The 72,089-nt window shown below is 37.7% G+C and overlaps 4 protein-coding genes and 2 non-coding genes across 10 annotated transcripts; 3 read left to right on the top strand and 3 right to left on the bottom strand.

Moving 5' to 3' along the window:
* Window positions 1-27,699: 27,699 nt before the first annotated feature.
* Window positions 27,700-28,254, top strand: LOC113274485 (uncharacterized mitochondrial protein AtMg00810-like). The gene has a single exon (XM_026523862.1). It carries the CDS (start codon window positions 27,700-27,702, stop codon window positions 28,252-28,254), a length of 555 nt encoding a protein of 184 aa, XP_026379647.1.
* Window positions 28,255-30,954: 2,700 nt separating this feature from the next.
* On the top strand, window positions 30,955-31,026 carry TRNAM-CAU. The gene has a single exon. It is a non-coding gene; the product is annotated as a tRNA-Met (tRNA).
* Window positions 31,027-31,734: 708 nt separating this feature from the next.
* On the bottom strand, window positions 31,735-36,330 carry LOC113274560. 4 transcript variants are annotated; one of them, XM_026523935.1, is made up of 3 exons: window positions 33,469-36,330; window positions 32,168-32,740; window positions 31,735-32,050 (listed from the first exon to the last, which is right to left on the bottom strand). In XM_026523935.1, the coding sequence occupies exon 1, from the start codon at window positions 35,649-35,651 to the stop codon at window positions 34,185-34,187; it is 1,467 nt and encodes a 488-aa protein (XP_026379720.1). In that variant the 5' UTR covers window positions 35,652-36,330; the 3' UTR covers window positions 31,735-32,050; window positions 32,168-32,740; window positions 33,469-34,184. The 4 variants fall into 4 exon arrangements, with proteins under 4 accessions (XP_026379720.1, XP_026379721.1, XP_026379722.1 ...); XM_026523936.1 differs by having other exon boundaries at window positions 34,167-36,330; XM_026523937.1 differs by having other exon boundaries at window positions 34,180-36,330.
* Window positions 36,331-62,214: 25,884 nt separating this feature from the next.
* Window positions 62,215-62,286, top strand: TRNAM-CAU. Its single transcript has one exon. It is a non-coding gene; the product is annotated as a tRNA-Met (tRNA).
* A 444-nt stretch (window positions 62,287-62,730) lies between these two features.
* LOC113274559 lies at window positions 62,731-68,019 on the bottom strand. Its single transcript, XM_026523933.1, has 4 exons — window positions 67,852-68,019; window positions 66,401-66,460; window positions 63,162-66,222; window positions 62,731-63,049 (listed from the first exon to the last, which is right to left on the bottom strand). The coding sequence occupies exons 3-4, from the start codon at window positions 66,171-66,173 to the stop codon at window positions 63,026-63,028; spliced, it is 3,036 nt and encodes a 1,011-aa protein (XP_026379718.1). The 5' UTR covers window positions 66,174-66,222; window positions 66,401-66,460; window positions 67,852-68,019; the 3' UTR covers window positions 62,731-63,025.
* Window positions 68,020-68,632: 613 nt separating this feature from the next.
* LOC113274558 (60S ribosomal protein L36-2-like) lies at window positions 68,633-70,492 on the bottom strand. 2 transcript variants are annotated; one of them, XM_026523931.1, is made up of 4 exons: window positions 70,385-70,492; window positions 70,252-70,279; window positions 69,278-69,388; window positions 68,633-69,061 (listed from the first exon to the last, which is right to left on the bottom strand). In XM_026523931.1, exons 3-4 carry the CDS (start codon window positions 69,377-69,379, stop codon window positions 68,831-68,833), a joined length of 333 nt encoding a protein of 110 aa, XP_026379716.1. In that variant the 5' UTR covers window positions 69,380-69,388; window positions 70,252-70,279; window positions 70,385-70,492; the 3' UTR covers window positions 68,633-68,830. The 2 variants fall into 2 exon arrangements, with proteins under 2 accessions (XP_026379716.1, XP_026379717.1); XM_026523932.1 differs by lacking the exon at window positions 70,385-70,492 and having other exon boundaries at window positions 69,278-69,390; window positions 70,253-70,275.
* Window positions 70,493-72,089: the final 1,597 nt, after the last annotated feature.

Here is a 72,089-nt window from a genome sequence, read left to right as displayed (position 1 = left end):
AAGTTGTCCCTCGAGCTCTGAAAAAGAATACGAAATATGAGTTAGAAGTTGAGAACCACAGAGCTATCAACGATCAAATAAACGTATACCTTCGACTCTAGCCGAATCTATCTCATACTCATTAACTATAGCGTCCCGTGCGTCGTCAAGAAAGTCATATTCATCTGAAATTTTCTTATAATCCAACCGAAGATTTGTAAGAGCAAACTGACACTCACCCAACTCTACCTGCTTCATGGAGTCTAAATGACGAAGGTGGTTGACTTCATTATTCATCTCCTCTATGCCCTTAGAAATCCTATACATGTTAACTTCGAGATCTTTCTCGGAATCCACCAACCGAGCAACATGGGCTCGAGAGGCAGTTAAAGCATTACTAAGGGCATGGGACTCAGCTCTGGCGTCATCCCTTTCCCGAATGAGCCGCTGTATATAATCCTTCACCTCAGGGTTATGGGACGAGCGGGCTTGGCGTACTTCTTCTTCCAAGCGAGCTATCTTAATCTCCAAGCTCGCAACCTTTTCACGCTCGACACGAAGATTCTCATTAGTCCACAACAAGGTATCATTAAAATGACGACGTTCAACATTGTAACTATTCCGCTTCAGCCGCCACTTAGCCATTAAGGTATTATGCACATTGGCTTGGGTATTCCACTTATTAACTTCACCCTTAATCTTTTGAACTAACTCCTTGATCCGGGAAGCTTGTCGAGTCCTCTCATTCCGAAGCCACACCAATTCTCTGGTGGCACCCGCTGAAGATAGGGCGGGGAGACTCAGACAGCACACTTAGAAGGCAAAAGAGAGAAAACGAAAGAAAAAAACAAACATTTAGAAGATGAAGCGTCGGTGCGGGCCTTTTCCAACTCACTACGAACCATAGCAAGTTCAGTACGAAGCTTCTCCTCTTCATCTCCTAGGTGTTCCTTCCCTTTCAAATGGTTCTTCAGCTCTAAGATCTCCTTGTCCCTAGCAGAGATGAGCAGCTCAGCGGAATTTAATTCCTCCTCTCTATGACGAAGCTTCTCCTCCAACTTAAGGGCCTTCGCCTTGAAGAATTGGTATAAGGTATGGTTGCAGTGTTCGCTCCTCATCATCTGTAATAACAATCAAACAGTTATCAACAATCGAATAAACAAAGAAAAGTTAGCAACCAGGGGAGAAATTTACATAAGTCTTACCTCAAGGGAACGCTTTTGGAGATACCCATACTGGTACCCATCAGCGACATCCACCATATCAGCAATGCAAGAAGGAGGATCGACGAATAAGCTGGTAGAGCTCGCACCTAAATCCTTCTCCCACATTTCGGAAACATCATCAGGAGAAGATAGTTGCATCCTTTGACAAGTAAAGGCATCGGGGTTTTTCTACCCAGGAATCATAGGGGAAGGGTTCGGCACGAACATCAAACCCTTCGACATCAGCCAATTCAAGGTGGCATCATCACCATCTTGCATCATCGCCTTGTCAAAACCCTCCAAATATGAACCAGCGGAAGTACCGATGTCGGCCGAACCCCTCTGATCCATAGAACCCTTTTAAGCTCGGGCATCCTCATTAAGACGAGTCTCATCGCCCACACCGGCCAAAATTTCCTCATGACCAGCTGCCTGTTCACCATGGTCTCCCGCTGCCTTCTCTCCAACAGTTTTGGTTACGCCCCCATCAGCGATCTTTTCACCTTCATCACCAAGGACATCCCATTCATTATTTGGCGAAACCAAGGAGAATTCCTCAGCTAACCCCATGGAAGTGTTAATATCTAGTGGACCTCCAGTAGAGTGAATCTTACCAAATGAGAATTCTGGAGCGTGATGTATTGCACCTCTCCGTCCCTATAGTCCTGCTCCGAGCCAATGCGAGGATCGGTCAGTGGAATATCAGACGCGTCTCTCTCCCCACCAGCGCCACCAACACCATGACCAGCCATTTCTTCGTGGACACCACCATCACCACTTACTTCTTTTTCATGATCAGCGGGGGAAGTATCTATCCTCTCCTCATCATCAGTAAACTCATCTTCTTCCTCAGCGTCCTCATCGTTTACAGGACTGTTAACTTCGTCATGCAAATCTGTCTCCTCTACAGGGGCATTAGAAGACTGAACCGCGCCAAGCTTCTTTTTCTTCTTTGCCTAAGGACATAAAAATCAGCGTATCAGAACGATGACTACTTCCTTTTTCCATACATCGAATTACCTTAAAACAAAAAGAAAAGGGGCAACATAAGAAAGAATGGATCGTACCTTGGCAGCGGTATTACCCTTGGAAGGAGGAACATCATCAGAACTTTCATCTTCGCCAGCAGCGTCAGTGGCATAATTAAACTCCATACCTTCAAAATTTAACCGACAGGGGAAGAATTTTCCATAGCGAGCAGGAGCACTATCACGAGGCTAACTGTCAGCGGTAGGGCCCCATCCGTGCGGATCAGGAACCCAACCATAAGCCAAGGGCAAACGACCTCGAGAACGGTAACATGCCACTCATAATCATGATCGCGCTTAAGTTTCTCACGAGCAGGAAAACTTTTCCGCTGGGAAGACCCTTCGGTACCAGGAACGTACTTCAGCTTCGAGTCACTCACTTCACTCAAAAGACGAACCTCACCATGGGAAGAAGGAACAGTACGGAGACCTATGCTCCATGGCTTACGATTCATACTGTTGACATAATCTCCAAAAGAAGCATTGAAGTTGGAAGGAGTATACAGATCTCTCTCAGCAGAATCAGGAGTATATCAGGTCATCATCGTCTCACCCTTGCTTCTAAGATAGCACTCCTTCAGATGACGAAGATAGTTCCCACTCAGCTGCACCACCGAACGGCAATGGGTATTATGAGTTGAAACTTAGCGATCAGCGAGAACGTCGTAGTAAAAAGAATCCCCAGATCTATACAAAGGTAGCATCAGACCCGCCTCGAAGGCTCCCACGGTGGTCAATAGATGATGATCATCGTACTTATAACTTGAAATCATCTCATAAGTAAGATCATCATCGGGAGCATAAAATTTGACAACAAAAAATTGGAGATCGTGCTTCACCTTAAACACTTCGAGATCGATATGTTTAAACGTAACCTTTTTCCTCCCTACCGGAACGCTTCGAATAACAGGGGCATTATCAGGGCTATCAGGCTTGCTCAGCGATGGCTTCTTCGTCTTGGGAGGAATCAAGTCTCAACCGTTCCTTTTGACCCGAGGGTCCTCCATGGATGCAACGGCTTTAGTTGAAGTCTCTCTTACCTCAACAGAAGGTTGTGAAGCTCTCGGTCCCGAAGACGGCAGCGTAGCTTTAGGAGACATGTTACGAAGAGGTTGGATGTTCAGCGGTTCGGAACGGTGAGGAGAAGAATGTTGCCCACCCCTTGGATCGACACGTTGGGAAGAGGGTGGAGCCACAAGACGACTGGATGTGAAGGTTTCGTCAAGCTTCTGGGAGATCCCCTTTCTTCGTGCTAGGAACCCTCTGGCCCGAAGATGACGAAACCTTCTGCGCCCGCGGGTCAGGTTGAGTATTTCTAAGAGGACCACCTCTGGGCGGAGATATGTCATGGCATCTATGCGGATATCTATATGGACTTGACGGTGGCGTTTGATAAGGAACTCGATGACGATCAGTCATATCTACGTAGGAATGCAGAAACAACACGAAGATTAAAAGAGGAAATCATAAAACAAACTTTTTCTACTTTTACAAGCTTATCAGAAACGCCACTAAAAAACCCTAGGATCGACAAAAAATTAAGAACCCTACGTTTACAGCCAGGACGAACTCAATACATGGGAGAAGAATCAAGCCATAAAAGTCTCTAGGCTTTGTGATAAAGAAGAGGGGCAAGTATGTATACTTTTCGTATATTTTTTCTTCATCACAAAACCAAGAACACAGAAGCTTGATGATCAATCTAAGTCGAGGGAATATAAATTCGTACCTGATAGAAACTTCAAGAGGAAAGTAGAGGCTACCAACGAAGAACCAGATGAAGAAGCAATAGCAATAAAACCTCGGAGGAACCAAAAGAAGATCTTGGCTGCGATAGCACCAGCAGGCTTTAATGGAAAAAGAACAAGAAAAAGGAATGAATAAGTTAAGAAGAGAAGAAGACTGAAGACTGACAAGGGAAGGAGAGAATGAAATTTATTTCAAAATTAACATTATCTCTCCCACTTATAGCGCCAAAAATGCTAGAAACCGTCCCTTAATCCAAGAAGAAGTTATTGCAAGGAGTGGGAAACTGATGAGTGCCAAATAATATATATTTATCCCTTTTTGTTGGCATTTAACTCATCCTTTGTGCAGTAATTCTACATTTTATCCCATATTCTGTATTTTCATTGTTTTCAAGAATAAATATTTTTCTTACTTAATTTTGCATTTTTAGGTAATAAATAAAGTTTGGATGAATAGCAGAGCGGAAAAGAGCAGAAAAATAGTGAAAAGCCGGGAGGAATTACACAAGGAAGCCGCGAAGAATTTTGTGCACAAGACCAAAAGGCTAGAAGTGGGCTTGAAGAAGAAGAATTATCCTTAAAGAAGATATGGGCTTGGCATACCCAAGGCCCAAAACCCTTACTCAAACACATTTCCACTATCCAAGCCCGTCTCGGATTTCAGCCGTCAGATCGAAGCATTTCATCATCCTACGGTCGCTCCATCATCGCACATCAAACTCCGAAGCCCCCTCTTTACATCGCAACGCCCATCTCCATCTTGGGTCGTCCGTTTTGCTACATCCCTTCATCCGATGGTCTCTCCACGCTTACCTCTGTATCGTCGTTGGATCCACCTACCATCTTCCCATCCATCGCTCCTTGTCGCAGATCATCAAACCGCGCTATCCCCGCTTCACACCCTAGCATCCAAAACCATCGACTTCACCCAAACAAGTTCTTCTTCCCCAAATCCTTTTTCCCCAAAAACTTTCTTCTTCCCCCGACAATGCAGTCGAGCTCTGCTCCTGCTTCTCTTCCATTTCTACTGCCACCCTCTGCCTCACAACCATCTCCATACCCCGACACCACCTCAATCACTATCACTTTCTCCAACCCTCTAGACTAGTTGCTTTTTCAAACACACATCTCTCTGACCTAGGTGTGGAGTTGATGAAACAACTCGAGCTAGGGTTGCAGTACATCAATTGGAGCAAGAAGAGCATCAGAGGGACATCAAGAAGCATGGGTCGAAGCCAATTTACACATGGGTATGTCGAATTTGATTTTCCCCAAAAGTTAGGGTTTGCAAATTTAGGGTTTGGTGAAATTAGGTATTTTGTTGTAAACTATAAATAGGAAGTGATGTAGGATGTTAAAGGTTGTTCTTGGTTAGCCGAGATACCCCCAAATTTGGGTTAATCACTGTTTAATTTTAGTTTTAATTTTCAATTTAATATTTAGGGTTCTTCAATTTCTGTTCATGTTTGTTCTTTGCTGATTTCACTGTTAATTTTTAGGGTTCTTCATTTGCAATTTTCATTCACTGTTTAGTAGTTTAAATGATCATGTTTAGTTCCATTGTAGTGTTAATTATGTTCTGAGTTCACTGCTGAGGCTCAGAGGAAACCTTAGTGCACTAATGAATGATGAATTGCTAGGAAGGCCTGTTTTGCTTGAGTAATGGGAATAAGTTGGTGCTCTGATATGCCTGTGATTGACTGTACTTTCAAAAGACAGTCAATGCTAGGGGCAAATCAGTGAGCAAGCTGATTCTCTTCCCATTCTAGTTGGATGCTTAAGTTTTTAAATCTAGAATTGCATTGTTTAGCTAGGACACAAGGTGGATTCTAAGCCTTAGCTTAGCCGCAGCTGCAAACTCCTCCCTGCCCTTGGCTAACAGCCTTGGTTTATTTGGCTTTGTTTCCTGTTAACTGCCACTGTCACCTGTTTTGTGTTTTGTATTTGTATCTGTTTTCTTGTGTTTTGATGAGTGCCAAATATTGTATATATTTATCCCTTTTTGTTGGCATTTTAACTCATCTTTTGTGCATTAATTCTACATTTTATCCCATATTCTGTATTTTCATTGTTTTCAAGAATAAATATTTTTATTAATTAATTTTGCATTTTTAGGTAATAAATAAAGTTCGGATGAGTCGCGGAGCGAAAAGAGCAGAAAAGTAGTGAAAAGCCGGGAGAAATTACGCAAGGAAGCCGCGAAGAATGGTGCGCACAACCTCATTTTCTACACACAAAAGCGCCTCCGTTCTCAGCCATCAGATCAGTTCTCAGAAGCATCCGACGGTCGCTCCTTCATAGAGCATCAAAATCTGAAGTCTCTGCCAAGCACCACAGCGCTGAAATTCCAAGCCTTCAGATTAGATGGTAGTTGAATCCAACGGTCGCTCCCTTGCTGTTCATCAACGTTTGATATCTCCGCCTTACACTACAACACCTAACCCCATCTAGAGCCGTTAACTTTGTTGTATCAAAAAATCTGACGGTCGCTCCTCGCTTGCCTCCGCATCACCATCTGATCTACCTACCATCTTCGCATCTCGCAGCTCAGAGTCACAGAACATCAAGACTCGATGGATTCGCCTCACACCCTAGCGACCGAGCACCTACACCCCAACCAAACAGACCCTCCTCCCATTCTATCGCACCCATCTCCTCCATCACCCCCCCCCCCTCTGCAGAACCACCTCCTTCCCTGCCGCACCACCATCATCACCACCACTCCCTGACGCCACCAAACACCACCAACTCTCCACAACAACCACAACCCATCACTACTATCATCACCCCCCTTTTTCTAGCCCCCTATTTGATTGATTTTTCTTCTCACCCTTTCTCTGAAACCCTAGAAGAAAATCAATCGATTAGGCGAGTCTAGAGTAGCAATTGGCGCGTGGGAATGGAGCAGGAGAGTCAGAGGAAGGATGGGTCGACGTCAATTTGAAGATTAGGTGAGTTAATTTCACTGTTGGAATTGGGGATTTTTCTATAAACCCTAATTGTATAATTTAGGGATTTGGGTATAAATATGTATTGTTGGGACACTGTATAGACATCTCTGGGCTAGCCAGTGACACATGTTTTAGTTTTCATTTTATTTCATATAGCAGTTACATTTTCAGTTCATGTGGAATGTGTGTTATGCATAAAAATTGACTGTGAAGTGTGCTGTTATCATGTGGAGCATGTGTGTATGTGTTAATATCATGATTATAACCATGTTCATGTTCTAATTCTTTTGCTAGGGCTTAGAGGAAGCTCTTGATCATATGCTAGGATAGTAAATGTATATGTATTGTCTTGGAATGATTTAATGCCTTAATTAATGAAATGCCACTTAGTTACTTCATTGTGATCAGCTGTGCTGTTAAAGACAGCTGATGCTAGGAGTGCAGCTAGGTCAGTGTGTAAGAATTTAGTCCATTAGAGAGATTGCCTTAAGCTCAGTTAGCTAGTTGAGCTAAATACTTGTGATCAGTTGTGCTGTTGAAAGACAGCTGATGTTAGGGGTCATTTAGCTAGGTTAGTTACTCTATTCTCATTGTAATCTTTCATGAAAAAAACAAGACATACATTGCATCACAATTTCCTTAGCCTAGGGTCAAGTAGTGGAATCAAAAGCCTTAGTACCCTCCCTTGAACTCAGATAACCTTAGAAACTCCCCAAAACAGAACTTAAGCAAATCCTCCAAGTCCCTGTGGACAAACCCCTATTTACTCTTTCTTGCTTCAACTTCCCTGTATACTTGCAGGTTAGTTTGTAGGTTCTTTTCCCCTTACACCAAGTTTTTGGCGCCGCTGCCGGGGACTCGGTAGCGGTTTGCTTGTTTTCTGATTGTTTCCTGTTTTCTGTCTTGATTTTGCTTCACTACCTTGCACTGCTGCAAGTTCTGCTGCTGTGCTGCTGCAACTGCAAGTGTTGCTGAAGCTGCTGTGAAGCTGCTGCTGTGAAGCTGCAGATTCTGCTGGTGCTGCTGCAAGTGCTGCTACTGGTGCTGTTGCTGTGCAGCTGCTGCTGTTGCTGCTGCTGCCAAAGCCAAAGCCAAAGCCTGCTTTCTCTGCTGCTGGGCTTGTGCCAACTCTCTGCTGCTGGGCTCTGAACCAACTGAGCTGGGATTAGTACTTACTGCTCCTGGGCTTCGCTGCAGATTCTGCTGGGCTCTGCTCCACCTTTGCTGCTGGGCTTGAACCAACTGAGCTGCTTAGGACGATCCTAAAGCCCAACTGGGCCTGTGCAACTAAAAAGGGATAAAAAGCCCAAATTTGGGCTCCCTCCAAAAATCAGTAAGCCTAACCCATGAGCTAACCCAACTGGGCCTCATTAAAATTATCTGGGCTTGTATTTAAGTGTTTATATTTGGGCCTGTAATAATTTTATTTTTCTTTTTCTTTATTTTCTATTTGGGCTTGTAATAATTTTTTTTTTTTCTTTTTCTTTTTCTTTTATATGCTTGTAATTATTTGTTGTTATTTTTCTTTTCTTTTGTGGGCTTGCATTTTATTTTGGACTATAGGTTTATACCCCAATCATTGGGCTCCTAACCTTACAAAAAAAAAAAAAAAAACCAAGAACCAAAAGCCTTTTTTTTTTAGTTGTTTGGGCTTTTTGTCCCAATTAATCCAAAATTTCTCTAAACCCATTGTGAAACCAAAACCCAACCAAACCAAATTTTAGGTCGTGTTTTTCATTGACTGTGGGCTTGTTAGATGTTAGTTCATCGATCAATGATCTTGTTAGGATATGGTTGTGACCTTTAGAGACCAATCAAACCGACTAATTAGAGTCAATCCAATAGACCCAATTGACATACCCACATCCTCTGAGGAAAACACACCACCAACCTGAGATAATGGAAGAACCCCGTAGCCTCAAGGATTACATGTACCCCACAAGGACAAGCCAACCCTCGTGCATTGTTTTACCAGAAGCCTGGTCATTATGAGCTAAAATCGAGCACAATACAAATGCTTCCCGTGTTTAGAGGAATTGAAAATGAAAACCCTTACCATCACGTGAGAGAATTTGAGGAGATTTGTGGAACTATACGTTTCACTCAGATGTCTGACGAAACCCTAAAATTGAGACTATTCCCTTTTTCTTTGAAGGAAAAGGCCAAGTCATGGCTGTATGCCTTACATCCACAGTCAATTAGGACATGGGACAACCTCACGAAAGAGTTTTTCAAAAAGTTCTTCCCTAATCACAAGACTGCGACAATTCGTCAAAATCTGAACAGCTTTGTACAATTAGAAGGTGAAACCTTAGCTAGATATCTTGAGAGATTCAATGAATTGTTGCTTAAGTGTCCCCATCATGGTTTTGAGAAATGGAGACTTGTGCAAATTTTGTATGAAGGTTTAGATGTCTCCACCCGAACAATTGTAGAGTCTATGTGCAATGGACTCTTCACAGATAAAAGTGCTGATGACTCTTGGGCTTTCCTAATTGAAGTTGCTGAAAAAACTCAACAATGGGAGTCCATTCGTGAACCTAGAAAGACTACACCTGTAGATAAGGTCCATAGAATTGAGTCTAAATTTGAGGAAAATGCAAAAATGGCAGCACTAGCAAGAAGAATAGAAGCATTAGAACTTCAGAAAAACGTAAAACCTTCTACCACTGCTTTCTGTGAACATGTCGAAATGGCTATCTGTGATATATGTAACGGTTCTGACCATCAGGTCAGTGATTGTCCGGAAATGCATGCATTCCAAGAATCTAGGCTAGAACAGGCACATGCTATGTTTCAAAAACAAGAGCATAACCCTTATTCTCAGACCTACAACCCAGGATGGAGGAACCACCCCAATTTTTCATGGTCTAAAGGACCCATCAAGGAGGACCATCTCAACCCACTCAAAGCTATCAAAACAATCAAGGCTATCAATACCCTAAAAATCCTCAACAGCAGTCGTACCCTCAATACACTGCTGACAAGAAATTGTCTAGCATTGAAGAGAGTATCAATCAATTGACCCAACATCTGATGAAGAATGAGAAAGCAACTGATCAACGAGTCTCCGCTCTAGAACTCCAGATGGGTCAAATTTGCGATGCACTGAATACAAGAGAAAAGGGTAAACTTCCTAGCCAGCCCCAACAAAATCCAAAGAGGATATTTCAAGCAGGAACATCATCTTGCAATGAAACCTCACCCGATCAAGCCCATTCCATCACCACTCTCCGAAGTGGTAAGATTGTTGAGAACAATGTAGGCATACCACAATCAAATGAGTCTGAGCCAAGCATATCATTGCCTACACCACCAAAGAACACCTCCAACTTAGAAAAGGAACCTGAGTACATTAGCAAAGCCGACAATCCCACTGTTGTGAATACCCCTAACTCCTAATGTTGATGTTGCTCCATATCCTCAGAGGTTAGTTCGCCAACAGATAAGCACCCACTACAATGAGATGTTAGAACTGTTCAAAAGAGTCAACATCAACATTCCTTTTCTTGAGGCAATTAAGCAAATCCCTGCATATGCCAAATTCCTCAAAGACTTGTGCACTCAAAAGCGCAAGATTAATGTGCACAAACGTGCTTTCTTAGCTGAACAGGTGAGTTCCATCATTCTGAACAAAACTCCACCTAAGTTTAGGGACCCAGGTTGTCCAACAATTTCTTGCACTATAGGAAACCACATGGTCAGTAAAGCTTTATTAGATCTAGGTGCAAGTGTGAACCTCCTGCCATATTCTGTTTATGCGCAGTTAGGTCTTGGAGAATTGAAGCCAACACCCATAACTCTCCAATTGGCGGACCGATCCGTCAAAGTCCCTCGAGGTGTAGTTGAGGATGTCTTAATTAAGGTTGATAAGTTCTACTTTCCTGTAGACTTTATTGTCTTAGACACTCAACCTGTACAAAACCCGGATAGTCACATTCCTGTCATTTTAGGACGTCCTTTCTTGGCGACATCTAATGCGATCATCAATTGTCGTAATGGAGTGTTGAAGCTGTCTTTTGGGAACATGACTGTCGAGCTGAATGTGTTTAATGTTAGTCAACAGCATGTGAATCTTGATGATGAGGATGTACATGAGGTCAATATGATTGAGAGTTTGATACAAGATTCATTGACTGGCATTATGTCAAAAGATCCCTGGCAAGCATGTTTGGAAGATGTTAACTTGGAGTTGTATGATGATGAATACATTGGTGAAGTCCAATCTTTGCTCGAATCTGTACCTCAAATGGACATCACTAAATGGCAGACTACAGTGGAACAACTCCCACTTTCTGAGAAGTCTGTTATATCTTCGGATGAGTCTCCTAAGGCCAAACAGGAATTGAAACCATTACCTGATACTTTGAAGTATGCATTTCTAGGTCCTTCTGATACTTTACCTGTTATCATTTCTTCACGATTAAACATAGAACAGGAAAACAAGCTTTTAGGAGTACTTGAGGAGCAGAAAGAAGCCTTAGGATGGACCATCTCAGATCTCAAAGGGATAAGCCCCACCATTTGCATGCATCACATTAATCTGGAGAATGCCAAACCATCTAGGGAAATGCAAAGGAGACTTAATCCTAACATGAGAGACGTTGTTAAGAGTGAGATCTTGAAGCTACTTGATGCGGGTATCATATATCCGATTTCAGATAGTAAATGGGTTAGTCCCATTCAAGTTGTGCCTAAGAAGTCAGGCATTACTGTAGTTCGGAACGAAAAGAATGAGTTAGTCCCTTCACGTACAACCACAGGATGGCGAGTATGTATCGACTACAGGAAGTTGAACACAGTAACAAGAAAAGATCACTTCCCCCTTCCCTTCATAGACCAAATGCTAGAACGTGTGTCTGGACACAGTCACTACTGTTTTCTAGATGGCTTTTCCGGTTATAACCAAATTCACATTGCACCGGAAGATCAGGAAAAACTACATTCACGTGTCCATTTGGGACATTTGCTTTTAGACGTATGCCCTTCGGGCTGTGTAATGCACCTGCTACTTTCCAGCGTTGCATGATGAGCATTTTTTCAGACATGATAGATAGTTTTCTCGAGATCTTTATGGATGATTTCTCTGTGTTTGGCTCTTCTTTTGACGAATGTTTGGACCATCTAGTCCTTGTGCTATCAAGATGTAAGCAAAAGAATCTGATTTTAAACTGGGAAAAATGCCACTTCATGGTGAAATCCGGCATAGTTCTAGGACACATCGTATCAAAAAGGAATTGAAGTAGATAAAGCTAAAGTCGATCTCATTCAACATTTACCCCAACCCCACTCTGTGAAGGGGATTCGATCATTTTTAGGTCACGCCGGATTCTACCGGAGATTCATCAAAAACTTTAGCCAAATCTCTCGCCCTTTGTGTAACCTACTTGCCAAAGATGTTGTCTTTAACTTTGATGCTGCTGTGTGAAGGCGTGGGAAGAACTCAAGACTCTCCTCACCTCAGCTCCTATTGTCCAACCACCCGACTGGGAATACCGTTCGAACTCATGTGTGATGCCTCTGATTACGCCGTTGGCGCTGTTTTAGGACAGCGTGTTGATAGACTACCATATGTGATATACTATGCTAGTAAAACTCTTAATGATGCTCAACTCAACTATTCGACTACCGAGAAGGAGTTACTTGCCGTGGTATTTGCATTAGACAAGTTTAGATCTTATTGATAGGATCTAAGATCATCATATACACTGACCATGCGGCTTTGAAGTATCTTCTTTCTAAGAAGGATGCTAAAGCTCGCCTTATTCGATGGATACTCTTATTACAGGAATTCGACATCGAAATCCGTGATAAGAAAGGTTGTGAGAATGTGGTTGCTGATCACTTGTCCCGATTAACTAGTGAGTCTATTGATGAATCTGAGCTGATTAGAGAATCATTCCCTGATGAACAACTGATGTCTGTGACAAACCTTCCTTGGTTTGCCGACATTGTTAACTACCTTGCTACAGGTAGAATGCCCTCACATTGGTCGAGACAAGACCGCTCCAAGTTCTTGGCTGAAGTTAAACATTTCCTTTGGGACGACCCATATTTGTTTAAGTACTGCCGAGACCAAATCATTAGGAGATGTGTACCCGACATGGAACAGAAAGATGTGATATCTTTCTGTCATGACCAAGCATGTGGAGGCCATTTCAGTGCCAAGAAAACCGCTGCAAAGATCTTGCAGTGTGGATTCTATTGGCCATCATTGTTCAAGGATTGCCATGATTATTGTGTTGCTTGTGAACGCTGTCAAAAGCTAGGAAGCATTTCAAGGAGAAACATGATGCCATTGAACCCCATTTTGATTGTGGAGATTTTTGATGTTTGGGGGATAGACTTCATGGGTCCATTTCCCATGTCTGACAGCAAGTTGTACATCCTAGTTGCAGTTGATTACGTTTCTAAGTGGGTAGAAGCCATAGCAACCAGAACAAATGACCACAAGGTGGTACTTTCATTTCTAAAGAGAACATATTTTCACGTTTTGGTACCCCTAGAGCTATCATCAGTGACGGCGGTTCACATTTTCGTAACAAGTACTTTGAGTCTTTAGTACGCAAGTATGGCATAACTCACAAGGTTGCTACTCCGTACCACCCTCAGACTAGTGGACAAGTGGAAGTGTCTAATAGGGAAATTAAGCACATTCTGGAGAAGACGGTCAACCCGTCCAGGAAAGATTGGTCATTGAGATTGAATGATGCTTTGTGGGCCTATAGAACAGCTTATAAGACACCAATTGGCATGTCCCCCTATCGTCTAGTGTATGGAAAGCCGTGCCATCTACCTGTGGAATTAGAACATCGTGCCTACTGGGCAATCAAAGAGCTGAACTTCTCTCTGGACGAAGCTGGAATTCAACGGAAACTTCAACTCAACGAGTTGGATGAATTGAGAAATGAGGCTTATGACAGTGCCAAGCTGTACAAGCAAAGATGAAGATATTTCATGACAAGCGTATTCTACGCAAATCCTTCACTCCTGGTCAGAAAGTCTTGCTGTATGACTCCCGATTACATCTTTTTCCAGGAAAACTGCGTTCCAGATGGAAGGGTCCGTACCTAGTACGCACAGTTTTTCCTCATGGAGCTGTAGAGTGGAGGATGTCTCCAACAAGAACGTTTTCAAAGTCAACGGGCAGAGATTAAAGCCATTCCTTGAGCCATTTCCACCCGACATTGAAACAACCAACCTGGAGGACCCAGTCTATGTGGACTAAACTGGTCCACTCTTTCCCTAAATAACCAAACAGTTTTCCAAATGTTTCCCTAAAAACCAAAATTTTCTTTTTCCCAACAAAACCAAATTTTTTCCAAAAAGTCCAATCCCATTAAAAACCAAATTTTCTTGTAGATAATGTGTTAGTTAAATTTCCTTTTGTATATATTTTGTGCTCATCCATTGTGACTGCTAATATGATGGATTTTTGCCTTGAAATAACGGAGTTTTAATCGAGCTACCACCGTACAATCGGGTATTCTCTCTCCTTTTACTCTACTCAGCATGTTCCTCTTCATATATTGTTTTATAATTCTTTCCATGTTTTGAAACATTGAGGACAATGTTTAGTTTAGGTTTGGGGGTATAGAGTAGATACCATGATAATATGCTATAATTGAAAACGAACTCCTTCTTTTTTTGAAAAAATTGAAAAATTCCAAAAAAATTAAAAAATCAAAATTCAAAAAAAAAAAAAAAAAAATTGAAAAATTGAAAAAAATCATAAAAATGGAGCTCATTTACCTTGAAATGCTGACTCTTGTGCAAATATATGTTTTATTAGGAGTCTTAGTCTAGATATTTAGGCACCCTGATTCTAGCACAATTCACATCGTGATAAGAAATTTGCACGCGCACGATCTACCAATACATGTATGGCCTCGATCTTCAAGGTGTTTGATAGGAAGTTACGGTTGCCAATCACTTTAGAATACTGAACGAAACTGGACTAGCTTGTTCTTTGGTTGGTTGGGATAGAAGGTGGAGGTTACATTAAGAAAGACAACCATCGAATTTAACTGGGTGCATCAAAAAGGGCTACCTCTTGCAAAGTGTCATGTAATCTTTTGTTTCTTTTGTTATGTATCAAAAGTGTTTCCAGTTGAAAAAAAAAAAAAAAAAAAAAAAAAAAAAATCGAATATATATTCAGAAAAAAAAAAATATATATATAGATATATATATATATATCAGAAAAATACAAAAAAAAAAATCAAGTATTTATCAATTTCATCATCTCTTGTTCCAAAAAAAAAAGAGAATAGTCAATGTAAATAAGAGTCATGTAATTAGTCATCTTTGTTGTTTCGTTGTAATAAGCAAGGAGGGTGTATGCCATTGATGTACAACGCGAGAAATTGTGAAATACCTCCAACTCATTCACAATTCTCGTAAAGTCCGGACAGCTAGCTAGATTTCGACCTCAGTTCTTAGCCTGAGAAACTATCTCTTGGTGATTAGTAGTCATGACTTCAGATCTTTCTTTACACATGTGTAGATACACTTTACACTCTTATCACATGTCTTTATTTGTTATCAGTGCTAGGATTGTGCCTTCGATAGCTAGATTGACATCTCCATTTTGCTGTGAGCTTAAACTGTTTTGCACATGTCACATTTGATGGAATATGAGCTTATATTTTGACCTAGAACTTTGTAGGTACGTTCTAAGCAAACCTTCACGAGACTTCAACTCGTCCACTAGGGACACTTAGTGGTTTAAAAGGCTTAGTGCATACGCTAAATGCATTCGAGAGACCAGCGACAGTGGTATAGTTAGGATTTCCTTAGTTTTGTTTTACTTGAGGACAAGTAAAATTCAGGTTTGGGGGTATTTGATGAGTGCCAAATATTGTATATATTATCCCTTTTTGTTGGCATTTTAACTCATCTTTTGTGCATTAATTCTACATTTTATCCCATATTCTGTATTTTCATTGTTTTCAAGAATAAATATTTTTATTAATTAATTTTGCATTTTTAGGTAATAAATAAAGTTCGGATGAGTCGCGGAGCGAAAAGAGCAGAAAAGTAGTGAAAAGCCGGGAGAAATTACGCAAGGAAGCCGCGAAGAATGGTGCGCACAACCTCATTTTCTACACACAAAAGCGCCTCCGTTCTCAGCCATCAGATCAGTTCTCAGAAGCATCCGACGGTCGCTCCTTCATAGAGCATCAAAATCTGAAGTCTCTGCCAAGCACCACAGCGCTGAAATTCCAAGCCTTCAGATTAGATGGTAGTTGAATCCAACGGTCGCTCCCTTGTTGTTCATCAACGTTTGATATCTCCGCCTTACACTACAACACCTAACCCCATCTAGAGCCGTTAACTTAGGAGATGTTGATGTGATTAATAATGATGTGCCTATCGTCCTACATAAGTCACAATCTGATGGCCTTCCACCCAACCTAGATTTGGTTTGTACCCATATTGTCAAACCGACTTTTCTGAGAGTCCCTAATCTAGGTTTGGAACTGTGTGCTTCCCAAGTCCTCTTGGACTATTTTGCTTCTAAATATAATACATTTGAGGAACCACAGTTGGAATTAGCATGTTTGCCCGTCCCTAGCACAGTTCACTTCGAGCTAGACCTTGTGCATGATGAACCCCCAAAACTGCGAGATTTTGTTTCCAAAATTTTATCCGTTGAAAAATCCAGGTTTGGGGGTAGCTCATTTTGTTTCACAGCTTCACTTGCATGCCTATTATATTATTATTGTGTGAAGTTGTTGAAACCTCTACACTTTGTCTTTTGGGTTGATCCTCAACTCTTTAGATTGTTAGTGTATGGTGAATTTTTTGTATATAATCCAGTAGATAAAATTTAAAAAAAACCTTTTGTTCCCTTTATATATATTGTGCTAATCCAATATGATCTCGGCTGACATATGTTGGATTCTTTCCTTGAATAACGGAGTTCTAATATTGCTTTCGCCGAAATCGGGTATTCTCTTTCCTTTTTCTCTACTCAACATGATCCTCTTCATATGTTGTATTATAATTTTGTTCATATTTTGAAACATTGAGGACAATGTTTAGTTTAGGTTTGGGGGTGAAAAGTAGATACTTGGATAATATACCATAATTGAAAACAAGAACTCCTTCTTTTTGAAAAAAAAAAATGAAAAAATCAAAATAAAAAATTAAAAATTGAAAAAAAAACATAAAAAAATGGAGCTCATTTACCTTGAAATGTTGACTCTTGTGCAAATATGTAATTATTAGGAGTCTTAGTCTAGATATTTAGGCACCCTGATTCTAGCACAATTCACATAGTGATAAGAAATTTGCACGCGCACGATCTACCAATACATGTATGGCCTCGATCTTCAAGGTGTTTGATAGGAAGTCACGATTGCCAATCACTTTAGAATACTGAACGAAACTTGACTAGCTTGTTCTTTGGTTGGTTGGGATAGAAGGTGGAGGTTACATTAAGAAAGACAACCATCGAATTTAACTGGGTGCATCAAAAAGGGCTACCTCTTGCAAAGTGTCATGTAATTTTTGTTTTCTTTTTGTTATGTATCAAAAGAGCTACCATATGTAAAAATCAATTTCAAGTTCTTGTCAAAAAAAAAAAAAAAAAAAAACGATGTATATTCAGAAAAAAAAACATATCAGAAAAATAAAAAATAAAAATTCAAGTATTTATCAATTCCATCTTCTCTTGTTCCAAAAATAAAAGAGAGTAGTCAATGTAAATAAGAGTCATGTAAAGAGTCATCTTTTGTGTTTTTGTGTTATAAGCAAGGTAGGGTGTATGCCATTGATGTACAACGCGAGTAATTGTGAAATACCTCCAACTCATTCACAATTCTCGTAAAGTCCGGACAGCTAGCTAGATTTCGACCTCGGTTCTTAGCCTGAGAAACTATCTCTTGGTGATTAGTAGTCATAACTTCAGATCTTTCTTTACACATGTGTAGATACACTTTACACTCTTATCACATGTCTTTATTTGTTATCAGTGCTAGGATTGTGCCTTTGATAGCTAGATTGACATCTCCATTTTGCTGTGAGCTTAACTGTTTTGCACATGTCACATTTGATGGAATATGAGCTTATATTTTGTCCTTAGGTTTTGTAGGCACACCTCTGGTAAACCTTCACGAGACTTCAACTCGTCCACTAGGGACACTTAGTGGTTTAAAAGGCTTAGTGCATACGCTAAATGCATTCGAGAGACCAGCGACAGTGGTATAGTTAGGATTTCCTTAGTTTTGTTTTACTTGAGGACAAGTAAAATTCAGGTTTGGGGGTATTTGATGAGTGCCAAATATTGTATATATTTATCCCTTTTTGTTGGCATTTAACTCATATGTTGTGCATTAATTCTACATTTTATCCCATATTCTGTATTTTCATTGTTTTCAAGAATAAATATTTTTATTAATTAATTTTTCATTTTTAGGTAATAAATAAAGTTCGGATGAGTCGCGGAGCGAAAAGAGCAGAAAAGTAGTGAAAAGCCGGGAGAAATTACGCAAGGAAGCCGCGAAGAATGGTGCGCACAACCTCATTTTCTACACACAAAAGCGCCTCCGTTCTCAGCCATCAGATCAGTTCTCAGAAGCATCCGACGGTCGCTCCTTCATAGAGCATCAAAATCTGAAGTCTCTGCCAAGCACCACAGCGCTGAAATTCCAAGCCTTCAGATTAGATGGTAGTTGAATCCAACGGTCGCTCCCTTGCTGTTCATCAACGTTTGATATCTCCGCCTTACACTACAACACCTAACCCCATCTAGAGCCGTTAACTTCGTTGTATCAAAAAATCTGACGGTCGCTCCTCGCTTGCCTCCGCATCACCATCCGATCTACCTACCATCTTCGCATCTCGCAGCTCAGAGTCACAGAACATCAAGACTCGATGGATTCGCCTCACACCCTAGCGACCGAGCACCTACACCCCAACCAAACAGACCCTTCTCCCATTCTATCGCACCCATCTCCTCCATCACCCCCCCCTATGCAGAACCACCTCCTTCCCTGCCGCACCACCATCATCACCACCACTCCCTGACGCCACCAAACACCACCAACTCTCCACAACAACCACAACCCATCACTACTATCATCACCCCCCTTTTTCTAGCCCCCTATTTGATTGATTTTTCTTCTCACCCTTTCTCTGAAACCCTAGAAGAAAAATCAATCGATTAGGCGAGTCTAGAGTAGCAATTGGCGCGTGGGAATGGAGCAGGAGAGTCAGAGGAAGGATGGGTCGACGTCAATTTGAAGATTAGGTGAGTTAATTTCATTGTTGGAATTTGGGGATTTTTCTATAAACCCTAATTGTATAATTTAGGGATTTGGGTATAAATATGTATTGTTGGGTGGACACTGTATAGACATCTCTGGGCTAGCCAGTGACACATGTTTTAGTTTTCATTTTATTTCATATAGCAGTTACATTTTCAGTTCATGTGGAATGTGTGTTATGCATAAAAATAGACTGTGAAGTGTGCTGTTATCATGTGGAGCATGTGTGTATGTGTTAATATCATGATTATAACCATGTTCATGTTCTAATTCTTTTGCTAGGGCTTAGAGGAAGCTCTTGATCATATGCTAGGATAGGAAGTGTATATGTATTGTCTTGGAATGATTTAATTGCCTTAAGATTAATGAAATGCCACTTAAGTTACTTCATTTGTGATCAGCTGTGCTGTTAAAAGACAGCTGATGCTAGGAGTGCAGTTAGGTCAGTGTGTAAGAATTTAGTCCATTAGAGAGATTGCCTTAAGCTCAGTTAGCTAGTTGAGCTAAATACTTGTGATCAGTTGTGCTGTTGAAAGACAGCTGATGTTAGGGGTCATTTAGCTAGGTTAGTTACTCTATTCTCATTGTAATCTTTCATGAAAAAAACAAGACATACATTGCATCACAATTTCCTTAGCCTAGGGTCAAGTAGTGGAATCAAAAGCCTTAGTACCCTCCCTTGAACTCAGATAACCTTAGAAACTCCCCAAAACAGAACTTAAGCAAATCCTCCAAGTCCCTGTGGACAAACCCCTATTTACTCTTTCTTGCTTCAACTTCCCTGTATACTTGCAGGTTAGTTTGTAGGTTCTTTTCCCCTTACACCATGTTTATTGTTTTATCATCCATTGTCTCATTATTTCACTACCATCTTCATTGCTTTGTAAATATCACAGTTTCACTGCCACTATTTGCTCTTTCTTCTCTTTTGTTTCTCTACTGTTCTTGTTACTGCATTCACTGCCTTGTTCTCCCCCTGCTGGTGTGCACCACTGCTGCTGCTGCTGCTGTGCACCACTGCTTCTGCTGCTGCTGTGCACCACTGCTTCTGCTGCTGCTGAAGCCACCACTGCTGCTGCTTCAGGTCCAGTTCAATTCTGGGATACAAGTTCAGTTCATTTCAAAGACTGCTGAAGCCCAGATTCATTACAAAAGCCCACTGTGGACTTAATCAAAGCCCATGTGAAAAGCTAGAGCCCAATTCTCAGTTCACTACACTGAGCCCAAACCCAAATTCAAAATCAAAAGCCTAGTTCACTGCCAGGCTCAAGAACCCAAGCCCAGTTCACAATTGAATTGTCAAGCCCAGTCCAATTCAGTCCACCAAAGCCCAAGTTCACAGTTCATTCCAAAATCATTCAAAGGCCCAAGGCCTAAAGCACTTCATCATTACAAACAAACCCACTAAGACCAAAGCACAATTAGAAGCCCAATAGCAATTTAGAGCCCAAATAGCTAGAAACTCCAAACACTCCCAATCTCTGTGGATCGACCCGTACTTGCACGAGCTACAACCGACGACCGTGCACTTGCGGTATTACTGTAGGCCCGCGTTTCATTTCGCTTCAATATTATACGCTTTCCCGGGCCCACCAAGTTTTTGGCGCCGCTGCCGGGGATTGGTGCTGTGTTTTTCGGGTAGTTTTCTTGGCTATTTTGCATTTTACTTCATCGCACTTGCATCTGCATCTGCTTCACTTCTTTTGTTGTTGGGCCTGCTGTTCTGAACCTGTTTTCCTCTGCTGGGAAGCCACCAAGGAAAAGAACCAAAGCCCAACTGGGTTTTTGCAACAATATCAGAGCAGCTGGGCTGTGCTTAAAAGGTAACCCATTTAAGAGAACCCGAATTGTGGGCTTCCAATTTTTAATTGTGGGCTTGTAATATTAAAGCCAATTTTTGGGCTTTTTATTTTCTGTTGGGTTTGTAATTAATTTCTGTGGGCTTGTTTGTTTAATTTGTGGGCTTGTATTTAATTTTTGTGAGCTTGTTTAATTTGGACTGGTATTTTGTATTCTGGGTTTTTAAAACCAGCTGAGCTTGTAACCGATCACGCTAGGTTAACTCGTTAGTGGGCCGAATACCCAAATTCTAGGCCGAGATTTTGGACTCAGTTTCACCAAACGTTTTCAAACCAGCTGAGCCAAAGCAAACACAAAACCAACAGTGGGCTTGCTCCCATTCAAAAACCAAATTTTATTTTCTTTTAAAAAAAAAAAAAAAAAAAAAAAAATTTCTAATTCCAAAACTTTTCTCCCATTCAAAAACCAAATTTTACTTGCTCCCATTTTAACAACCAAATTTTTTCTTCTTTATCCCATTAAAACCAAACTTGCTCCCAAAAAAAAACCAAAAAAATGTCTCCGCACCAAAACCAAATTTTTCCCAAAAATCCAAACCCTTTAAAAACCAAATTGAGCTTTGTACATTCTTTACTTAGCTTTTGAGCCAATCATGAATAGATCTTTTTCTACAGTTGGGGAGTACAACAAATCCCTTAGAGAACTTGCTTACGGGCAAATTCACATTGATCCTCCCCATTCCATGATGTCAATAGTTATAGGAATTATTATGGACATTTTCAAAGTCCCGAGCCGCAATACATGAACCCTAATGACTATTCATACATGCATCATTCATCGCAACGTGAAAATGAACATTCTGCTAGAGCCTCACTCACACAATCATCACTTATGGATCAAATAGAAGCTCGAATCACAGCTTTAGAAATGCAATCACATGAGGAATCTGTCACATCTAATTTTCTTAGGCAACCTGAAATCTATGCATGTCCCGCATGTGGTAGTTTAGACCACCCTGTTGAGAATTGTCATATTTTGCATAATTTTAGGCAATCTAGAGAAAATCCAAGGTATGAAATGCCCATAAATTGTGAGAATGGTAGTCATTGGGACCATAATCAATCCTTTGAGGGTTGCGATCAATATTTTGTAAACCCTAATGACCATGCACACATGTACCATTCACCACAATTTGAACATGAAGAATTTGGTACTCCCATGAATTTAGACTCCACCACAGAAGCTTTAAGACTCTGCAAGCAAGACTATGATAGATCTACATCACGAATTCATGCATATTAGATCAGATTTTGCTTCACCTACAAAAGGAGGAAATTCATGAGGAAATGTATGTTGTCCCTAATGAAGTGTCTAGTCCCATTCATGTAAATAATGTTGAATATGAACCTAATTTAGAGGAACATGAATCGACTAATGACACCACCACTGTTAATGAGGACCAATATGCATGCTACCATGATGATGATTATGATGATATGTTAGAAGAACATGAAAATATTGTGGAACCTGTTGGTTCAAAAACATATGGCTTCTCGCCCTCGACCTTCATGCATGTTGTTCTTTCTAATACTCATTGTAATTCATATGATTTTGATATTGACATGGGATTCGTACAATTATTCTGTGAAGATGAGCATGACATAGGAATAGTTGAATCTTCTGTAGACACTAATATGCATGAAAATATATTTGATGTGTCTGATTCTCTACCTAGGTCACATTGTGATATTTCTCCTGATTTGCCGATGCATGAGAATAAATTTGTTGATGATGTTGATGACTCTGATTGTGATCTTGCCAATTTGTTTGATGATTGTGAGCATGTTGTGACACTTGTAGAAGACTTAGGAGATGTTGATGTGATTAATAATGATGTGCCTATCGTCCTACATAAGTCACAATCTGATGGCCTTCCACCCAACCTAGATTTGGTTTGTACCCATATTGTCAAACCGACTTTTCTGAGAGTCCCTAATCTAGGTTTGGAACTGTGTGCTTCCCAAGTCCTCTTGGACTATTTTGCTTCTAAGTATAATACATTTGAGGAACCACAGTTGGAATTAGCATGTTTGCCCGTCCCTAGCACAGTTCACTTTCGAGCTAGACCTTGTGCATGATGAACCCCCAAACTGCGAGATTTTGTTTTCCAAAATTTATCCGTTGAAAATCCAGGTTTGGGGGTAGCTCATTTTGTTTCACAGCTTCACTTGCATGCCTATCATATTATTATTGTGTGAAGCTGTTGAAACCTCTACACTTTGTCTTTTGGGTTGATCCTCAACTCTTTAGATTGTTAGTGTATGGTGAATTTTTGTATATAATCCAGTAGATAAAATTTCTTAAAAACCTTTTGTTCCTTTTGTATATTTTGCTAATCCAATATGATCTCGGCTGACATATGTTGGATTCTTGCCTTGAATAACGGAGTTCTAATATTGCTTTCGCCGAAATCGGGTATTCTCTTTCCTTTTTTCTACTCAACATGATCCTCTTCATATGTTGTATTATAATTTTGTTCATATTTTGAAACATTGAGGACAATGTTTAGTTTAGGTTTGGGGGTGAAAAGTAGATACTTGATAATATGCCATAATTGAAAACAAGAACTCCTTCTTTTTGAAAAAAAAAATGAAAAAATCAAAATAAAAATTAAAAATTGAAAAAAAAAAACATAAAAAATGGAGCTCATTTACCTTGAAATGTTGACTCTTGTGCAAATATGTAATTATTAGGAGTCTTAGTCTAGATATTTAGGCACCCTGATTCTAGCACAATTCACATAGTGATAAGAAATTTGCACGCGCACGATCTACCAATACATGTATGGCCTCGATCTTCAAGGTGTTTGATAGGAAGTCACGATTGCCAATCACTTTAGAATACTGAACGAAACTTGACTAGCTTGTTCTTTGGTTGGTTGGGATAGAAGGTGGAGGTTACATTAAGAAAGACAACCATCGAATTTAACTGGGTGCATCAAAAAGGGCTACCTCTTGCAAAGTGTCATGTAATTTTTTGTTTCTTTTTGTTATGTATCAAAAGAGCTACCATATGTAAAAATCAATTTCAAGTTCTTGTCAAAAAAAAAAAAAAAAAAACGATGTATATATTCAGAAAAAAAAAACATATCAGAAAAATACAAAAAAAAAATCAAGTATTTATCAATTCCATCCTCTCTTGTTCCAAAAATAAAAGAGAGTAGTCAATGTAAATAAGAGTCATGTAAAGAGTTATTTTGTTGTTTCATTGTAATAAGCAAGGAAGGGTGTATGCCATTGATGTACAACGCGAGTAATTGTGAAATACCTCCAACTCATTCACAATTCTCGTAAAGTCCGGACAGCTAGCTAGATTTCGACCTTGGTTCTTAGCCTGAGAAACTATCTCTTGGTGATTAGTAGTCATAACATCCGATCTTTCTTTACACATGTGTAGATACACTTTACACTCTTATCACATGTCTTTTTTTTTGTTATCAGTGCTAAGATTGTGCCTTCGATAGCTAGATTGACATCTCCATTTTGCTGTGAGCTTAAACTGACTTGCACAAGTCACATTTTTTGGAATCTGAGCTTATATTTTGACCTAGAACTTTGTAGGTACGTTCTAAGCAAACCTTCACGAGACTTCAACTCGTCCACTAGGGACACTTAGTGGTTTAAAAGGATTAGTGCATACGCTAAATGCATTCGAGAGACCAGCGACAGTGGTATAGGTAGGATTTCCTTAGTTTTGTTTTACTTGAGGACAAGTAAAATTCAGGTTTGGGGGTATTTGATGAGTGCCAAATAATGTATATATTTATCCCTTTTTGTTGGCATTTAACTCATCTTTTGTGCAGTAATTCTACATTTTATCCCATATTCTGTATTTTCATTGTTTTCAAGAATAAATATTTTTCTTACTTAATTTTGCATTTTTAGGTAATAAATAAAGTTTGGATGAATAGCAGAGCGGAAAAGTGCAGAAAAGTAGTGAAAAGCCGGGAGGAATTACACAAGGAAGCCGCGAAGAATGTTGTGCACAAGACCAAAAGGCTAGAAGTGGGCTTGAAGAAGAAGAATTGTCCTTAAAGAAGATATGGGCTTGGCATACCCAAGGCCCAAAACCCTTACTCAAACACATTTCCACTATCCAAGCCCGTCTCGGATTTCAGCCGTCAGATCGAAGCATTTCAGCATCCTACGGTCGCTCCATCATCGCACATCAAACTCCGAAGCCCCCGCTTTACATCGCAACGCCCATCTCCATCTTGGGTCGTCCGTTTTGCTACATCCCTTCATCTGACGGTCTCTCCACGCTTACCTCCGTATCGCCGTTGGATCCACCTACCATCTTCCCATCCATCGCTCCTTGTCGCAGATCATCAAACCGCGCTATCCCCGCTTCACACCCTAGCATCCGAAACCATCGACTTCACCCAAACAAGTTCTTCTTCCCCAAATCCTTTTTCCCCAAAAACTTTCTTCTTCCCCCGACAGTGCAGTCGAGCTCTGCTCCTGCTTCTCTTCCATGTCCACTGCCACCCTCTGCCTCACAACCATCTCCATACCCCGACACCACCTCAATCACCATCACTTTCTCCAACCCTCTAGCCTAGTTGCTTTTTCAAACCCACATCTCTCTGACCTAGGTGTGGAGTTGATGAAACAACTCGAGCTAGGGTTGCAGTACATCAATTGGAGCAAGAAGAGCATCAGAGGGACATCAAGAAGCATGGGTCGAAGCCAATTTACACATGGGTATGTCGAATTTGATTTTCCCCAAAAGTTAGGGTTTGCAAATTTAGGGTTTTGGTGAAATTAGGTATTTTGTTGTAAACTATAAATAGGAAGTGATGTAGGATGTTAAAGGTTGTTCTTGGTTAGCCGAGATACCCCCAAATTTGGGTTAATCACTGTTTAATTTTAGTTTTAATTTTCAATTTAATATTTAGGGTTCTTCAATTTCTGTTCATGTTTGTTCTTTGCTGATTTCACTGTTAATTTTTAGGGTTCTTCATTTGCAATTTTCATTCACTGTTTAGTAGTTTAAATGATCATGTTTAGCTCCATTGTAGTGTTAATTATGTTCTGAGTTCACTGCTGAGGCTCAGAGGAAACCTTAGTGCACTAATGAATGATGAATTGCTAGGAAGGCCTGTTTTGCTTGAGTAATGGGAATAAGTTGGTGCTCTGATATGCCTGTGATTGACTGTGCTTTCAAAACACAGTCAATGCTAGGGGCAAATCAGTGAGCAAGCTGATTCTCTTCCCATTCTAGTTGGATGCTTAAGTTTTTAAATCTAGAATTGCATTGTTTAGCTAGGACACAAGGTGGATTCTAAGCCTTAGCTTAGCCACAGCTGCAAACTCCTCCATGCCCTTGGCTAACAGCCTTGGTTTATTTGGCTTTGTTTCCTGTTAACTGCCATTGTCACCTGTTTTGTGTTTTGTATTTGTATCTGTTTTCTTGTGTTTATTGTTTTATCATCCATTGTCTCATTATTTCACTACCATCTTCATTGCTTTGTAAATATCACAGTTTCACTGCCACTATTTGCTCTTTCTTCTCTTTTGTTTCTCCTGTTCTTGTTACTGCATTCACTGCCTTGTTCTCCCCCTGCTGCTGTGCACCACTGCTGCTGCTGCTGTGCACCACTGCTTCTGCTGCTGCTGAAGCCACCACTGATGCTGCTTCAGGTCCAGTTCAATTCTGGGCTACATGTTCAGTTCATTTCAAAGACTGCTGAAGCCCAGATTCATTACAAAAGCCCACTGTGGACTTAATCAAAGCCCAGGTGAAAAGCTAGAGCCCAATTCTCAGTTCACTACACTGAGCCAATCCCAAATTCAAAATCAAAAGCCTAGTTCACTGTCAGGCTCAAGAACCCAAGCCCAGTTCACAATTGAACTGTCAAGCCCAGTCCAATTCAGTCCACCGAAGCCCAAGTTCATAGTTCATTCCAAAATCATTCAAAGGCCCAAGGCCTAAAGCACTTCATCATTACAAACAAACCCACTAAGCACAAAGCACAATTAGAAGCCCAATAGCAATTTAGAGCCCAAATAGCTAGAAACTCCAAACACTCCCAATCTCTGTGGATCGACCCGTACTTGCACGAGCTACAACCGACGACCGTGCACTTGCGGTATTACTGTAGGCCCGCGTTTCATTTCGCTTCAATTTTATACGCTTTCCCGGGCCCACCAGAAACGTGCCTTAAAATCAAGGGGGGGTTATCATGGAAAGATGAAGAATCTGTGAAGACAGTTTTCTTCTGACTTTGACTTACATCAAAACCCAAAGAAAAGGGGCAAATTGTATACACATAATTCATCTTCCGCCACGTTTCGAAAGAAGTAGACGTGGAAGGATGTGGCATCAAGGCATCAAGACATGATGCCACGAACCAACACCCAAGATATTGCCATCGGCTACATATGATGATCATCACAGTGATCCAACGAACTAGGACTGAAGAGCACTGAACATACGAATCACTGCAAAGTACTGTAAAGAGCCCAAAGATCCGCTTTACTCCAAGTTTATTACTAGTTTTGGTTTTCGTGGTAGTGTGTGGGACCCATCTCTCTTTCTTTATCAATCCGGTTCAGATACGGGATATTTACTGCTATATGTTGATGATATTCTTTTGACTACCTCTAACAATACTCTCCTACACCTCTTCATTGATTTGATGAAACGGGAATTTTCCATGTCTGACCTTGGACCACTGCATCATTTTCTGGGTATTACTGCCACTCGATCATCTTCAGGGTTATATTTTTCACAGTCTTTATATGCTCAAGACATCATTGCTCGTGCCTCCATGACACAATGTAACTCAGTGGCTACTCCGATCGACACCAACTCCAAGCTCAGTGCTACTTCAGATCCTGCGATTAAGGATCCTACTCTATACAGAAGCCTAGCTAGAGCTTTACAGTATCTCACATTCACCAGGCCGGACATCTCATACGCAGTTCAACAGGTATGCTTATTCATGCATGACCCTCGAGAGCCTCACATGCAGGCCCTCAATAGGATTATTCGCTACCTTCAGGGCACAATTCATCACGGTTTGTTTATCTCGGTCTCCACTACTTCTGGTTTAACAACATACTTTGATGTTGATTGGGTGGGATGTCCTGATTCTCCCTGTTCTACTTCCAGTTACTGTGTCTTTCTTGGTGATAACCTCGTGTCCTGGTCATCCAAACGCCAGGCTACAGTTTCTCGTTCCAGTGCTGAAGCTGAATATCGGGGGTAGCAAATGTTGTCGCTGAAACTACATGGCTTCGCAACCTCCTTTTAGAGCTTCATCTTCCTCTACAACGTGCTACTATCGTATATTGTGATAATGTGAGTGCAATTTCTATGTATGGAGACCCTGTTCAGCATCAGCACACCAAGCATGTGGAAATTGATATACACTTTGTACGTGAACGCGTTCGTATTATTGACATCCATGTTCTTCACGTCCCCTCTGAAAACCAGTATGCTGACATCTTCACCAAGGATCTTCCTCGTCAGCTATTTGTTCGTTTTCGGTCTAGTCTTAGTGTTTGCTCTTCTCCCGCTCAGACTAAGGGGGTGTAATAGAATATATATTATCTTCATTACCTTATTTGAAATAAGGAGAATTATCTCCAACGTAACTCTTGTATTCTCATGAAATATTATGTATTTTATATAAATAATATTCCTGGAGAACATTATTCTCCAAGGACGTTATCATCGAATCCAAGAGAGAAAATAGCGAATCCAGAAACAAAAAGTTCAGTCCATTTTTACAAATGCGACTCAGGATTGACACCATTATGTTTCAGAGTTGTTTGCAGACTATACATCAATCAATATAAGGTTATTCTACTCGTTTCACTCACAGTTGTTAGTGGTTCAACACATACATAATTACAGGCACACTTGCATGCAATAACAGGTCGTGTCTGTAAGTCCAGCAAAAACATTGTTCTGGCCGCACTAATTAAGAGGTAAATTCAATTAAAAGAAAACATATATATCAATTCAGGACGTCGTCAATCTGGTAAGATAATAGTAATTCAGACATGCACTGTTGACGTATTTAATGTAATCACAAGTTAAAAATGAAAGTGAAGTTGTTTGTTGGAATGAATAATAACTTACTCTCGCTCTTCTTTCGAATATGTAAGAATCTGGCAATGCTTTGGGATCAAGCTCCCAACAACCCTGCAGCTTTAGATGTACTTTATTTGTAAGCTGGAAAGCAGGAATTTGGTGAGAGAATCTAAGTAGATCAACTGCTGGTATTTCCTTACTGGCTTCCTGTCCATTTCTTTTAGTCTTGAAAATAGTCCCAAAACCAAAACCAACACTTGTATCAGCTGAGGTTTCACTTCACCGACTTCAACAATCGCGTGTTCACATTTATACAGATCAGAATGTGATAAATTACGGATTAAAGTTCTCTTGCATAACGCCCACGCCTCCCCTTTCCTTGGGTTGATTTCGAACTTGTTAGTCTTGAGAAATGTAACTGGTCTTGACATAGGAGAGAAAGATGTGGTGCCCATTTCCCCTACATTGAAAACCAAATTATTTACGAAAGAATTAGAGAAAATTGTATGGTACTTAAGCATTTAAATGTGACATACAAAGATGACAGAAATGCGATCAAGGACTTCATAGGCAAACAACCCACAGAAATAAATCAACTTACCTGAGGATCACCAACTCAGTTTTCTTGTTCTTATCCGAATAATTACTGGTTTTCTCCAACACTTGTATCTAGATAGGCAGCAGCTGACACCCTAAAGACATCAACATTGCGAAATCTCGCTGATGCATTCAAAGTAATCTGAATTTAAGAGAAAAATGGATCCTTCATATATGATCCCATATCAGTACTCAACCCCAGATCCTTCATCCAATCACATGGTACCAGCTCACATGCACAAACACACTACAAAGAGAAAATCACATTCCTTGGGATCTTTACAACCTAATACTAAGGCAGACAATGATATTTTTGCATTCTCTTAATGCACCTGAAACCATTCTACTGCCCATCAAGAACACCTCAGACAAATTTGAAGACCAGCGCCCCAAATACTCTTACTAAGCCAAAACGAGAATTACCCCTAAAACAAAAGATGCAACTTTTCGACATCAAAAAACACTCAAACCCTTAAAACAAATTTTCCATGAGGCAGAACCAGCTAAGGCCATGTGTTGGGGGCATTTGCCCCACTGCAATACAAGGATTTTTCTTAGCTACAAGCTTAAAACAAGAACACCTCCACCCCAAAAAAAAAAAAATTCTTAAAGAAACCCTCTAGACCCTCAAACAAGTTCTCCATATAGCAGAACCATCTAAGTTCATGGGTTGTAGGGGCATTTTCCCCAACTGGAATATAAATTTTAGAATCAATCAATGAATACCATAAATCAGAATCTTACCACAAACTTTTGATAGGAGGTCTGAGTTGAAGAATATTAAGTTGATTAAGGAATATAGAAGTTGAATTACAAACAAAGCTGTTGAATTTCTGGTTCAACAAGATTGGTGTTCTTCCATTTTTAACAAAGACCCATCCATCCATCTTGTTCTTCTCACCAGGATAACTTTCTCCCACTAAAACCCCACCCTGTGATTCAAAATCAAATCGATTTATTTTTTATTCTTTCTCACTCACTCTCTAGCTGAAATAACAACTTCTTCTCTTCACTTCAAACTTCAAAAAGTACAAAGACTATTTTTTTTATTATTGTTACACCTGGATTACACCCAAAAATTTTGTTACATGGTTAAGACCCAAATTTTTATTTTTATTTAAGGATGATACGATTAACGTGTACATAATCATAATCATCATAGTCGAAGATTTCATAATAACTTCTCTTCACTTCAAATTCAAATAAGCTAGTGTTATACATGTCTCTATTGATATTAGTAGTTAAATCGAAAATTTTGTAAATCAAACAACAAATCAGAGTGGCGCAGCGGAAGCGTGGTGGGCCCATAACCCACAGGTCCCAGGATCGAAACCTGGCTCTGATATTCTCACAGAGAAAGGCTATTTTTTGTGAATAGTTTTTTTTACTCCTTGTAACAGAAATGCAACTCAAACCAACCCATTTTTTGAAAAGAAAAGAATAATTTTTTACATATTGTAACAAAAATGTTACAGGGAAGAGGTGTAGAACCGACTCGGACTTGATCAATTCAGTATATGCCTGTAAAAACAATAATAACAGTTCATCTGCTATTGATGTCTTAGCGTATTCGAAACTGATCATTTCCTAATGAACTCAACAATTTTCGACTGCACAACAACCCAATGCAAACTACTGGATGAAATGGTACAGGAGCTGAGAAACAGAGACATTGGATGCCCAGTCTCTCCACCAGTAGCCATTCTCATGCTATTCTAGACTGCTTTTGGCTCTCATAAAGCAGCAACTGTCGCCATAGATTGCGCCCCTTTTTACTGAACAGCTAGTGATACTAAAACATTGACAAAGGGTTCAGCAGTGACTGTCCCTGATAATTTGCCCCCTTATTACTGAACCATAATAACAAAGCAACGGTACTTAAAGGGGGGATACAGCAGTACAAACAAGATAACGATCAGTTACTGGTAAAAAGGAACCCATATTGGAAATTCAAGAAAAAAAGACAGAATTTCAAAACTAATGAAAGAAAAATGAGGAAGACAAAAGTGTAGTTTTGTGTACTTGTTTAATGACTACAAAATTCTGATAGTGGTTAAACAAAAAGAGAGTAATTCCATTTCATGCTCAAGTTCATGTGAGATTCTACATAAAACAAGATATCCAAAAAAAATTGATGCAAGGGGTCTATGATATATACAAAAATATCCTTGAACATCACAAGTTTCAGTCAAATGGACAGGCATTCCATTTCAATCCAGAAAAATCCATAGCACTTACTCCACAGTGGCAAAATGCAAACTTGTAGAAGCTCCACAAAACAAGAGGACGAAACCAACTCCTTAAGAGAAGTACCCAAGAGTCAAATCATGCGAGAGAAAACCTTTTTATTCATTATTATTGCCACTTCCCTGTATAATTCCAGACCGAATCAAGATATCAGGCATGCACTGTTGACGTACGTACTTAATGTAATCACAGTTTGAAAAAGACAGTAAAGTTGTTTGTTGGAATGAAAAATAACTTACACTTGCTGTCCTGTCCAAAATGTAAGACTCTGGCAATGCTTTGGGATCAAGCTCCCAACATCCCTGTAGCTTTTCATCATTTCATGTACTTTAATCATAAGCTGGAAAGCAGGACTTTGGTAAGAGAATCTAAGTAGATCAACTGCTGCTATCTCCATAGTGATTTCCTGCCCATTTCTTTTACTCTTGAAAACAGTTCCAAAATGAACAGTCTCGCAGTTTTGCTCCAGAACCAACACTTGTATCAGCTGAGGTTTCACTTCGCGGACTTCGACAATCTCGTATTCACATTTATCCAGATCAGAATGCGATAATTTAGGATTGAAGTTCTTGTATAACGCCCACACCTCCCCTTTCCTCGGGTTGATTTCGAACTTGCTAGTCTTGCTAAATGTAACTGGTCTTGACATATGAGAGAAAGACGCAGTTTCATTAAATTCTGCCTTCGAACCATGTGTAAATGTCCCACAACAAATGGGAATTCTTTGTCACCCAGGAACAAGTAGTCTATCTCTGAAGGTGATCGAGCACATCCGAAAAGACGGAGAAGATCCAAATACCGGGAATGAATACCTGTCAATTCAAAATAAACAAATCTCTTCATTGTCCCCTCATTGAAAACCAATTTGTTACCGAAGAATTAGAGAAAATTGTATGGTAAGTAATGAAATACAAAGATAAAGAAATACAATCAAGGACTTCATAGGCAAACAACCCACAGAAATACAACAGCTTAACTGAGGATCACCAACTCAGTGTTCTTGTTCTTTCCCGAATAATTATTGGTTTTCTCCAACACTTATACGAGGTATGCTATCTAGATATGCTGCAGTGGATACCCTAAAGACATCAACATTACGAAATCTCACTGCTTCTTTCAAAATAATCTAAAATGTAACAGAGGAAAAGGATGCTTCATGTGTGATCCCAAACCGGAACAAGCAGTACTCAACCTAGGATCCTATGACAGCATTCACAAATTACCTACTTGATACAATCACATGGTACCAGTTCACATGCACACTACAAAGCGAAAATCAATTTTAAGGTACACTCCTTGGGAACTTCACTGGTGAAGAAAATACTCGTTCAGGACATTACACAAACATGTGATATGCGTCTTTCACCTGGTAATGTGGAAAGGCTATGTTGGTTTGTTTTCTAGCCTGTTAGTTCACCAAGGCTATTTTTAACAACAATCAAAGTTCCCAATGCTACTAACAAAAACAAATACTTTGTACGCAAAATTTATTAACTTCAAACCCCAAATGAATACAAAAACAAAGCCACGGCCAGCTAACCAAATCTGTCAGGCATTTCCCATTGAACCAGAGCTGCAGGCCTTCCCATATTCACAACTGTATCCGCTGCTCCAAGTCTTGATCCAGCTTTTGCTAAAGGATCCGCAGAGAAATTAACCTCTCTGTAAACATGCTCAAAAGGTTTTGGGTTTCAAAAACCAAACACACTTCCTAGCCAACTCCACACAAGCTCAGTAAAGTTGCAGAATAAATGCAGCAGTGTGTCTAGATCCTGCCCACAAACATAGCTAGCATCTGGATGCTAATGCAACACCCCCCTTGCATATACACCTTGGAGTAGTTTCCATATGTTACTTGCCAAACCAGGACGCATAAATTGTTTCCAAACTTTGGGTGCCCAACCCAGAATTGGTTCTCGATTCCTGACCTTTTCCACTGCAGTCCTAGTCGAAAACTTCCTTTCAATACTCCCACACCACCCACTATTGGTAAATTACTAGAGTTTAAATGAACAGCTAAAATTTCTGGTATGTACCACTTATTTTGATACATCAGAGTACTGACTCTCCCTAACAATAAGGCTACTAACAGTAAATTTGTAAAATAGATCAAAAAACCTTCAAGAAATAAATAAAACCAAACCCCAGAAACCTTAATATTTGAGTCAGTAAATTGACAACCATAACTGAAATTAGATAATATTACAAAACAACCTCAAAGAAAGCATAAAAGTTTACTTGATTCTCTTACAGTATTCACCCATCCTGCTGCAGATGAGCGTTGTACCTAGTAGTATCTCCTGCAGAAATGAAAGCTTTCAGAGACAGGATGTTTTCAGCTCGAGCGTGCAGCTGATAATCCAGGTACGGGCAATACATCTTATTATCATCATCAACGCCCTGAACTGGAGGGGATTCGCTCATCTTAATCTTGAAAATTAGATCACTTTGATTATTGCAGGAGGAATGGGCCCCTACCACCTCGAGATGTTTCGTCTGCAAATTGTAAAGTTTAAGACATTTTCCATCAAACCAATACAATAATACCTGATCAGAGACGCTCAGAATGCGCATTGGAAAGCTAGCAGTAGAAGCAGTAGTGGTCTCAAAGTAACAACAAAAGGGAGCTGGCAGTGAACCAAGCTCCCTAACTTGAAAACCCAAAGTCTCCCCCTTGATCCACACTTGCTTTTCCTTGTCCTTCAATACATACAGTTGAACTGTGAAACGACCGCAGCAGCAACAAATCCTACTCTGCTCATTATGGCAACAACAGCTACAATGTGTAATGTTTGTCATTGTCTTTTCGGACTGTGCAACACAAGGATATCCTTTATGCTCCAGAGGATGATGTTGAATTACTACATTCGGCATCGGGGTAAGATTAAATTCAGTCGGGAGTCGAATGAATTGAATCTTCTCCTTGTGAATATCGAACGAGAGCAACATGCCAAACTTCTTATTATCATGAAGTTGATGAGAATGTTTATAAGTGATTGCTGTCTCTTCTTCTACTGCACTATTAGTTATCCTCCAGAAAAGATCACCTCCGCAAAGTGTGGCTGCTCTTGTTACCAATTGACGACTAAGATAAGCAGAACAACCTTGTGCTGGAAAGATTTGAGCAACACTTGTAACACTCTTTCTCCATAAATTGGTACCCAGAGTAAAGGCCATGCTTATCAACTCCTCATTGCCTTTGGAAGTAAAAATGATGACAACCTTGTATTCGTCTGTTGATGAATCAAAACCAAAACCATGACACAAGTACTCGCATTCCCCATCGTCAGTAGGATAATAATAGTAAGGGAGTGAAAGGGTTTCCTCCCTAATAGGGTTAATGACAGTCATTAAATTAGGACCATACGCATTTTTACGCATTTTTGTAATACAAGCGAACCCATTACAGTAACCTACTGGTTCAATTTTGTTGTCAGATTCTAAGTCGAATAGTAGTCTAAATTTATAATGATCATCTAAACTAAAGAAACTAGCTCCTCCTTGGGCAAACCATACATTAAGTAAATTGAAGACTAGATTCAACTTATGACTGTTGTTATGAAGGAAGTGAGTTTTAGCAAATCGCGCGTTAATTGAAATTGAATTGCACCATAACTTACTGACGCGGCTGTATTGAGCATCTAGAATCCGAATTGGTAATCTGGTGAGAATATTTTCGATTACTAAATCCTCAGGAAGATATGTATCAGCAGCATCATTCATCTATTCCACTATTCTCAGTTTCTTCTTCTCAGGAAAAAATAGAGCAGCATCACCATCATTCATCTCTTCCACTCTTCTCACCTTCTTCTGTTCAGGAAGATATTCAGCAGCAGCAGCATCATTCGTCCCTTTCAATTTCTTCTGATCAGGAAGATATTCAGCAGCATCACCCTCATTTATCTCTTTCAATTTTCTCACTTTCTTCTGCTTAGGAAGATATGTATCAGCAGCATCACCATCATTCACTCTTGTCACCTTCTTCTGCATTGACATCCTCATCTTGTTCTTCCTTAAACCTCTCATCTCTTTCGAAGTATATATCTCCATGACTTACACAAAGAGTGAAATAACAATTTGATCTGAACCTTAAAAATCGGCCCCTATTGAGCCTGAGGATGAAGACTTACAAGGGTGAAATAAAGATGGATCTGAACTTTAAATCTTAAAAATTGGAACTTTTATGAGACAGAAAATGGAAATCTGAAATAAGAATCTGACCTATAGCTGTACCTTAAGTCCTAAAAATCGGAACTTTAGGAGCCAGGGAAGGAGAATCAGAAGAAATTTTTAATCTTGTACAATTTTGAAGAAGAGGATGAAGCAGAGGAAAAATTGGGGAATTTTAGGAAAACCCTAGACATTATTTAGGGACCGAGCACAAAAAAAATCCCTTATATAGGGACCATTCACAATTTCTTAACTTAAAGCTTTGCCGTTTCTGGTTTGGTTTGATTTTATTTTTTTTTTGTAGGAATTACCTATAGGTACTGTCATGGTGTTCTTAGTTAGTGGCAAGTCCCTCAGAGGTCCGTAATAAAAAGAAAATAATAAAATTGGACCCAAATTTTTAATCCCTGGTCCATACACGTGCGGGACCTTTTCTGTGCACCATTCATCTCTTTCACTGTTCTCACTTTCTTCTGTTCGGGAAGATATGTATCCAAAATTGGGGAATTTTAGAAAAACCATAGGGATTGAACAAAAATAAAATAAAAAATCCTTTACATGGGGACCATTCACGAAAGAATGCGTAGGCGCGGATGTCAAAGTAACGACCCTTCACCGACATTAACGACAGTTTAGAGTCGGCATATACATCATGATCAAAATAATAACGATTCTAAACTGTCATACACTAACGACTCTTTTTAGAGATTAACGACAATCTATAACGACATTTCTAAAACATTAACGACTGTTTAAGTCGTCAAATGCGTAACCAAAACAGTAACGACCCTTCTAAAGGATCGTCAGGGAATTGATCATTTTTATGACGACCCAAAATTGTCGAACATTTCCGCCATTAATGAATCTTCGACAATTTAGAGTCGTCACTTAAATAGTCTAAACATTAACGACTGTTGAGGGTCGTCAATGAAAATTTTTAATACCTTGACGATTTTTCATACTATCTGGGCAAAAAAAAAAAAAAGTTAGACTAAAAATTGCAGACAAAAAATCTGGAAAAAAAAATAATTAAACTTTAATTAAGTATGATTATCACTAATTAATTAAGATTATCACTAATTAATTAAATTTTAACACTAATCATTTAGGGGCATTTTAGCCATTTAAAAAATATTTTTATAAGGGGTGACCCAAATTAGGTTATGGTGACCTTTTTTGTCCTCTAGTGCATGGCCCCCAATTAATTCCGATGGCCCCCAATTAAGCTAGGCAAAATAAGTTCCTCAAATTCCATACCCCTACCACCAAAAGCCCTGTTATTCCTTTCCTTCCAAAGGTGCAGAAAAACAGCATAAATCACCTTCCACCAAATCTCCCTACATTTTCCTGTAAGATTATTGAGTTTCCAAGCCTCAAAATATTTCTTCACGGTATTAGGAGCAACCCAACAAATCTTGAACGCATTGAAGAAGCGACCAAACTTCAAAAGCATATTGTCAACACAACAAAAAATGATCACTAGTTTCTTCCTCCCTTTTACAAAACAAACACTTATCACCTTGCACAATTACATTTCTATGTTTTAACATGCTATAAGATGGCAAGGAATGATTAAAATTTTCCGAAAGCATGAAACTCACTTTACGTGGAATGTTTTTCTTCCATAAAAATCTCACGAAATCGCAGTCTTCAGCCTCATCCAATTGAAGTTCATAACATTTCTTCACCGTAAATCCATCTCAAACATCCACACTGTCTTCATTTTCATTTAGGCTATGGACATGCCCCAACTCATTACACAATAAGTCCCACTCCAATTGTTCCTCCATATACAGTCTTCTTCTTGTAAGGCACTGTAGCCTACCATTCACCACCATCTCCGCAACAGAAGCTTGTTTTCTCCTACAAACCTTGAAGATAATCGGAAATCTATCCTTTAGAGGACCAGACGTTGTCCATTTATCGTACCAAAATCTAGTAGATTTGCCATTATTCAAAACAAAAGTAATATATTCATACCCCATATATTGATACTCTATATATTAATAATCTTTATGTATTAATAAAAAATCATGGTCCCAACATGGGCCAGTTATAAATAGTAATAACCTCCACATTTTAATATTAATGTTTTTTTTTCTGTCCTTGTCTTAAAGAATTTACCTATATATATTAATAACTGACACTGTGTTACAAAGATACAGAGAATTTCACATCGAAATTTATGATGAAATAAAATACCTACCTATAGTTGTTTGAGAAAATGACATAATTTTTTGGGTTGTTACCACAAGTTCCTACACATATACATGTGCTTATGCATTAGAACTATAAATATACATATACATTATCTAATACTGGATACATACATTGCTCATAAAAAAAAAACAAAAAAAACATATATTGAACTAGAAACTTTTTACACTATCTAGATATGCCTTCCTATATTAATAACCTCCGTATATTAATAAATTTGTAAATCCCCAACTGTAGTAATATATGGAGGTTTTACTGTATTTTTATTTCTAGAAATCATTCTGAAAAAATTATTACCAAAATGACTTCTGGAAAATTACTTTTTTAAAAGTCGAAAAGTAACTTATAAATGAATATTTTCCTATTTGGATGTCAGAGGAGAACATCCTTTGAACCAAAATATCTCTCCCTAATTTCAGGAAGTTGAGAAATCATCTCCAATGGTATTCTTTTTCATTAAAAATTTGGATACATGTACAAAAAATATTGTTTTACCAATTTTATTTTTGTTTGTGAGATTTTTCACCGAATATAAGCAACTTTCACACTTTTTAAACACACAAAAATATCATTCACATCCTCAAAGAGATCCTCTGGTTTTAGAGGTTCTCACAAAGGATGTCTTAATAACCACATTCCAACTCATCCTCACATTTTCTCTTTACATTTCCATTGGAGAGGAATTTTAAATAAAAATTGGATGCATCCTAGCTGGCCATATACTTAGGAAGTTAAAATCCTCTCGTTAGAGATGCTCTAAGCTTTAGTGTATTGCGATTAATATCGGTTGATTTCAAACTAATTTTCAGATTGTTTTGATTTGTTGCGTTATGTGGGCCCTCATTGCCAATCCACCATTAGATTCATTTTCCTTTTTATACCCTCTATAAAATAATATATATCTTACTTCAGAATATGCAAAACATGCATGATATTGATTAAACATCAAACCCTTCATTACATGACCACCATCAAAAACCACCTACGTAACCGTTTCCTTAATCTATTTCACGTTTGGTTTCAGACCCTCAAAGATAATCTAATTCCTCAGTAACAGTAGCACCCTTGGACCTGCATGCATAGGCTGCAGTAACCCAAGCTTCTTTCACGATTGCACTTTGTTGTTTTGTAAAGGTGAAAACATCATTAAAAACTTTTGGGTTTCAAAAACCAAACATACAAGCTCACTAAAGTTGCAGAACCAGAGTAAATGCGACAGTATGTCTTGATCTTGCCTATAAACATAGCATCTGGATGCTAACGCAACAACCCCCTTCTTCTTTTTTTCATCATTTGCATATACACCTTTCATTAGTTTATATATGTTACTTGCCAAACCCGGACGTAAATATTGTTTCCGAACTTTGAGAGCCCAACCCACATTCGGTTCTTTATTCCTGACCTTTTCTACTGCAGCCCTAGTAGAAAACTCACTATTAATATTCTTATACCACCCACTATTAGAAAATAACTGGAGTTTAAATAAACTGCTAAAATATCTGGTATGTACCACTTATTTTGATTGATCAGAGTACTGACTTCCCCTAACAATAAGGCTAACAAGTAAATTAGAAGTCACCGACTGATATTATGGTCTCAAGAAGAGCATTCCCTTTTTCAAAATCTCTAAAACCATACTTGGTATGTTCTAAAAGTAAACACATTAGATAAAATATAAATAAAGATAAAGCCCAACAGGTTTTCATCTCCTACCGAACAGGTTTAAATTCATTATCAGTCGATTCTTGGGTGGCATCAAAGATACCCCTCTGGTCACTGGAGAACCTTTTTAAAACAGCCTCGGTAGCTACAAGACCATACGAGATACAAGATAAGTCTAATCCTGCTAAACCACCATAAATATGAGAAACCATCTGTTGCTGAGATCTGAAAAATTTCTCTACAATTACCATTACCGATTCTTGTTGTTATCGTAGCTTCGCAATAGTAGCTTTCACAAAACGATTTATTGACGCTGAAACAATTAACAAGTGAACAAAATGAGAACTTAAAGTAATCACAAGATCCTAACCTACATGTGGATGGTAACTAAATGCACATTCAACACAATAACAAGAAGGCATCAATATATACACATTGGTAACCACCACTTCTCGATAACATGTACAAAAGTATACTATGAAAAGTCATGCATGACGTTGATATTTTCACTTTAATTAAATTCGTTTAATACATAGTTAAATGCAACTGCACTCATAAGATAAGTGGTTAGATGTATGAGATCTCACGTTTAGATAATTTGTTAAGAGGATTTTAATGATTATATTTAATGATAACTATTGTAATACTTAAGATTGTGCTAAATATATGTTTTTAAAAAGTTTTGTGAATAAACTCTAGTTATGACCTTGATTTGAGACTTCACAAGAGAATTTAGTTTACTATTTTTGAATTTCCTAAGGCTCAGCTGGAGATCGCTGCGCAGCAGGCTCAACATGAGTTTGTTTCCCAGTAGGAGGCTGACCAACTACTAGCTCTCCCAGCAGTTCACAGACCCAGGGGATGCTAGGTATTCTAAGTTCTTATATTTGGTTTAGTATGTTGTGTACAATAATGGTATTCTAACTTCTCATGTTGTTGAGAGTGGTTATTCTAAGCTCTTATATTTTTATTTGGTGTTATTTAAGCAACATGTGTAATACTGGTACTCAACCTGCAAGATTTTGTTGGGGGTATTATGGAAAAATAATTCACAAATAAGTAAGCCATTATACCTGACATTGAGAATGCTTTGTCATCGGACGGTTCGGGGCCAGATCTGTCTGTGATAACATATGGCCAGGTAGTCATGCACGCTGTGTTCGTCCGGTTTTTTGTTGACTAACAAGCTGCAGAAAAGCTTCCCGTGCCTGGGACAAGGTATGCCAGTGTTTCACTATTTGCTCATACTTTCAAAATTTATATTCAGGTTCCAAATTATAGTCAGTGGTGTTATGATTGCAAACTAGATTATTGATCAAATTAAATATATAAATTAAGTTACATGCCGAGATAATATTACATTGCATATGCTAATGATTTTTTATGATTCTTAAAGGGTGAATAATAGTGGATAGAAAAGTTTGATGATCAAGTATGTAACCATTTTGAATGGTTGAATCCAAAAACATATTTATAACAAAATTACCAGTAATTTTTAATAGTGATAGAGAATCGAAAAGAAAATTAACAAAACTAGTAACGCTATCATATATTTTTTACTACTTCCTTCAATATTCAAGTTTTGAAAGTTTTAATGATTATTCAATGTTTTTTTTTTGTTTTTTTTTTGTTATTCGATGCATGTGCATTATTTTTACGATCTTAACAACTTAGAAACTTAATCAAAACATTCATATATAAAAAATCAATTTCAAGCTTTTATAAGTTAAACAGCAAAGCGCGGAAATTCTAAAATTATCAATATTTGCTTTGATGATAGTATAGGAAGAAGATGTGAAAAAGCGGGGTACAACAACTACATCCAATATTTCGCGTAGCAATCTGTATGGACAAACTCCACTATACTTTCTAGAGAATCAACTAGACAGTCAGACTCAATCTAGATAAAAATATATCAAAGAGTTTATATCTCAATCTCTTTATTTGATCTTTACTCAAGCAAACAGAAATCTGCGAGTCTTTATCAAATACAAGAGAGATAACTTGGATGGTACCAAAGACCAATATCCAAGTGTAGATCAATTTAAATAAACAACCAAAAGGTCGGATATTTTAATTGATTGAAAAACACACAACCTGTGATATTTCAATTATATAACAAAATATAATGCGGAAAATAAATAAAACATACACCAGAATTTTGTTAACGAGGAAACCGAAAATGTAGAAAAACCCCGAGACCTAGTCCATATTGAGCACACACTGTATTAAGCCGCTATATACACTAGCCTACTCCAAATTAACGTCGATCTGGACTGTAGTTGAACCCCAATCAATCTCACACTGATTCAAGGTACAGTTAAGCTCCTACGCATATGATCCCCGCAGGATGCTACATACTTGATTGTCTTAGCTGATCTCAACCACAACTAAGAGTTGCTACGACCCAAAGTCGAAGACTTTAATAAACAAATATTTATCACACAGAAAAGTCTACGGTAATAGATAAATCCGTCTTCCATGAATATACCTACGAGTTTTGTTCCGTCTTTTGATAAATCAAGGTGAACAAGAACCAATTGATAAACCGGACTTATATTCCCGAAGAACAGCCTATTATTATCAATCACCTCACAATAATCTTAATCGACGCAGCGAAAAAAGATATTGCGGAATCACAAACGATGAGACGAAGTGTTTGTGATTACTTTTATATCTTTCATATCGGAGATATCAATCTCAAGCCAATTATTACAATTGTACTCGTACGATAGAAACAAAAAGATCAGATCGCACGACTACGAGAAAGTAGTATCGGTCTGACTTCACAATCCCAATGAAGTCTTTAAGTCGTTTACCTGGTTTTAGAATAAGAAAATCAAAGGTTAAAGGAGAATCGACTCTAGCTTATGCAACTAGTATCACACATAAGGTGTGGGGATTAGGTTTCCCAGTTGCTAGAGTTCTCCCTTATATAGTCTCTCAAATCATGGTTTGCAATCAATGTTAGCTTGGGAACAAAGCATTCAATATTCATCGTTAGATGAAAACCTGATTAGATTCAAGCTAATATCTTTCAACCTTTAGATCGAAAACTTAGCTTGTTATACACAAATGAAATGCACGTTTCTAGGCTTGTGTAACCGTACCCAAACTTGTACGTTTGTTGGTTCAACAATAGTCAACCAAATGGTTATCCATATGATCACTTTCATATCAACCATATTCTTCTTCACCATAACTAGTTCAAGTGACTCAAATGAACTAGTTAGAGAGTTTTTCGATTGCTTAGATCTTGTGTAGCTACACAAGACACAATCGAAGCAACAACGATTTGATTTACTCGAATCGGTTCATGAACTATAACCACGGTTTGCAATTTGCATTCCTTAGTTTATATAAGAATAAGTTCACAAACATCGATTTTAGATATAACCTATTCAAGTTCGCGTACTGGGTTCACGGACTTAAGTTCCCGGACGGAGTTCACAAACTCCGGCAGATTTTCTCAGGTCGAGAACTTCCGCCAGTTCGCGGACTTAGCTCACGCCACTATTTCGGTTCTCTTGATCAACAAAGTTCGCAAACTTCGGTTCAAGGAATAAGGACTTATACATATATGTGTTTCCACAACAATACTTATATCCACCAATGGTTATATAAACTAAACTCTCATTTCAATCACTGAAACATTCTCAGAGGACGTTATATAGTTGTTATTCACAAACCATTTTTCGTCAGAGCAATTTTCAAAGTGATTGAAACATATCATGACTTTCGTCACTAGGTAAAGATGAATTTGGCTAAAGCGAAATCTTACCAACACATATTTCGAGAAATAGATAGGCTAGAGAAACTCGGCTCAAATACCAAATGTGTATAATCTAAGTCTATATAGCAAAACGACTTTTGTCTCAAGATAGGAGATAAATAGACTTTTGAGTGATAGATAAGTTCAAGTCTCCACATACCTTTTAGTCGATGAAGAACCACCGGTTCCTTGAGTTGTCCTTCGTCTTGTATGATGATTTCCATGGAGTTCTGGAGCTCAACTACACTTTTTATCCTAGTCCGAGACCTTAGCTATAGTATACTAGAAATCAAGACTTATAGTTTTGATCACTAACATTGACAAACATGCTTGAGATAGCAACGCATGCGAGTTCGACCGAGCAATGCTCTAACAATCTCCCCTTTTGTCAATTTTATTGACAAAACTATCAATACATATGGAATACAAAAAATAAATTAATTAACTTTTGTAGCTCCTATTTTACATGTCTAATCTTCAACATTACTCGAAATCTTCGTCACTTCCAAGTACTCCAATGATCCCAAAGGTTGTAAGTTCAGCATCATCGTTGTTGAAAATCTGTAGCTATAACAACGAGAAAACAAGAGTTCTCAATCATTGTTATACAGTGGCATAATATCATTACATAGCGTCAAAGTTCAATTGTATCCCAACTTCAACAAAAATACTATGGTGATATGTATCACTCCCCCTTAGTCAATACTCCATCTCACATGGAAACCACTCCCCCTTACATAAAGATCCGAAAACCATATGTATTTTTAGTGTGAACTACATATTAATCCCTCCCCCCTTTTTTGTCAATAAAATTGACAAAGGTACAAGAACGGGATCCTAATGAAATTTCCGAAAGAGATATTTCTTGACCAAAAGAAAGCGAAAATATATCATCTTATTTAGATGCAATCATAAAGTCGAAGCTAAATGCATTCATCAAGGAGTTTATAAAGATACAAGATAACCCCTATAGTATTTCACAGCCGCACTCCCCACAAAGATTTGGCAATTAAGCACAAGTTCAATTAAGAACTCTCCCCCATTAAATGTCATTCCCGAAAGAACAACAAGAGCGACCTTAATTTCGAAAGAAAAGAAGGATTTATTTGGACATAACAAATTACATACAAGTGTGAATTTGAATCCAAGTACTCAATAAAATTAACCACAAGAGGACCCATGATTAATTTAATCGAAAATGCTCAACATAAGTGAACATATGGAGACTAAAAATATACAATTAGATTAATCACAAGAGAACCCATAATTAATTTAATCGAAATACACAACCAAACTAATCACGAAAGTAATCAATTTAATTGGTCATGCTCAACATAAGGAAACTTACGGAGCAACAACTAAATAACCAAACAAGATGATTAATTTAGTTGAATATGCTCGACAAAAAGTATCTCGCGGAACAACAACTAAGCTAATAAAAAAAAATCAACTTGGCCATTTTAGTGCTCAACATAAGACACTTTATGGAGCCTCACAGTAATACATAAAAAATGGATCAGGGAAGTTCAATACTTCGGAATACACAAGGATTCATTTTATTTTCCATCACTATTCGCATAACGACATTCAACAGACATAATCCTTGCAACCAAAAGATTTTAACCTATCTTCCATCAATAAATGACATTAAATGACATGATAGGCTTAACTTTTGTATTTGTCAAAAGTCTATTCATTCTTTTACCAATACATCCATATAGACATACGAAAGACTTTACTTTTGACAAGGTATGGGACAATCATAGTTCACGGCCGTAAACACACATATCCCATAACAATTTTGCAATTTATAAAACCATAAAGATTAATACTGCGAAAATCATCTTCCAAACAAATTTAGAATTTAAACTAATAAATATAAAAACATGAAGATGAAAACGTTGGACATAGCTATGTGTAATCACAATAATGACTATTCCAAACTCTAGTAATCCTTCTCAAAAGAAAGAATAAATTCTCATAATAAGTTTCCTAGGCATGAAGACAAACTCGTAATGCACATATAAGATGATTTGTCCTTACAGGGTAGAATCAATCTTTTTCGCATAGATTTACACCAATAATAGCTACCAAAGACGTATAAAAAGACTTTCTTAACAAAGAAGAACATACAAAGTCAATAACGACCATTCACCATAGTTGACATAGGATGATTGTGAACATTCAAGAATTCCATATCACTGCGTACTACTTTCCATTCTTGAACTTCCTTCTTTGTGATTCACCAACAACATTCTTGTAAAAGCTACAAATTAGATTAAAAGAGTAGTACTCCAAGAATCCAAGTGCCCAAGTTCAAGAGAAGTGGAACAAGTGTGACGAAACGGAGCAAAATACTCAAAAACAAGAGACATGACAAATACCAATCTTAACTCATCCAGATTAAATATTTCTCATCTCCATTTTGAAGAGAATTCAAAGAGGAAGAGATTGCAAAAATAATGAGGTCAATCCGAGTTCGGACGAAGAAGTTACGACCAAAACAAGTTTACTAAATATCGACGTCAAGTATGCATACGGGTTTGCAAACGAATTTTCGTATCCTGAAGCAGTATGCAAACGGGGTTTGCGAACTTAAACCCCTTGATTTTGGTTTTAAATGATGTTATGAATACTTGGTATGTGTACGATGAAGTCCAAACATCCCGAACTAATTTTTTCAAACCAAAACATTTAAGAACCTTAAACACAGATCAAGTTAGGTAGAAATGAACGATAATCAAGGTACATGGATCATTATAAGTACTCAAACAAGTAATAAAAACATAAAACTTTCTCAAGTTTCTAGACATACCTTTTTAGAAAAGTACAACTGAATTCTACAGCCTGACCGAATATAATCTGTGCGCCCCAGTTGTTGTGTTTCCCTCACCGTATACATAGTAGGGCATTTCTTGGTGAGGATGCACTTTCAACACAACAAGTTGTGTTTAGGTGAACAATGTCTTGCTCACCATGGCACCAAGAAAGAGTTTCTTTCCAACAACTCTTAAATCTTGTAGTGTTGAGAAACACCCAAGGAACTGTTTTTATAAGTCTATCAAAGAACTTCAAGAGAACCCAAAAATATTTGTGTTTCTGATTTCTTGTTTTCCAACTTATAAAAAATAGTTTCTGCAGATAGTTTTTAGTACTGCAAAGGGTAACTCTTTTGATAAAAAGAGACATCCTAGATTCTTCATAAAAGAAGACAATACTACTATCTTGATAGGAAGTATCAGGAATTGAGCAACGAATCAATTCATGCTTTGAGGTGATACACTCAGATGACTGAGATTTAAGATCCTTGTGGAGAGGAGGAATATTGCTCTCACTGGTTAATAAATCAGTATCAACCTCAACATGAATATTATTCATCATAACTTGATTTAACCTGTCAAGAGATTCTTGCTCTTTCTGGAGGTATAACTCAACATCAAGAGATAAACTCTCAAGCTTCCTTTCAAGCCCTGAAAACACTTCAAGGGATTTTGAACCTGGTGGAGGTTTAGATAGAATTTCTTCTACATATTTTATTAAATCAGTCATGGAAGAGAATTCTGAAATCCCTGGATCGGGTAGTGAATTTATTGAGATAGCACTACTGTCCATAGAGTCAGATCGCTACAAACACAGACTTGTAAGGTCTTGAACGTGTTTTCCTGCTCTGATACCAATTGAAAAAGCGGGGGGTACAACAACCACACCCAATATTTCGCTTAGCAATTTGTACGGACGAACTCCAATATACTTTCTAGAGAGTCAACTAGACAGTTAGACTCAATCTAGATAAAAGTATATCAAAGAGTTTATATCTCAATCTCTTTATTTGATCTTTACTCAAGCAAAAAGAAATCTGCGAGTTTTTATCAAATACAAGAGAGATAACTTGGATGGTACCAAAGACCAATATCCAAGTGTCGATCAATTTAAATAAACAACCAAAAGGTCGGATATTTTAATTGATTGAAAAACACACAACCTGTGATATTTCAATTATATAACAAAATATAATGCGGAAAAGAAATAACACAGACACCAGAATTTTGTTAACGAGGAAACCGCAAATGCAGAAAAACCCCGTGACCTAGTCCAGATTGAACACACACTGTATTAAGCCACTACAGACACTAGCCTACTCCAAATTAACTTCGGTATGGACTGTAGTTGAACCCCAATCAATCTCACACTGATTCAAGGTACAATTATGCTCATACGCCTCTGATACCAACATGATGCTACGCACTTGATTCCCTTAGCTGATCTCACCCACAACTAAGAGTTACTACGACCCAAAGTCAAAGACTTTAATAAACAAATTTGTATCACACAGAAAATTCTACGGTAATAGATAAATCCGTCTCCCACGAATATACCTACGAGTTTTGTTCCGTCTTTTGATAAATCAAGGTGAACAGGAACCAATTGATAAACCGGACTTATATTCCCGAAAAATAGCCTAGTATTATCAATCACCTCACAATAATCTTAATCGACGCAGCGAAAAAAGATATTTGATAAGTGCATAATTCATATGACTTTAGTATCCATTCCATACTTGTTTTAGCTATTATTCTTGCATGTATTCGTATTATTACTATTGTTTTCTCTTATTTGCTTCCAATAGGTGAATCATCCACAAAGGAGCTACAAAGTTCTTAAAAGATCTAAGAATAGAAGTATTCCAAGTATCCAAGTTCCAAAGTCCAAGAGAAGCGGAAGAAGTGCGACGAAAAGGAGCAAAACGCTCATAATCAAGTCTCAGGCCAAAGACCGATATTAACTCATTCAAAGTAAGGATTTCTCATCATCATCTTGAATAGAATTGAAAGATAAAAATAATGCAAAAATAATGAGGTCATTCCGAGTTCGGATGAAGAAGTTGTGGCCAAAACAGTTTCCATTGAATACCGAAGACAGTGAAGTCCGCGAACTGGGTTTGCGGACGGGGTTCGCAGACTTATTTCCGAAAATATCTGCTGGAATTTGAATTTTTTGTACTGGGTACGAGAACTTATCAAATGGGAAACGTGTATTCACACCTTGGAAGGCCTAAGGGCACGTTTGGAGTCGTTAGGTCATATTTTCGGGTCGGGTTCTTAAACCTAACTAAATACTCTGAAGCCAAGCAATGTAAACCTATAAAAAGGGTATTAGGTTATGTAAAAGATATCTATCGAATCTCATATCACAAGTTTTACATCAAAACCTAGGGTTTACCCTTTAGGGGGAAACCACCATTATCATCTTCTTTGTAATATGAGTAGCTAAATCCTTTGTTGATTAAGGATGAATTCAATGTTCTAAGCGTGAAGCTTTATTATTAATACAAATCTATTGAGAGTTTTTATCTTCATCGTTTGTCTTTACCATATCTAGGGTTTATGAGTGATTGTTAGATTAATTTGGGATGCATACTAGATTAGTCTATTGATCGTTCTATTGCTAGTGGAAATTAGGAGATAAGTAATCGTCGAATAACTCTCTACACAAGTATAAATGACGAGACCTTACAGAGGGATTTTGTGGAGGAATCGTGTGTGAAGATAACACCAGCAAGTAAACCTTTATATAAGAGTTTAACTATTCGGATCAACCTAATTCACAAATCTTAAAGTGTTCGATTGGATTACACCTTGAGTGAGCTACTAGTTGGTGGTTCGTTGAACAAAATCTGATATTGGAGAGCTTCCGTACTCGTGGTAAAAGGAGTTTTGGGGATAGCAATGAGCTATCTGATATTATACGGTTGGTGATGAATGGTTCTTACAAACAATAGATAAGTATATTAATTCAGTTATCGCTTGGTAACGGCGAAGGATTCCTTAATCATCCCTTTTCTTTATTGTCTCTTTATTTATCTCACAACCAAACCCCCTTTGTTATTTACTTTATCTTGCTGATCAAATAACCTATCAATTACACAGCTCTCTGTGGGAGCGATCTCTTACTACCGTTATATTACCAGTTAATTAGTGGAAAATATATTTATTAATTTGTTGTGCCTACAACAGCCCATCAAATTTTGGCGCCGCTGCCGGGGAGCTGTCGCTAATTGATTTGTTATTTGTATAGCTAGTTTTTATTTTTATTTTGATTTTATTTTTCTTGTGAGTCGTCATGTTTCCTTACGGAAATAACATGAATGGAGCACAAGAGCAATCACATAATAGTCGTAATAGATATGGTGTTCAATCTCATTCATATGAAAACTACCAACCATCCTATGGGTATAATCATAACCAATCTTTTGTTTATGATCAGTATCCCACAGAACCTTATGGATATTCACATACATATCAACAACCTTATGACGGGCATGTAAGTGAACAATCACAAGGATGGGAGGATAGATATGCTTCTAATCCTATTTCTTAAAGTGTTACAGAACAAAGGTGTACCAGGATGGAAGATCTTTATGTGCAAATAGAAAAATATTATGAAGGATTAAAGCAGCATCAACAAAGGTTCCTTACAATTGGACAGAATAAGTATGACCAACTTCAGGAAATTCAAAGGGATGTGGACAACTTAAAAATACAAATTTTTCAACTCAAGGAGACAAGGAATGAAGAAGGAGTATGGTTCCAAAACCAAAAAAAATCTGAAATTCCTATGGAGGATGAAGATTCTAATGAAGATGAGCACCCTTTTGAAAGTCCTTTCAACAATGATACGATTATCCCAACTCCGGATCATAATAACGATCATTCGCCTATTCAAAAGAAGGAGGTTGGGTATGACATATCTATTGTTACAAATGGTGTAGCGTACTCAAAAGAAGAAATTAGGAGTTGCATCAATGAACTAGACGTTTTAGGTGAGGATTCCGATTCCGATGACGAGGCTGTTGAAGAGATGGAGATTGAGAATGAAACCAAATTGATTAAAATCGTGGAAGACCCAATTAAGCTAGATCATAATAGTTCGATAGAGGACCACAATATATTTGAGGTAAATAATTCATTGGAGATGATTAATGAGGATCCGGTACAAGGTTTGTCTAATCCTTTGCTTAATTCTATATCTATTGATCCTCTTCCTCTAATCGAAGTAGCTTCTCAAAGAGTTGTTAACCCAACTTTTAAGAAAATACCTCACTTAGGATTGGAGTTGTGTGCTTCCAAAGTTTTAATGGATTATTTTGCTTCTAAGTATCCACCACTTGATGTGTTTGATTCGAGTATTGTGCAGGTTCACCAAGCTGAGGAACCTATTGAAGTTCCCGAATGTTATGTTCTTTATCCACTTATGAGTGTAGAAAGGACTAAGTGTGGGGGAAACTTCAGTAAAGTGATAGATTCAATATTTATATTTTGTACTAATATTTTTGTGAATCTATTATTTGAATTACAGATTGTTATTTGGAAGGATTACCAAAATTTCAGATTATTGGTGTATGGACGATAACAATAACGTCGGGCTTTGACGACATTAAACCAAGCGCTTAATGGGAGGCAACCCATCAGTTTTGTATCTCTATCCCTTTTGTTTTTAATTTTCTTAGTTTTTCATATCACAACTTGCATTCCCATCTTAGATTCTACAAGTCCTATATCTATAATGAAAGTTTTGTCGAATTCTCGTCAGAAAATTCTGACTGCGCACTTGTTACGAAAATAGCTATCGAGACTTCATACAGAGTCCGATTTGAGTGGTTGACCCCAACTTTTAAAGAGGACAGACATATATTCCTTTTCCAAAAAGAAAATCTGAATTTGGAGTCTGTTTAGTTAGAGAGATAGGCCTGAACATTTGAGTTTCGGTATTTTTCCAGAACTTTTTCAGATTGCATGTCAGTCAGTCCGGAGGCCATAAAAATCAGACCTTTTTTCGAATGACTGTGCCCTTTTGATACCTTATATAAAAGACATAGGAGAACAACTTTTGTTTAGGATGTTTTTCCTATTTCCCTACCCATTTGTACAGTTTTTGAGTTTTTCCGGGCTGTTATGTAAGAAATCAGAATTTTCGATTTTGAACATTGAGGACAATGTTGAGTTTAAGTGTGGGGGAGTAGCTAAGCATGTTTGGCTTTCATAAAAGAAAAATAAACATAAAAAAATAAAAAAAATAATACTCTTTGATTTCTTGCATTCTTGAGACTTCATATTTTTGGAGTTAATTATGAGTTATTTAGGACGACACACTAAACCTTTTTAGGTTGAAACAGTTCTTACAGCTATAGATTAAGTTCCATTTATTTCAATCCTTAATTATATACGTTCATAATTGAATGCGAAACTAAGATATGGTAGTCATTTGAAAGATTTATCCTCGCAATTAATCATTACTGAATCACTTTCTTTTTATTTTTGCAGTTGTATGTTTCTCTATAGTGATTTGGTGGGATCCTAATACTACTTTGGATGTTGTAGCAAGGCAATCATTGGTTGAGATATTTGAAAGCCCCATAGGAAAATTTTCTTACACTATTAAAGAGTAAAGAGTGAGCCGGGAAAAAAAAAATATATAAGGATCCTCTTCATTTATCGACACTAATAAATGATAGGTCCGGAATTTCAGACTAGTCATAGTCGGTGAAAGTAAAAACCATATCATCATTATATAGCAAGTCAAAAAGACTATTGATGAGGTTCTTGACACTTGGATAGAAGTATGTGTGAAATGTTGTCCCTGTCTTCGTCGCCTAAGAAAGCGTGGAGTGCAGGATCCAAGACAACTATCATGTACTTGCTGAAAAGAAACATGCGCTTAGAGTATCTAATCATGTGCTCGAGTTAAATGGGTGCTTCTCTCAACTAGTGCGCTATAAGTATATATCCTTTGACGACATTCACACAAGTATTGTGGGTAATATCTTTCACTTTAGTCAACATTTGCACACTTCACTTTTCTATTTCCATTTTCTTATCTATCCATGTGATTTCAGTATGCGAGTGTTGTGGCAAACATTGCAACAAGTACAATGACTATCTTAGTAGATTTTTGCAATCAGGCTGAATGTCATACGTAAGTAATTGCTTGTGTGTGCAGATTGGAATGTATGTGGGATGTTTGCAGCTAAAGAACATATGTATGCTGATTATCTTATTAGCTACTATTTTGTGTCTATCCTTAGCGGTTCTTCCAAGGCAAGAAATTGGAGTAGGTTTTGTGGGTATACCTCTTGTAATCCCTCACGAGACTATAACTCGTCCACTAGGGACACCTAGGGGTTTAAAGGCATGTTATTCATGCTAAGAGTAACTGTATCCTCACGACATGGAGTTGTTGTATTTAGGATTAGTTTTATTTAGTTTGCTCGAGGACTAGAAAAAGCTAAGTGTGGGGGAATTTTATAAGCGCATAATTCATATGATTTTATTATCCATTCCATACTTGCTTTAGCTATTATTCTTGCATGTATTCGTATTATTACTATTGTTTTCTATTATTTGCTTCCAATAGGTGAATCATCCACAAATGAGCTACAAAGTGATGAAAATATCTAATAAGAGAAGTATTCCAAGTATCCAAGTGCCAAAGTCCAAGAGAAGTGGAAGAAGTGCGACGAAAAGGAGCACAACGCTCATAATCAAGACACAGGCCAAAGACCGATCTTAACTCATTAAAATTAAGGATTTCACATCATCATATTGAATATAATTGAAATATAAAAAAGAATGCAAAAAGAATGAGATCATTCCAAGTTCGGATGAAGAAGTTGTGGCTAAAACAGATTTCATTGAATACCGAAGACACTGAAGTCCGCGAACTGGGTTTGCGGACGGGGTTCGCAGACTTATTTCCGAAAATATCTGCTGGAATTTGAAGTTTTCGGACTGGGTACGAGAAGTTATCAAATGGGAAACGTGTATTTACACCTTGGAAGACCTAAGGGCACGTTTGGAGTCGTTAGGTCATATTTTCGGGTCGGGTTCTTAAACCTAACTAATTACTTGGAAGCCAAGCAATGTAAACCTATAAAAATGGTATTAGGTTATGTAAAATATATCTATCGAATATCATATCACAAGTTTTACATCAAATCCTAGGGTTTACCCCGTTAGGGGGAACCACCATTATCATCTTCTTTGTAATATGAGTAGATAAATCCTTTGTTGATTAAGGATGAATCCAATGTTCTAAGCATAAAGCTTTATTATTAATACAAATCTATTGAGAGTTTTTATCATCATCGTTTGTCTTTACTATATCTAGGGTTTATGAGTGATTGTTAGGTTGATTTTGGATGCCTACTAGATTAGTCTATTGATCGTTCTATTGCTAGTGGAAGTTAGGAGATAAGTAATCGTCGAATAACTCTCTACACAAGTAGAAATCACGAGACTTTACAGAGGGATTTTGTGGAGGAATCGTGTTTGAAGATAACCAGCAAGTATACCTTGAGCTAAGAGTTTAACTACTGGGATCAACCTAATTCACAAAACTTAAAGCGTTCGATTGGATTACACCTTGAGTGAGCTACTACTTAGTGGTTCGTTGAACAAAATCTGATATTGGAGAGCTTCCGTATCCATGGTAAAAGGAGTTTTGGGGATAGCATTGAGCTAGCTGCTATTCTACGGTTGGTGATGAATGGTTCTTACAAACAATAGATAAGTATATTAATCCAGTTATCGCTTGGTAACGGCGAAGGATTCCTTAATCATCCCTTTTCTTTATTGTCTCTTTATTTATCTCACAACCAAACCCCCTTTGTTACTTTATCTTGCTGATCAAATAACCTATCAATTACACAGCTCTCTGTGGGAACAATCTCTTACTACCGTTATATTACCAGTTAGTGGGAAATATATTTATTAATTTGTTGTGCCTACGACAGTCCATCAGTATTGCAGAATCGCAAATGATGAGACGAAGTGCTTGTGATTACTTTTATATCTTTCCTATCGGAGATATCAATCTTAAGCCAATTATTACAATTGTACTCGTACGATAGAAACAACAAGATAAGATCACACAACTACGAGAAAGGAGTATCGGTCTGACTTCACAATCCCAATAAAGTCTTTAAGTCGATAACCTGGTTTTAGAATAAGACAATCAAAGGTTAAAGGAGAACCGACTCTAGCTTATGCAACTAGTATCACACGTAAATTATGGGGAGTAGGTTTCCCAGTTGCTAGAGTTCTCCCTTGTATAGTCTTTTAAATCAGAGTTTGCAATCAATGTTAGCTTGGTAACAAAGCATTCAATATTCACCGTTAGATGAAAACCTGATTAGATTCAAGATAATATCTTTCAACCGTTAAATCGAAAACTTAGATTGTTATACACAAATGAAATGCACGTTTCTAGGCTTGTGTAACTGTACTCAAACTTTTACATTTGTTGGTTCAACAATAGTCAACCAAATGGTTAGCCATATGATCACTTTCATATCAACCATATTCTTCTTCACCATAACTTGTTCAAGTGACTCAAATGAACTAGTTATAGAGTTGTTCAATTGCTTAGATCTTATGTAACTACACAAGACACAACCGAAGAAAAAACGATTTGATTCACTCGAATCGGTTCATGAACTATATAGCCACGGTTTGCAATTTGCATTCCTTAGTTTATATAAGAATAAGTTCACAAACATCGTTTTTAGATATAACCTACTTAAGTTCGCGGACTGGGTTCGCGGACTTATGTTCCCGGACGGAGTTCACAAACTCCAGCAGATTTTCTCGGGTCGAGAACTTCCGTAAGTTCGCAGACTTAGCTCACGCCACTATTCCAGTTCTCTTGATCAAAAAAGTTCGCAAACTTCGGTTCAAGGAATAAGGACTTATACATATATGTGTTTCCACAACAATGCTTATATCCACCAATGGTTATATAATATAAACTCTCATTTCAATCATTGAAACATTCTCAGAGGACGTTATATAGTTGTTATTCACAAACCATTTTTCGTCAGAGCAATTTTTCAAAGTGACTGAAACATATCATGACTTTCGTCACTAGGTAAAGATGAATTTGGCTAAAGCGAAAGCTTACCAACACATATTTCGAGAAATAGATATGCGAGATAAACTCGGCTCGAAATACCAAATGTGTATAATCTAAATCTATATAGCAAAACGACTTTTTGTGTCAAGATAGGAGATAAATAGACTTTTGAGTGATAGATAAGTTCAAGTCTCCACATACCTTTTAGTCGATGAAGATCCACCGGTTCCTTGAGTAGTCCTTCGTCTTGTATGATGATTGACATGGAGTTCATGATCTCAACTACACTTTTTATCCTAGTCCGATACCTTAGCTATAGTAGAGTAGAAATCAAGACTTATAGTTTTGATCACTAACATTGACAAACATGCTTGACATAGCAACGCATGCGAGTTCGGCCGAGCAATGCTCTAACAAGATGAATATTCAAACTTACGAATATGATGGAGATACTATTAAATGTTTCTAGAAAATTTCTCATATATTTCCGTTTGGTCCGAATTATTTGAACTAATAAGCCAAATACATGAACCAGACGCAAACACGTCATCTAAAAGGAAAATCGTTAGATATATGAGAACTCATAATTAGTAAATTTTCCTAAAAGGTTTCGTCAAATTTTTTTTTTTTGTTAAGGGATCCCAACACTTTGGTTTATCAAACATGTAAGTCGAAAGATACCTACTTTATAATTAATATATATGCTTAGACTCTTACCAAGGAAAAATTACCTGAAGTAATTGTATGTATTGTATGTAGAATCTTGAATTGTATAAAACATTTCACTTGCAGTACTTTAATATTCATTAACCTAATTCACATACCATAATGATATTTGAAATATAATTGATGTAATCGAAGTTCAATAACAAGAAAAGAGAGTGCTTTCTGAGGTTACCAGTTTAGAAACACATCAGATAGAAGAAAAATGCGATGTAAACTTGTATCCAGTGGTTGTTGAGGATAGAGTTTTGAGAAAGAAGTGAAAAATTCTATATGGATTTATTAGTATTAGTAGCTAGAGACAACAAGATTCATGTTAGGGATTTTATGGAGGACGGAAAAAATGAGGAGGAAAAGACAAAGAATTTGGATAAGGAAGTTAAAACGAGTTAAAGAAAATTGAAAAGAAGTAATGATGATTGTTTAATGTTTGATGTTTATGGTAAATATATATAATCCATTGTATAATTAAAAAGATATGCAAATCAATATTACCTTATATATACATGGACTCTGTTCTTGCTCCGTGGAAATCAACTACTAGTATGAGATCACTTAAGAGGGTTTCTAGTGAAATAAGAATTCAAAGTTTTGGTTATGTTATTATGTATAAGTTATATGTTAAAAAAAATAATTAACCATACATAGTCAAAAAAAATATATGCCTTCTTCATGGTTTCATCTTTCCTCTTGATTTACAGTGAAGATGAAAGAATAAACATCTCTACGAATACTAATTATGGAGGATTCTTCTCAGCAAAACCAAATTGATGAAGGATATGTATCCTCTATCAAGATTGATTACTCAGAGAAAGCCTCATTCTCAAGCGCCGACTCTCGAAGTGATTATTTAAAAAGTGATGATGCCGAAAGTGATGCCAAAATAAGGTATGTGACGGCAAACTTAATGGGTTTTAACTTTGATGAAACCCATGTAACATGTAATGTGTTTTAACGAGTTCCAACATATAACTCTTACATGTTACTTGAAGAATTTCGGTTAAAAAAAAATTATTGTTCGAAATCAAAATCATGGTTCAAGTTTATCATTCGGAAATAGCCTGATACAGTGATATGTGTCATTAATTTTTATTCGGGAATGTTTTGAATCAATTTAGAGAGAAATATATAACTATTATAGATTCGGATACAAGACAGTGGTGTCAGTTTTACTGGGAAAACTGTTATATGTCGGAACTCGTATTACATGTACTCGTACACTTAGCGGAGTAGTTATATATAAAATTTGAAAATTTGTTTAAATCGTGAACCGCATAAGTATCCATACTTATATGCAAACCATTCTTGAACTGTGATTACAGAACCGGGTTTGTTTCCAAATCGATAGCAAACTGAAACAGTCTTGTGTTCCTGAACTTGGCAGCGTTTCCAAACTGGTACGCAAACCGATTTAGTTCTGTGAACTCCGGAACCAGCGACAGTCTTAAGGTTTTCAAACTGGTACGCAAACTTATAAAGTTCTGTTAACTTCAGAACTCGGTTTGGTTAAGTATTTACAAACTGGTACGCGTACTGTGACTGAACAGACTCACGAAATGTTATGTATTAGTACCTTGTTGTTAGAGCACTGCTCGGTCGAACTCGCAAGCGTTGCTATCTCAAGCTTGTTTGTCAAGTTTAGTTGCCAAAACTATAAGTCTTAATTTCTAGTCTACTTATAGCTAAGTCTCGGATTAGGATAGTAAGTGTAGTTGAACTCTAAACTCCACGGAGTTCATCAATTGAAGACGAAGAACTACTCATGGAACTCGTGGAACTTCATTGACAAAAGATATGTGGAGACTTGAACTTATCTATCACTCAAAAGTCTATCTATTTTATCTCTTATTTTGAGACAAAAGTCGTATAGCTATATAGACTTCAATTATACACATTTGTTATTTTGAGCCGAGTTTATCTCGGTTATCTATTTCTAGAAATATGTGTTGGTAAGATTTCGCTTTGTCCAAGTTCATCTTTACTCATGACGAAAGTCATGTTGATTATTTCAATAAATTGAAAATCGCTTTGATGAAAAATAGTTTGTGAATAACAACTCTATAACATCCTCTAAGAAATTTTCAATGATTGAAATGAAAGTTTAGAACATGTAACCATCTTTGGATATAAAAATAGTGTGTTCTCACATTTGTGTAAAATTCCAAAATCGGGAACTCAAGATACGCGTACGCGTAAGCATACTGGCGGTTGTTGGAAATCCAGGTGAGTATGCGTACCCGTACGCATACTGGCAGAAAGTTCACGTCCGTGAATTTTTGCTGGAGTTTCAAAGTGAAAAACAAACTCAATCCGGTTACTTAAGTATGCGTACCCGTTTGTGTACTTAGGTAGGTTACTTTCTAAAATCGGTTTATTCATGAACTAAAACATTTACTCCCTCTGTGTCTGAAAGACCGTCCTCTATTCCTTTTTCGTTTGTTTCAAAATTGTGTCCAGCTTCTGTTTATAGTCATACTTTTTCAATGAACTCTCTAATATACCCTTGAATTTTTTTTATATTCATAAATTCATTTTTACGTGACCCAATCTAAAATATTAAAGAAATTAGTATAATTGAGGAAACAAATATATCCTTCATTCCTTTTAAGAAAATTTACATATAACTCTAAAAATTAAATTCTTTATAAAGTTTATACTTCATAAATTAGATATCTTTTAAATTTTCCTTTTATATTTCGTATTTATAATTCTCACAACAATTTTGGATAGTTTTTATTGCTAGCATTTTTATTAAAATAAAATAGGTAAGTAACTAAGGATAGTCAAGTAAAATAGTATGGTCTCCTTAATATTTTGAGAAAGTCAAAGCGGACTGTCTTTGTGAAACGGAGGGAGTATATAATAAGGAACGCAATCTTTGCAAACCGTGGCTATAATGTTCATGAATCGATTCGAGTAAATAAAATCGATTTTGCTTCAATTGTGTCTTGTAATCTTTGAATAACTCACTAACTAGTTCATTTGAGTCATTTGAACTAGTTATGGTGAAGATGAATAAGGTTGATATGAAAGTGCTCATATGGCTAACCATTGGTTAAATATTGTTGAACCAACTAAGTGTACACGTTTAGATACGGTTACCCAAACCTAAATGAAATTGCATTTCATTTGTGTATAGCAAGCTAAGTTCGATCTAACGGTTGAAAGATATTAGCTTGAATCTAATCAGGTTTTCATCTAACGGTGAATATTGAATGTTTTGTTACCAATGTAAGTTAGATTCCAAACCCTTGATTTGGAGACTATATAAAGGAGAACTCTAGCAACTGGGAAACCTAATCCCCACACCTCCTGTGTGATACTAGTTGTATAAACTAGATTCGATTCTCCTTTAACCTTAGGTTTTTCACGAAACCTTGTAGGTTAACGATTTGAAGACTTCATTGGGATTGTGAAGCCAGACCCAACTATTTTCTATGTAATTGCGTGATCTGATCTTGATGTTTCTATCGTGTTTGAGTACAATCGTAAAATTGGCTTGAGATAAATATCTCTGATAGGCAAGATAGAAAAGTAGTCATAAACAGCTTCGTTTCATCGTTTGTGATTCCACAATATCTTTTTTCGTTAATCGATTAAGATTATTGTGAGGTGATTGATATTTCTAGGCTGTTTTTCGGGAATATAAGTCTAGTATATCAATTGGTTCCTGTACACCTTGATTTATCAAAAGACGGAACAAAACTCGTAGGTATTTCTGTGGGAGACAGATTTATCTATTCCTACAGACTTTTCTGTGTGAGACAGATTTGTTTATCAAGTCTTCGACTTTGGGTCGTAGCAACTCTTATTTGTGGGTGAGATCATCTAAGGGAACCAAGTGCGTAGTATCCTGCTTGAAATAGAGACGTAAGGAACGCAACTTTACCTTGAATCAGTGTGAGATTGATTGGGATTCAACTACAGTCCAGACCGAAGTTAGTTTGTAGTAGGCTAGTGTATTTAGCGGCTTAATACAGCGTGGTGTTCAAATCTGGACTAGGTCCCGGGGTTTTCTGCATTTGCGGTTTCATCGTTAACAAAACTTCTGGTGTATGTGTTATTTCCTTTCCGCATTATATTTTTTATATAATTTAAATCTCACAAGTTGTACGTTGAATCGATCAATTGGTAAATCCAACCTTTGGATGTTGATTGAAATTGATTGATCCTTGAACATTGGTCTTTGGTACCGTTCAAGTTATTTCTCGTGTATTCAATCAGGCTCACGAATTCCTATTTGTTTGAGTGTGGACTGAATCGAGAAATTGAGATATAACTCTTTGATATACTTCTTATTAAGATTGAGTCTGACTGTCTAGTTGATTCTCTTAAAAGTATATTGGAGTTAGTCCATACAGATTGTTAAGCGAAATATTGGGTGAGGTTGTTAGACACCCGCTTTCTCACTTGTGCATATACTAATCATGTCGATTATATTTTCAAGTGCGTTTAAATTATTTGTACGAGATAATTAGCATTTTATTAATTCTCTAAAAACACTAGACTTATTTGATCATATGTTTGTGACTCATAGTTAATATCTTATGTATTAAGCTTTTAAGTTCAAACCGGCTAGTTTCGGCTAACCATGTTGAACATGGTCTTTGTACACGGTTCGGTTACAATTTTACCTAACCAGAGTGTATACTTTATTTATGTGAATCAGATTCAAAGATTCATCTAATGGTGGATATTGTTTGCTTGGTTCCAAAGCTATATATCTTAGCTTAAACCTAAAGAAACCTATGCTTTGAATGTCTATAAAAGGGGAATTTCAAGCAACTGGGATCTTTGAATCCCGACACTTCGTTTTGGTGTGTCTTAATTTTATCTAGAGTCATTCTCTTCCTAACCCTTTTAGGTTTTAGCGACTACAAAGTCTTCATAGAGATTTGTGAAGCCAGGTCCAGTTGTTTTTCCTTGATAACTCGTTTATCATGTATCTTGATCTAAATTGAATCACTCGTTTATCATGTATATTAAGTCTATAAACTCTGAAAATCAGAAAGTCAGATGGGAAAATAATAAGATTTTACAAGAGATCAAAACTTTGTTATCTAGTTTTAGTTCTTGGATATTATCTCATGTTAAAAGAGATGGTAACCATGCAGCCGACGTAATTTCTACGAAAGTTAGAGTTGATAAACTTATTTTAGGAAAGTATAAGGATTATTCTCCTTAGTTAATCAAGGCATATTTTTTCTGAACCTCATTCATATCAAGAAAAAAAACAAAGGGTGCGCCTTTTCACTTCGTAAAACCATCGATACCCTAAAACTGTGAACTCTCCTTGGGGGAACTTCTCCCCCAAATTGTAGTATTCAGCAACTCATAATAGACAAATCTAATATGGGAAATCCTTCAAATCCCAGATTAGATGGCTCTATTTCTTTCGTAATCTGGAGTCTTGCTGAGTCTTAGTTTTTCAATGAAATATCTTATTTACAAAGGGGAAAAAAAAAGGTCTCCATATGACGGATTCAGCTAAGGCCAGTTGTTATATTTGAATGCAATTTTTACAATCAATCAATGAAATACCATAAATCAGAATCTTACCACAAACTTTTGACGGGAGGTATGGGTTGAACAAGATTAGGTCGTTGATCAAGTAATATAGAAGTGAACCTTTTTTTTTCTTATTATTCTTACACCTGGATTACAGTCGATGTTTTTGTTATATGGTTAAAGACCCAAATTTCAAATTTTGATTCATGTGATCACTGTATACACAATCATAATCGTCATAGTTGAAGATTTCATACTGCTGTCGGAACTGCAATTCAAATAATTACTCGTCTAAAATTGCAATCTTGTTAAGTTTCTCAATGACTCATCAGAGTGGCGCAGCGGAAGCGTGGTGGGCCCATAACCCACAGGTCCCAGGATCGAAACCTGGCTCTGATATTTTTTTTTGAATAGTTTTTTTACTCCCTGTAACGGAATGTAGTTTTTAAGCCTATTTTTTGAGAAGAAGAGAAATTTTTTTTTTACCTACTGTAACGGAAATGTTACTGTGAAGATGTTAAATAAAAAGTAGAACTCAACTGACTCGAAACTGATACTTTCCCAATGAACTGAACTCAACAATTGTTGGCAGCATGACAACCCAATGCAAACTACTAGAGCGAGAGACAGAGAGATTGATGCCCAGTCTCATACTATTCTAGACTGCTTTTGGCTCTCAAAAAGCAGCAACTGTCACCAAATAAATTGCCACCCTAATCAAACATTGACAAAGGGTTCAGCAGTTACTGTCACCAATAACTTGCCCCCTTATTACTGAACCATGATAACAAAGCAAGGGTAATTAAAGGGGGAATACAGCAGTACAAACAAGATAACGATCAGTTACTGGTAAAACAAAAAGAGAGTAATTCCATTTCCTGCTCAAGTTCATGTGAGATTCTACATAAAACAGGATATCCAAAAAAATTGATGCAAGGGGTCTATTATATATACAAAAATATCCTTGAACATCACAAGTATCAGTCAAATGGACAGGCATTCCATTTCAATCCAGAAAAATCCATAAGCACTTACTCCAGTGGCAAAATGCAAACTTGTAGAAGCTCCATGAAATAAGAAGATGAAACCAACTCCTTAAGAGAAGTATTCAAGAGTCGAATCCTCCAAGAATACCTTTTCATTGATCTTTACTGCCACTTCCCTGTATAATTCCAGACCCAATCAAAATATCAGACATGCACTGTTGACGTATTTAATGTAATCACAAGTTGAAAATGAAAGTAAAGTTTTTGGTAGAATGAATAATAACTTACACTTGCTCTTCTGTCCAAAATGTAAGAATCTGGCAATGCTTTGGGATCAAGCTCCCAACATCCCTGCAGCTTTTCGTGTACTTTATTCGTAAGCTGGAAAGCAGGAATTTGATAAGAGAATCTAAGTAGATCAACTGCTGGTATTTCCATAGTGATTTCCTTCCCATTTCTTTTACTCTTGAAAATAGTTCCAAAATGAACAGTCTCGCAGTTCTGCTCCAAAACCAACACCTGTATCAGCTGAGGTTTCACTTCACGGACTACGACAATCTCGTATTCACATTTATCCAGATCAGAATGCGATAATTTAGGATTAAAGTTCTTGTATAACGCCCACACCTCCCCTTTCCGTGGGTTGATTTCGAACTTGCTAGTCTTGCTAAATGTAACTGGCCTTGACATATGAGAGAAAGACGCAGTTTCATCGAATTCTGCCTTCGAACCATGTGTAAATGTCCCACAACAAATGGGAATTTGTTTGTCAAGGCATTTAGTAGCACCCTTCGGTAGACTGCACGACTCGAGCCATCTTATCTGCAATTTGAAAGTCGGGGACAGTTCAACTTTTTTTACGTGAGCATAAAACTTAGGCAGTCCATCTAAGTCGCAATACATCGCCCATATTTGACCACGCATAAATTTTTGGGGAAGTTTGTCTTTCTCGAAGTTGTAGTACATTGCTTCTGGATTGGGCATAATGGGGTCCACAGGCGATGGTGAAGTGGATCTTGGTTTTCCAACACTGCCCACTGTATCTAAGCCATCAGGATTATTCACCGGATCTGAACCAATGGGATTCTTCTGAATAGGTTGCCCAGCATTTTCATCAGGGTCTGTGCTCTCCTGTGGCTTACTAGTCCTCTCCATCCGCGGAGAATTAAGTAAACCATTAGAGTCAGTGTCTTCACTTCCAATATTTACTTCCACTTGTGTAGGATCAGAAATCTTCTCAATGTCACTAGGCAAAGAAGCAGGATCAAGTTCAAAATAGCCTTCAAAAACATCTTCTCGTTCTTCGCCACTCATCCTATAAGAAGGAACCCTATGTGAAAACCTGAGAATTTCATTTGGTGGTATGTGCAACAAATCTTTTCCATTGGCTATGATTGGCCTAAACAGGCTTACGAAGCCCTTGATCTTAACTAGGTATGCTATCTTAATGCCCGATTCCTCGCTATAATCTGAATGGACTTCTACAAATTCATACTCATAATTTCTGTGGTTGTCTGGATCAGAGCTCCATTTAATGTCCCAATTCTTGTAGAGTGCCCAAGTTTCACCTTTTCTGGGATATATCATGTACGGACATTTACCAAGGATTTTTTCCCACTCAACCCTATGAGAGAACTTATTAGGATCCTCAGTGTATTCATTCTTTGAGTGTTTGAACTTACCACAAGCAACAGGCAAGTCCTCAGTCATCCAATCAATCACATATTGATCATCAGAATCAGCCTCTAATAAAGTCATCCTCACCTTAAAATCAGATGAGAAAACTTGCCTGATCCGAGCATAGAATCTAGGCATGCCATCAAAATGATCGTAAATGGCCCATATCTGACCAGCTGCAAAGCTTTTATCCTTGTTGAAATCAAAAAAACCAGCTAAAGGGACTTTATCTACTTCAACAGCATCTTCTTTCCTACTGTTACATTCACCAGCTCTATCCTTCCCGTCAAGAGAACTTTTTTCATGTGGGGCCAATCCTTTATGTCTCTCCACCTTATTTTCCTTGAGATCAGCCGAGGAAACATGTGCCTCATCAGTTTTAGAAGCATCACTTTCTATAGTTGCTTCAGTCTGACCTTGTGCAGCATTAGGAGGTTCGGTCACCCTTGATTTCTTCTGGGACCTGCAGTTGTCCGTTGACTTGCTTTCCCTCTTCCTGGTCCCATTCCCAGAAGATCCATTTTCTGTCGCCATCCCATTTGTTTTGTTTACGTCTCCTTTGCGCAAGTTCGCGGCTTCCCTCCCTTTAACTTCAGAATCACCACCAACCTTCATAGTGGATCCATTTTCTGTCGCCATCCAATTTGCTTTGTTTACATCTCCTTTGCGCAAGTTCGCGGCTTCCCACCCTTTTGCTTCAGAGACACCACCAACCTTCGTAGTGGATTCCTTCTCAGATCCTATCTTTTTACTATCCTGGCATGTATCTTCTTTCTTTTGAGCAAACGACTCTTTACCTCCAGATGCCATCCCTTGAGAACCCACTTCATGTCCGATAAAGACTTTCCCACAATTTGGACAACGTAGACCTTTGCCCAAATATTGTATCTGATATTCGTACCTTACACTGCAAAAAGGGCATAATGTCCAGAATGAATACCGTCCATTAAAAACCTCGGGTTGGGTCTTTTGCTGCTGCTGCTGTTGTTGTTGTTGTTGCTGTACTTGCTGCTGCTGTTGTTGTTGTTGTACTTGCTGCTGCTGCTGCTGTTGTTGTTGTTGCTGTACTTGCTGCTGTTGTTGTTGTTGCTGTACTTGCTGCTGTTGTTGTTGTTGTTGCTGTACTTGCTGATTACTCTGTTGAGGATTCCCAGGATGGGGATGTACCCCAGGTTCTTCTCTTGCATTTTTATAACGAGCTGCCTTTGCTTTAGCCTGCTTCAGTGCTGCATTACATTTCAGATCATATATTTTCCTTAGTGCGGGGTCCATAAGCAACTTCTGGGCTTCAACGATCAATTTAAATGCACCTTCTGAACCAGGAAACATGTTCTTGTCAGGATGAAGTAAGAGAGCGAGCTTTCTGTACTGCTTATTAATTGATCCCCCATCTGCTGTTCGATCAACCTGAAGGATACTGTACCAGTCTTTTTCAGACCCTACTTTGGTCTCCGCAGAACAGTGTACATCACATATAATTAGAATCTTGGAGATATTTTCTAAACCAGGGTATAGTTGTTGGGCCTTAATGGCAGTTTTCCTTGCTCCCACAAAGTCATTGTCTTGCATCTTCTTCTCTGCAATCTCCTTGGCTCTGATGGCCTCTTCTTTGTTGCACTCCATCTTTCTCGTCCTTCAAAATAGTTTCCACATGCAAAACAATGACAGCACACTGTGCAACATTCCCACAAAGATATCAATAACCAGAGGGTTGCACTTGTGAACAAATAAAAAACTTATCCACAAATGAATAACACAAGGGAAGAAGAGAAAGCAGAGGTGTAACGGATAGCAGAAAAAGTTACACCTACGAACAAAGGACCAAATACAATGAGAAATCCAGACTTCACCTGCGAAAATGAAGCAAACTTCCAAATAGTAGAAGAAACCGAACCACCTAGAATTCAAATCTGAGACAAAAAAACACAGTGTTAGCCATAAGCAAACCCATAAAAACACACCATCATAATAAAAACAGGAGCAAAATGTGTCCCCCGAAAAATGCAGATGCTTAAAACAGATAGGACAGCTCAAATGCTTGGAACTGGCATCTCTTGACAAAAGTTATGTCCCTTTGTTAGAAGTGGTAAGCCAACATCAACGAACACAGAGAAGATCATTCAAGTTTCCCTTTCTTAATTTTCACCCAAAATGTTTCAGAACAATAATTGTTTTCATACATGTACACTGTGGTCTAATCTAGAAGAGCATTCAATGATTTTTTATGTAGCATGATCAATTCGCACATAAGAAATCAAAACAGAATACCTATTTCCATCTTAAGAAATCAAAATCATGCTTGACCACAACAAACACTATCTTGAATCCACTCACCGTCGAGGATCCGTTCCAGCTAACACTATCTTGTTTCATCACAGCATGTCTATCAATCTCTAATTTTTCTTATAAGTCAAGAGAGTAACCGTTCATAAGAACCTACAAGCATGGTTGCACCAGTGTGTACCCACCATTCTCAATGGTATATCATTACTTTAGAGTAAAGCACTAAAATAGACACAGATGAGGTCGCATGGTTTCCAACACAAAATCCAGTTTGCGGTCAGGTCGGCAACAAATTTAGAATTAAGCAAGAAAAACAAGGATTTTGAACAGTGAAAATGCTAATTTCAGAAACCTAAAATAGTTCCCACAATCTTAAGACTAAATTTTCTGCTTTGCATCTTTCGGGTCTCAAAATAATCATTTATACAAGTGCATGTTTCTTGATATAACTATGTGAAGAATTAGACATGTTCTATAGTCAAGAATTCTAATTCAGGGGAATACATTGGAGCATCAATATCATGTTTCTGTTACCCCGACTTTCAAATTTGTGTGTCTGTGTATACCTAATCAAGCAAGCATCATCCATTTGGAAGATTTACATCACATTCAAGATGCTTAATTGAATTAGATTCTTCTCAGTAACATTTTGAAGAATGAATGAACAGAAAAAACCCTAGTTAAACCCAAACCCACAACCAGCAACCAAATAGAGTAGAAATCAAAACCCTAAGTTTACCAAATTAGCATCATCACAACAACCAAAAAGAAAATAAAAATTCAAACCCATCATCAAAAGAACACAACAAACCCATTAACAAAAACACACAATAAACCCCACAAACAGTAACCAGCCCCCCTTTCAGATAATAAACCCTAAAAATCAAAGACAATAATACCAATACTTGACATACAAAAGAAAACGAAGACACCCTTTACTCATAAACCCACAAATGGTATAAACCCTAGAAATCGAAAGACAAACTTAAACAGAGTGAGAATGAGAGAGATAACTTACTAAGTACTGGTTTCTTCAAGCAAGACAACAGAGAAAACAATGGTGTTTGTCTCTCTCTCTCTCTCCTCTCACTCTCTGCGAAGAAGCTTTAGAGAGAGAGAAAAAACTGTTGCCGCTTCTTCTTCTTCACCAGGTTGAAGCAACTGCGGGAATGGGGGAAACAGAGAGACCGAGAAATGACTCGTTGAATTGATTTCTCTTCATTTTGACTCGGAAAATCTTGTCCTGCGCCAACTTTAATTACTGTGCCACGTGTTAAAGATTGATTTGATATCTGTTATGCTATGCCACGTGGTACGGTTCTTTCTGCACACATATTAATTTTACCATGACTGCTAATAGGAGAACAGATTTGCCCGACCGAGGTACTGTTTCAGAGGTAAAAAATGTTTTGTCCTATACAAAATTTAATACTCCCCCATTAAATTGGTTCCCCCTATTAGAAGGTCAAATTTATCGGACTGCTGACCACCCTCACTCTGTACAGACCTCTGGTTAAAAGCAGTAAATTTATTCTGATTCAATTGTCCCAATTCGAGAGTTTTCCATTCTAGTATCAGGTTGGACCAATTTGAATTCCCCGTCAAAACTTGGCAGTTTCTCTACCAGGCAAGTGATTTCTCCGAGAAGCAGAGACAGAATTCTTTAGCATCTATAGGAGTAAGTATCCTCATGCTTTGGAAGAATTCAATGAGCCTACTACAACTAGCAGTTATTCCAGCATTTTTGAAGGCTATAGAACTCCTGTAATTTCCAGTTGTAGAATGAAAGACGCCCAAACTGGAACTGCTAACATGCAACTGACAGTAATAATATTACAAGACATGGAAAAGGAACAAAGGCATCTCTATGATTCATAAAAACGAAGGGGAGAGTTTCAATAACCGAATCCAAACAAAAGGGCAGGAATAAAAAGTTAAAACAGTCTTGTGGCGGTAACACTGGTAACTACTACTACTGAATTCCAAATACTCAGCTTTCACTTTTTCTTCTCTGCAACTCCAGCAGACCTCATCTTACGGAGAACATTGGACATCTCCTCTCTCTTCTTCTTTGCCCTCTTGTGTGTACCGAGCTTTCTCTTTGCAACTTTCAAAGCACGCTTATCTTTCCCGACTTTGAGAAGTTCAGTAATCCTCTTTTCATATGGAGCAAATCCAGCAACTTCCCTGATTAAACTCCTGACAAAGAGAACTCTTTTACTGGTTTTCTGAAATAGAAACAAAAGATACATATCAGCATTTCAACTCAAATGCCTCCAGAATTATTCGCATACATAGCTGTTTTGAACAATTACAATTGAAAGCGGTAAAATCATGTTTGATTCAAGAGCAACCCACTTACGCATTCAAACGATAGAATAGATAACAATGGAAATATGTAAGCATTCTGATCACAAGAAAGATAGCTGGGTTTGAATACTTACCCCTTTTCTAGCAGATGGGCGTGGAGCCAACTCCTTTGTTGTGACAATGTGTCCTTTGTTTAAACCCACAAAGAGGCCACTCTTCGGCTGTGGTGGAGCCATTACTTACCCCTGTTATCAAAGACCATTTTGGTTATGTCTATGAAAAACAACGATACAAACCAAAGCTGTCTTATCACATAATCTTCATAACTAAACTGAAATTCCCAACAAACAAAACAATCAAAAACATTATACACAAGATGATGGGCTTTGCCCCTGCATCACAAGATGTTGGGTTTTAGATTTTCATAGTTTTCCTATAAATCCCCTACAACAATAGACTAAACTTCTATCCATGGATTCACCTAGGTATAGGATGCCCAGCCACAGAAAAAATATGACACAAACAAATACAATATTACGAACATTTCACTGGCTTCAAATCTTTTAACTACCAATACACTGAAGCTGTCTTATAACACAATCTTCAAGAACTAGCAATAGCAATGGCATAATAGCATACATTTCAGAATCCAACTAAATTGAAATTCACAACAAACAATCAAAAACAGCAGTTCCAACAATACATCAGATTTTCATACTTTTTCTATCAATCCCCTACAACCATGAACCAAATTTCTCTTACATAGCTTCACCAAAACATATGAACCACCACTGAAGTAATTTTAGGTGATACAGGACACTCCATTGAAGGTTTTACAGCCAATATTTGACAACCAGCGAGAGACACTGAACAAAATTAGCTTAAGTAATTTTAACTATACAATAACTCAACTCAACATCACAGATTTTGAGAATGGAATTGAAAAAATCAAAAACTTGAACGAGACCTAACATACTCATGGCTACTGCTTATCAAACCTCAAGATGGGTATACACAGAATCACATAATCAGTCATACCCTAATGAAAAAACAGTACTAGAAGAACAGCAGAGACAACACTAGGTCATTTCAAGAAAATGAAGTTTACCTTATGATGTTGTGATTCGAGATGGGATCTGTGGAATGAAAACAAGAATCAGAATTAGGACTTCGTAATTTGTCGAAAAACGATTGAAAATAAAATTAGGGTTTTGTAAGAATTTTATTGTGTTTTTCTTTACCTCAGAGACGAAGAAGAAGAAGCGGAGAAGAAAATTAGGGTTTTCGAGGCTTGTTTTTATTTAAAAGAGAGAGAATTAGTAGATATGAGTATGTTGGGAGGTTAATTATGTCCTTATGCGAACCTGAACGAGATTGGACTTGGGTTTTTGTAATGTTTGCAACGTTGATAGATATCAATAAAAGCCCAGTCCAACTTACAACATGTTTGTTTGCATCTGATTTGACTTGGCTCTTGACTCGTCCCGAGTCAGAATTCAGACCATTTGCTTTTTTATTTCTTATAACACCTGGCTTGACCTTTGGCTCAGAACCAACCCTTGACTCGAACCCATTTGAGTCAGATATGTAAATGCCCTAGACTCGAAGGGTCTAACCACGAAGTCGCGTATATTGACGAATATATCGTGAATGTTTTATATCAAACATTTTTTTTATATTTTTCTTTGTTTTTTTTACGTCGAGCACATAGATGGTATCAAACCCTAAATGTCCTACTAAGCTGATCGCATTCATGTTTATCAACCCATCTCTATATTTCTTTTAACTTATTTCTCAGAAACTTGGTGATCAACGAAATGCTTTCAAACTCAGCTAAATGAGTTAAACAATCTCTCAACAAAGAAGGAAGTGATTCAGGGAGATGTCAATTTTTGAGTTTGAATTGTCATCAAAACTCCTTTGAAGACTCGTAAGAAGCTAATTGTATAATATGTTTTTTATCATGATTAGTTGAATCTTGGAATAGATTAATCAGTATTCATAATTGTAAAATCTATTCAATATCTGTCTACGCCTTACGAATTAAATATTTGGTATACATATGATGGTTTTGCTTTTAGTCTTTCTTCTGGCAGGTGATGACTAAGATCCTGCCTTTTCCTTTTCTTAGGTAAAGGTTATCTGGTGTGGTTATCTTTTTTACAGAGAATAACAATCATGGAGGGAGAGTTCTATTTTGAAATTGTGCTTAATGATACATCTTTACAGGGAGTATAGTCATAGAAATTGGGGAAAGAATTATTTCTCATAATTTATTTCCTGATAAGTGACTAGATCTTTTCTTATTATATTTTACCGTATCGAAGTTAATAAAAGATTATTCTGGTTAATCTCTTTCCTGATGAGAGAACTAAGTTAGTTGACCTTAATAGACTCATCGAAGTTAGAGACAATTTATTTGTGTAATCATATTCCTAATAAGTACCTTAGTTATTTTTAAACTCAGTTTAGCTTATCAAATAGAGGAAAAATGACTTCGGTAATTGTTTTCCTCATAAAAAGATAAGTTAATACTTCTGGTAATTTCGATCTTAACAAGCTTATCGAAGATGGTATGTTGGACCTTCGATTCACTTAGACTTTTATAGGTTGTTGTGGGAATATACTCAGTTGAACACACTAAGTGTTCAGTCGTGGTTAGCAAACAACATACTTGACTTGTTCCATTTCGATTTTTGTTCCTTCAAGTCGGTATTTGTTGAAAACATAATATACGAAGTAAAGTTTGTTTACTTGTCTCTAGTATTAATGATTTGATCATTACAGTATGACCAAAGTAGGAAAAAATGATATACTAGTTGTTTTATACAACTTGAGTGTATAGATTTACGAAGTATATTTTAGCTATGGAATTCTTGAAATGATTACACTAATTGGTAATTCGTTATTATTTAGTATATTGAACTTCCGGATGAATTTAAACCT

The sequence above is a fragment of the Papaver somniferum genome, chromosome 4 (genome assembly GCF_003573695.1).
Source record: "Papaver somniferum cultivar HN1 chromosome 4, ASM357369v1, whole genome shotgun sequence".
Lineage (NCBI taxonomy): Eukaryota > Viridiplantae > Streptophyta > Magnoliopsida > Ranunculales > Papaveraceae > Papaver > Papaver somniferum.
This window is presented reverse-complemented; position numbering and strand designations above follow the sequence as displayed.

Excerpts from the sequence above, each read along its gene's own strand:
- LOC113274558 (XM_026523931.1), bottom strand. The coding sequence starts at position 69,379 with ATGGCTCCACCACAGCCGAAGAGTGGCCTCTTTGTGGGTTTAAACAAA. Across the intron at positions 69,062-69,277 it reads GCCCATCTGCTAGAAAAGGG|AAAACCAGTAAAAGAGTTCT; the intron begins GTAAGTATTCAA and ends TTTCTATTTCAG.
- LOC113274559 (XM_026523933.1), bottom strand. The coding sequence starts at position 66,173 with ATGGAGTGCAACAAAGAAGAGGCCATCAGAGCCAAGGAGATTGCAGAG. Across the intron at positions 63,050-63,161 it reads TTTTGGACAGAAGAGCAAGT|GGAAGTGGCAGTAAAGATCA; the intron begins GTAAGTTATTAT and ends GGAATTATACAG.
- LOC113274560 (XM_026523934.1), bottom strand. The coding sequence starts at position 35,651 with ATGAATGATGCTGCTGATACATATCTTCCTGAGGATTTAGTAATCGAA. Across the intron at positions 32,741-34,215 it reads TCTGCAGGAGATACTACTAG|GTATTCATTCCCGGTATTTG; the intron begins GTACAACGCTCA and ends TTGAATTGACAG.
- LOC113274485 (XM_026523862.1), top strand. The coding sequence starts at position 27,700 with ATGTCTGACCTTGGACCACTGCATCATTTTCTGGGTATTACTGCCACT.